Source organism: Misgurnus anguillicaudatus, chromosome 13 (genome assembly GCF_027580225.2).
Source record: "Misgurnus anguillicaudatus chromosome 13, ASM2758022v2, whole genome shotgun sequence".
In the NCBI taxonomy this organism is placed as follows: domain Eukaryota; kingdom Metazoa; phylum Chordata; class Actinopteri; order Cypriniformes; family Cobitidae; genus Misgurnus; species Misgurnus anguillicaudatus.
The window spans coordinates 23144314-23216402 of NC_073349.2; the positions used below are offsets into that span (position 1 = coordinate 23144314).

General features: G+C 37.0%; 3 protein-coding genes across 5 annotated transcripts; 1 reads left to right on the forward strand and 2 right to left on the reverse strand.

Moving 5' to 3' along the window:
- Positions 1–6879: 6879 nt before the first annotated feature.
- Positions 6880–12193, reverse strand: aldh8a1 (aldehyde dehydrogenase 8 family, member A1). The gene is made up of 7 exons (XM_055187869.2): positions 11934–12193; positions 11014–11161; positions 10327–10482; positions 10070–10219; positions 9679–9935; positions 7805–7966; positions 6880–7488 (listed from the first exon to the last, which is right to left on the reverse strand). The coding sequence occupies exons 1-7, from the start codon at positions 12078–12080 to the stop codon at positions 7036–7038; spliced, it is 1473 nt and encodes a 490-aa protein (XP_055043844.2). The 5' UTR covers positions 12081–12193; the 3' UTR covers positions 6880–7035.
- Positions 12194–22107: 9914 nt separating this feature from the next.
- hbs1l (HBS1-like translational GTPase) lies at positions 22108–48075 on the reverse strand. 2 transcript variants are annotated; one of them, XM_073875442.1, is made up of 18 exons: positions 47901–48069; positions 47295–47360; positions 46730–46867; positions 44813–45022; positions 33865–33973; positions 32635–32852; positions 30097–30262; positions 29878–29995; positions 29048–29194; positions 28859–28933; positions 27105–27222; positions 26843–26911; positions 26534–26638; positions 26132–26222; positions 25926–26034; positions 24088–24191; positions 22975–23116; positions 22108–22864 (listed from the first exon to the last, which is right to left on the reverse strand). In XM_073875442.1, the coding sequence occupies exons 1-18, from the start codon at positions 47941–47943 to the stop codon at positions 22853–22855; spliced, it is 2040 nt and encodes a 679-aa protein (XP_073731543.1). In that variant the 5' UTR covers positions 47944–48069; the 3' UTR covers positions 22108–22852. The 2 variants fall into 2 exon arrangements, with proteins under 2 accessions (XP_073731543.1, XP_055043801.2); XM_055187826.2 differs by lacking the exons at positions 22108–22864; positions 22975–23116; positions 24088–24191; ... (9 more) ...; positions 32635–32852; positions 33865–33973 and adding an exon at positions 41792–44014 and having other exon boundaries at positions 47901–48075.
- A 2784-nt stretch (positions 48076–50859) lies between these two features.
- myb (v-myb avian myeloblastosis viral oncogene homolog) lies at positions 50860–60335 on the forward strand. 2 transcript variants are annotated; one of them, XM_073875439.1, is made up of 16 exons: positions 50860–51230; positions 53087–53219; positions 53628–53684; positions 54401–54493; positions 54904–55124; positions 55199–55421; positions 55508–55576; positions 55900–56004; positions 56307–56498; positions 56615–56800; positions 57743–57867; positions 58027–58138; positions 58240–58362; positions 58661–58744; positions 58825–58929; positions 59946–60335. In XM_073875439.1, the coding sequence occupies exons 1-16, from the start codon at positions 51208–51210 to the stop codon at positions 60057–60059; spliced, it is 1965 nt and encodes a 654-aa protein (XP_073731540.1). In that variant the 5' UTR covers positions 50860–51207; the 3' UTR covers positions 60060–60335. The 2 variants fall into 2 exon arrangements, with proteins under 2 accessions (XP_073731540.1, XP_073731541.1); XM_073875440.1 differs by lacking the exon at positions 56615–56800 and having other exon boundaries at positions 50879–51230.
- Positions 60336–72089: the final 11754 nt, after the last annotated feature.

The window sequence follows — 72089 nt, forward strand, 5'->3', positions numbered from 1 at the left end:
CTTATAAGAAAAATCCAGATAATTTACTCACCACCATGTCATCCAAAATGTTGATGTCTTTCTTTGTTCAGTCGAGAAGAAATTAGGTTTTTTGAGAAAAACATTGCAGGATTTTTCTAATTTTAATGGACTTTAATAGAGCCCAACATTTAATACTTAACTCAACACTTAACAGTTTTTTTCAACGGAGTTTCAAAGGACTATAAACAATCCCAAACGAGGGATAAGGGTCTTATCTAGCAAAACGATTGTCATTTTTGACAAGAAAAATAACAAATATACACTTTTAAACCACAACGTGTCGTCATGTAGATCCGGTCGTGATGCGCCAGCTGACCCCAATACGTCATGACGTCAAGAGGTCACAGAGGACGAACGCGAAACCCCGCCCCAGTGTTTACAAGCGTCCTGAAAGAGGACCGCTCCTACATTGTTGTATGTCAACTGATACTAATTAATGTCTTTATGTCAGTTTATTGTTTAAAATGGTCCGCAAATGTGCGTTTTATATATGTAACACGTGACCTCCCCACGTCACCACGCATTTACGTTAGGTCGCGCTGGACCGGACCCAGACGAAAAGCTGTGGTGCAAAAGTACATATTTTCCACTTTTCCTGTCAAAAATGACAATCGTTTCGCCAGACAAGACCCTTATGCCTCGTTTGGGATTGTTTATAGTCCTTTGAAACTCCGTTGAAAAGAACTGTTAAGTGTTAAGTGTTGATTGTTGGTGTCTATTAAAGTCCATTAAAATGAGAAAAATCCTGCAATGTTTTCCTCAAAAAACATAATTTCTTCTGGACCGAACAAAGAAAGACATCAACATTTTGGATGACATGGTGGTGAGTAAATTATCTGGATTTTTCTTTCAAGAAAATGGAATATTCCCTTAAACTGTGCTTCGAAAATGAACGGAGGTCCTACGGGTCTGGAACGACATGAGCGTAAGTCATCAATGACATAATTTTCATTTTTGGGTGAACTATCCCTTTAAGTCTATTCTGAATTTACCTCTCTAAAATTTAGCAAGGGCTCAAGTATAATGCTGAAGAAATGTTCAAGGAAACAAATAAAATAATAAAATGGAGATCAAGCTAAGAGTTTTTGTCTCCTGAAAAGACTAAATCTATTAATCTCGCCTGTGTCTCTTCTAGAGTTTCAAATCCCAACAAATGTGCAAAACCGTGTTTGAATCTGCCAAGGCACTAAAGATTTCAAATTATTATAGAAATAACTCATCAATTAAAAATAAAACAAGGCTATGCTTTCCATTTACTAATCTATATTCTTTATGTTCTTTATGTAAGCATCTTGTTTGTTTCAGTCAATATCTTATCTGAGACATTTTAAAAGCATCAAAATAAGTTGAGAGTAAAGTAAAACATCTACAATATCCACTTGTGTGTAATACAACACACAAAAATCACTGCAAAAATACTTCTGCAATGTATAAACTACTATGTAATAAAATAAAACACCCCATAATTATTTAATTTACTTGGAAAAATGACATGCATTATGAGATTCTCTCTCTCTCTCTCTCATTTCCACACACATAGTCTGTGTCTCTCGCTCAAATACTGAGACTCGTAAAAACAGAGCACAATTTCACCATAATGTGTGTGTTGTTACCATGGAGTGAGACCATCTGGATAAGTGGTAAAACACTAGTCAGCATAAAGGGCGCCGGCAAAAATTAACACCTTAGTGATGTCACAAGACCCGTGGTGATGTTGAGGAAAACTGGGGAAGGTAGCTTATAACAGACTGTGTGTGTCAGTGCATGGAAATTATACTGACAACTCAAGTGTTTCAAATCAGAAAGATCATATTAGAGTTGTGGGCTTGGTGTGAACACTAACAGATGCTCTCACTCCTTTAAAGGGGTCAATGCGTCCTGACATTGCTTTAATACTTCAATAAACCTCAACAGCATGTTTGCCAAGGTGAAATCTGAAACACAACTAAAATAAACAAAATGTTAATATTTGACTTGCTTGACCCTTTGGGCATTTTAGTTGTGTCATTGCCTGTTCAGTTCATTGAAACATGTTACAGATTTATGCAGTAAATTATTGCTTTAAAAAGATTGCTGAAGTGTGATCACAAATAAAGGTATAAAAGTTAATGGGTTAAGGCTGTACCATTCACAAAGTATCCCTTTGTACCTAAAATTAGTATATCAAAGATACATATTGGTACCTCAATGGTACGTACTGTAAATGTGCCCAGTGTTACATTATAGGGACATACTGTCTTAGTAAAAGCTATGAACGTTTATTTCTATTTCAATTTCAATGTTTGGCAATCCTAAAAGGTGCATACATACTACACTGTCAGAATTTTTTTTTTGGCAAGAAATGTCCCCTTTAGCTGTCACTGGGGTGCCCCCCTTTTAAAAAGCACACCTTTGCACATAAGGAGTTGGCAGATTGGTACCAAATACATATTTGTACCCAAATGGTACTAGGATGTTTTAAAAGGGTTCCCTAGTGATGGTTTGGTATCATTTTTTAGGCAAGTCTATGTCTTCTGCTGTTTGCCTAATTCTCTCCTCCACCCCTCTCTACTTGTCTGTTGGCAAGTAGGGTGGAACGGTTGGGTGGTACATGCACGTATACCATAGGAAGTTTTATCTTCCAGCATTTTTCCTCCTGGGTCACGCACACATAAGACAAACTAATGAATGGAGACAGAAAAAGAGAGAGGCCTTTTAAAATTTCTCCCTCTGTTTATTTAACCTGATTAAGCTTAAGATATTTCTCATAACTCATGAGCAATATTCATCTGAGCACTGGATCTCCTCCACCCAGCACAGGCCACAGGAAATTTCCCTGACATGACCCGCTGTTCTTTTCGCACAGCAGTTTGACATGGACACGTTTTACACGGGATGCTGAATATGTTTGTTGTTTAAAAATCTGTCTAAAAATGCAAAAATAATGAATATATATTATGTTTGCACTACAACTATTAAAGGAGAAATAGCATCATGCTAATTTTGACTATTATAGTCACTTTTAAGTTACCTTAAAATATGCATAAAATATACAAATATATAAAATATATTTGCCGCTCCTACAATATAAATAATGCAAAAATAACCAATATATATTATGTTTGCACTACAATTATTAAAGGAGAAAGAGCATCATAATTTTGACTTTTATAGTCACTTTTAAGTTAACTTAAAATATGCATCAAATATTTAAATATACAAATATATACAATATATTTGCAGCCCCTACAACATAAATAATGCAAAAAATAATAATTATATATTTTGTTGCACTAGAATTATTAAAGGAGAAAGAGCATCATGCTAATTTTGACTATTATAATCACTTTTAAGTTAACTTAAAATATGCATAAAATATTTAAATATACAAATATATACAATATATTTGCAGCTCCTACAATATAAATAATGCAAAAATAATGAATATATATTATGTTTGCACTTCAATTATTAAAGGAGAAAGAGCCTCTTTTAACTAAGCTCAGGGTTATTATGGGTAACATCCTCAGGACTGTGTATTTAAACTTGTGCACACAAGATTACAAGGGCATCGCCTTTGGTCAAAGCAAAATAAAAGCTGCCAATGAGGACTCGGCCCTTCGATCACGAGCTCACAGAGACGTGACAGACCACATTCGCAAGTTTCCTTAGTTTTCTCACACAAATGACCACACACCCCTCATTAACCGAAAAGCTTTCAATACAGATCCAAGATATCACAGTTAGTTTTTGTGTTTTCTGGACCACAGCATGGCACACACTGACACGTACACTTGCCTGTGTGTGTGTGTGTGTGTGTGTGTGTGTGTGTGTGTTATGTCTGTGTCTTTTTTAACACAGACAGTCCAGTTTTTTTGCCATAGAGACTCGTGTCTTTACAAAAAAGCACTGTGGCGGCAGAATGATGACATCGAATTGCAAGATACTTTAGCAATACTGAATGACAACCCTATTTGTGACCCTGTAAGTGAAATCCAGGCTAAAGTCTAATGATCTCATGATGAGATTAGGAGCATCAAAGTTTGATTTCAGTCATTGATTTAATTTTTGACATGGCCTTACTCATTCAATATTAAAGACATCAAGGTTATATTTTCACAGAATGTACTTTACATCAGATCACTGCAATGATTGCATATCCCTTTAAAAAACACAAGGGGGAGCTGCAGCGCATAATCGTCAAAGTCCTAAACCAGTCAATTAATCGTCACAATTTATTAAACAATTAACTGTCAGCCAAATTTCATAATTAAAATGTACTTTTTTGTATTTATATATATATATATATATATATATATATATATATATATATATAGCACAATGCTATTTTATTCCTTTATGACTACAAAGGATTTAGACTACAAAGTGTACATACTACAAAGTGTACTTCAAAGGACGCATACTTCAAAGGATTCAGACTACAAAGTGTACATACTACAAAGTGTACTTCAAAGAATGCATACTTCAAAGGATTCATACGACAAAGTGTACATATGAAAACTTATAGACTACATCTGACAAAGTGTCCATAATACAAAGTGTACTTTAAAGTATGCATACTTCAAAGGATTCATACGATAAAGTGTGCATACAACTTATAGGCTATATCCGACAAAGTGTGCTACAAAGTGTGCATACTACAAAGTGTGCATACTACAAAGTGTACATACTACAAAGTGCACTACAAAGGATGCATCTTTTAAAGAGTGCATACTACAAAGTGTGCATATTACACAGTGTGCATACTACAAAGTGTACTAAAAAGGATGCGTCCTTTAAATAATGCATATTACAAAGTGTGCATATTACAAAATGTGCATATTACAAAGTGTACTACAAAGTGTGCATACTACAAAAGTGTGCATACTACAATGTGTGCATACTACAAAGTGTGCATACTACAAAGTGTAATACAAAGGATGCATCCTTTAAATGATTAATACGACAAAGTGTGCATACGACAACTTATATGCTACATCCGACAAAGTGTATTACAAAGTGTGCATATTGCAAAGTGTATTACAAAGTGTGCATATTACAAAGTGTGCATATTACAAAGTGTGCATATTACAAAGTGTGCATATTACAAAGTGTGCATATTACAAAGTGTATTACAAAGTGTGCATATTACAAAGTATGCATATTATAAAGTGTATTACAAAGTGTGCATATTACAAAGTGTACTGCAAAGTGTGCATACTACAAAGGTGTGCATACTACAATGTGTGCATACTACAAAAGTGTGCATACTACAAAGTGTACTACAAAGGATGCATCCTTTAAAGAATGCATACTACAAAGTGTACATACTACAAAATTGTGCATAATTACCAAGTGTACTACAAAGGATGCATACTACAAAGTGTACATACGACAAAGTTTACATAAAACAAAGTGTAAATACTACAATGTGTACTACAAAGGATGCATCCATTAAAGTATGCATACTACAAAGTGTACATACTGCAAAATTGTGCATATTACAAAGTGTACTACAAAGGATGCATACGACAAGGTTTAAATACGACAAAGTGTACATATTACAAAATGTACTTTAGAGAATGCATACTACAAAGTGTACTCATGACAAAGTGTACATACAACAAAGTGTACATACTACAAAGTGTGCATACAACAAAGTGTGCATACTACAAACTGTACTACAAAGGATGCATACCTCAAAGTTTACTACAAAGAATATATTCTACATAGTGCACACACCACAAGGGATGCATACTACAAAGTGTACTACAAAGTGCATTTTTTATTATTTCAGATTATTTCAGATATGCTACAAAAAATATCAGAATTATAATTATTCTAACTGAACACACAATATCACCACCAAAGTTTTTAATATTGTTTTGCTTTCTTAAGGGAAAACTGTTCGTAGCCTTTTGTGAGGTTGTGCATAATTAAGTTTTGTCCTGTGGAATATATGTTAATATCTGTTATGCAACTTCCCTAGGGCTGTACTAAATACAAACATAACACAGTTTTACTAATCGCATTGTGAAGATTGTATCTTTCATAACAAAAAGGATTGCAGAAACTATGCAAAGTGTATTTAACTATATAACCACAACTGTTTTACCATAACATGTTTTGTTGTTGTTGTCTATTTTCTAAAGTTTAAGAGCTGAGAACATTTAACTTGCTAGAGACATTTGACATGAATCTCAAAGGTCGGTTTTATCCTAATGGTGTCTAACAAGTTGGTTGTGATTCATTTGTAACCTTCTAAAGCACAGTGTTTGTGAAGCACAGTCATGGCTAAGAAGTACACATGTATGTGTGTGTTATGATGTGTCAGATACCTTCCCACATCAACTAACACTCGGCTAATTCTTGGTAACGCCAAATTAATATGCACCCATCTGTAGGAGGGAAGCATGCAAGAGTCTGGAGCCCCAATCTCATTGTACCCATATGGTGTCCCAGAGAAAAAAAATAACAACAAGATCTCCTAAATAATCAAGCAGGAAGCAGAAGCACCATTGACTTTCACAGTAGAAAAAATACTATGGAAGTCAATGGGGCCCAAAAACTGTTTGGCTACAAACATTGCTTAAATTATTCTCCTTTGGTTCAGCACAACAACAAAAAATGATACAGGTTTGTAACAACTAGAGGGTAAATGATGACAGAAATTTCCTTTTTGAAGCTGAACTATACCTTTAATGTATGTCATAATTGGATATGAATATAATGTATAGATCTATATTCATTTTTATTTCTTTTAAAGAATGTAATAATAATACAAAGGCATGTAGAGGCCACCTATTTTACTACAGTGTCTTTCAATGACATATGCTAGAGATATGACAATCTAGGACAAAGTGACCCAGATGAAGGTGCAAGTCACTTAAATTTTGTGATTTTGAACTTTATTTACCACCATACAAGACAAAGGTTAATCTGATTGCCTCCTCTATATAATTTCTAAACAGGTTTGCAACAACAAATGATTCACTTAGTGACTCACTCTCCCCAACACAGCATCTAAAGGCCATCTTAGTGTTTGATAGCGATCGTTTTAACTTCTGTAAAGAAGTGGTATGAATCTTTGCCCCCTTCTCTACCAATCCCAGAGCTTTTCATACCCCCAAACGGAAGATTTAAATCTCTGATCAGCCAGCAGTTGGTCCACACTAAGCCAGCCTGCAGTTTCCTAGCAACCCTGTGCACGCGCCCCACATCTCGGGACCAAACTGCGGCGGATAAGCCGTAGCGTACAGCGTTGGCTCGTGATATCACTTCCTCTTCTTTATCGAAGGGTGTCACACAGGTAACGGGTCCGAATATCTCTTCCTGCATCAAGGCGGACGTATCTGCCACCCCAGAGATGACGGTGGGCAGCATAAAATAGCCACCCGCATTTCGCTGAGGAAGGTTAAGTTTGTCCACACCCTCCCCACAATGTACCTGAGCACCCTCAGCCAGCGCTAAAGCAACATAACGTCTGACCTGTAGAAGGAGTTAGGTGTCAGTAAAAGAGATGATTGAGATGTTTAAAGACCTTTTAATATTTTAAATGAAATTTAAGCAGGATGTATTTTTGCTAGTTGTGCAGGTGCTGAGTAGTGCATTGTAAGATATCAGTATGTTTATGAATGTATATATTGTGCATAAGAGAATTTTGTTTACACTATGATTTTAATTTCTAAATCTTCATTTTAAACCATAAAAACTGAATTCTTTATATCCGTCTGATAACACCTGATACTGATATCAAAATGCAGAAAGTTGACAATGGTAATGATATGCATGACTATTGTCTGACCTTTTCCAAGTGCTCTTTGCTGATGAGGGCACCATTGTTGTTGGAGGGATCAGTGGGCACTCCAGTTTTCCACTGCTGAGCTGCCTCCACAAAGCGAGCAAGAAATTCTGGATATATACTCCGTTCAACAAAGATTCTGCTGGTACAGAGACAGATCTCTCCCTGGGAAAGAGAGAAAATGAGCAAATAAGTTCAAACCACATCAAATTATTTTGTGTTTCTGTAACTCATCTGGTAAAGCATTGCGTTAGCAGTGCTAATGACTGTGGGTTCGATTTTCAATGTAAACTTGTGTGGTTTGAGCACCACCGTGTGGTAGAAAACAGAACTGCATGGCAGTTAGAGACCGTGGTTATTATAGTTTTTAATATCAAAGCTGTTTTGCAGATATGTATTGTATGCTCTCCCCCATTATATGTGTGACAATAATTTTAATAATAATAGTTTTTAAGTATATTTTTTACAATATTGCCATTGCCTATCTGCTCAGTCTACTCACCTAGTTGAGGTTAATCATATCCAGCTTATATATAAAGCCGCCGCCTCGTTCCATTGACGTGAAACTGTTACTTTAAAACTTTAACATTTTGATTTTTTTTGTCATTTTTAAAAGCCTCTTTTCACATGTTTCAGTCTTAGTACAACGGCCGTTTCTCAATCCGAAAGCTGCAGCCTCCGGATGTCGCATTTCTAGTCTGCATACGTCATCAAGACTGTCTTATTTCAGAATATTAACAATTATAAAGTTGACTATTAATCTTAGTTAATCGTAAATTGTTGTAATATCCGTATGACTTGCGATTGTATGCTCAGGTAACTTTAACAAACCAGGCTTGAAACGTCTGCAATCTGCACATGCGACCTCCGGAGGCTGCAGCCTTCGGATTGAGAACAGCTCACAGGCTTGACGTTGGAACCTGATTGGCTTAAGCGATACCACCTGACAATATAGTTGATAATGATTGGCAATTTATGTAGAAGGCGGCAAATTTAACAGGTCTGTTCGACTTCATGGCGCTGCAAGAACCGACAGACAGATGACATCACAGTACCGCGAGAAGGATTCTTGAAGTCACAAGGAGGAGCATACTGTTGAATCGCTCTCGCGGTACTGTGATGTCACCGGCCTGTTGGTTGTTGTGGCTCTGCATGAAGTCGAACACACCTTACAACTTGCAAATGATAAAGGGAAAATGCTAAACTATGATTTTTCTTTATAATTCCATTGGTCGTGAATTGCACGAATTACATAAATTCGTGTGATTTTTTTGTGGGTTTTTTTTAGGGAGCAAGCGGATTTTGCGATTAAGATGTGCATTTGGTAACCCTGCTGAAAAAAACAATAAAACCATTACAGAAAATTCTAATGGTTTCCATTAAAATACCAATAGGAAACATTCGTTTTTACCATTAAAACCACTAGACTGTAGTGAGTTTTGGGGCATATTCCATTAGAACCAATACATAGAACCAATATATACCATTAGAGACCAACAAAGACTACTGTAGTCTGTTTTGGACCATATTCCATTAGAACCAATAAAATTCCCATTAAAACCAATAGAATTTCTGTGATGGTGTCTATTGTTTTTTTAGCAGGGAAATAAACATGAATAAAATAAATGAAACTAAGGTTATTTTTGTTTAGTAAACTGTGAAAAGGCAGTAAACACTGAATATCTCCAACCGTTTTGTTAATACAAAAAAGAGAATAATTAACATAGTAGCCTATGTATGCTGTTCTGGACATAGCAAATGGCTTTCTAATTCAAAAGCAATGAAGTATAAATGGCTACCTCCATCTCCTCCAAACAGATTTGCATACTGGAATTAACTGTTTTAATACAACCTGATTGGCTAGTGCATGCACTCACCTGATTGGAGAAGCTTGATCGTACAGTAGTGCTGATGCATTGCTCCATGTCAGCATCGGCAAATATAATTGCAGGATTTTTTCCACCAAGCTCCAAAGAAAGTTTCTTACAATATGGTGCACCACGCTCGGTTATCAGTCTTGCTGTAGCCGTGCTCCCCGTGAACGAAATAAGTGGAACATCAGGGTGGGACACCAAAGCATCCCCTGCACGTGGACCGGTGCCAAACACAATGTTAACCACTCCGGGTGGAAAGCCTGAGTTTAGAGAAATATGCACCTAATTGGGATATGTCATGTATAATGCATGCATGTAATTAAAGTAAAACACAATGTACCCTAAGATGTGCAAATTCACTCAGAATACACACACACACATACAAAGGCCTCACCAGCTTCCTCCAACAGCTGACACATCATCCAAGCAGTGACTGAGGTCATTTCACTGGGTTTCGCCACCACTGTGTTGCCTGTAGCAACAGCCGGGGCAATTTTCCAGGTCAGGAGATACAATGGCAGATTCCATGGACTTATAAGACCAGCTAGGGATAAAGTCGAACATGGGAGATGTTACATTAGGAACACTGTAACAAGTTTCATGATTATTAAGCACATTTTGAACTTTTGCAGTTGGCATAAGCTCACATACCCACTCCTACAGGACAGCGTATTGTGTAAAGGACACAACCCATGTGATCCATCTGACTGCAGTCAGTAAGGTGATGCAAAACAGACGATGCGAAGAAACGGAAGTTGTACGCTGATCGTGGAATGTCCACATTTCGAGCAAAAGTTACAGTCTTTCCTGAAACAGGAAATAAGATGGGAACATCATCTTGGATATGAACTAAATAGTACTTACTAACAAAAACTGAGTGTAAAACTAAAGTAAAGTTTGACATTTGACCTGTTCTTGTTGAGATCATTGCTGTGTCACATTAATTCAGGGCTAACATGCAGTACTAAAATGCGGTACATCCCTTTGTACCTCTATTGTACAATAGATTTCAGTATTTAAAGGGATAGTTCACCCAAAAATGAAAATTCTGTCATCATTTACTCACTCTCATTTTGTTACAAACATGTATAAATTTCTTTGTTTTGATGAACACAAAGGAAGATATTTTAAGAAATGTTTGTAACCAAACCGTTCATGGACCCCATTTACTTCCATAGTTTTGTTTTTTCATACTATGGAAGTAAATGGGGTCCGCAAACGGTTTGGTTACAAACATTTCATCCTCCGAGTGAGTAAATGATGACAGAATTTTCATTTTTGGGTGAACTATCCCTTTAATGGTGCTGTATTACAATGCAGTATGTACTGTAGTATTACCCTGGTCTTTAGACTCAGCCTGCACAAACTCCTCTTGCCGAGCCTCTATCAGGTCTGCCAGTTTATTCAACACTTTAGATCTCTCCTCTGGACTCTTTGCTGACCATTCAGGAAAGGCTTCTTTGGCTGCTTTCACCGCGGCATCCACCTATACAGTATAAACAGTCAGGAAAGGGTTAACTGGGGGTTAAATTCATTGCACAACTGTGTTGGGTTGCATTTAACAGATGGTGGTTCAATGTTCTTTGTGATGTGAGGTCAAGAACTTTCTTTTGGGGAAGTAATGATGGCTTTTATTGCGTAATGCATAAAAATAACATGTATTACGGTATTGCACAGCAGACATATCCCTGTATGAGCTAAATTATTTTTTTGTGATTCACTGTGTTGTACATAAAACCGTAATATAAAGAACATTATGTAAAATTTAAAATTTACACAAAAGCAATGAATAAAATCAAACTTTGATGATCCAAATATCATTACATTAAAACTCATTCACAGCCAGAGTCACATATCCTGACGCTTTATTGTTGCCTGTGTTTACTTGGTTTAATAATTTATCAAATGGACCTTGAGCACCAGCCCTCTATATTTTTTTTAAACTTGTTTACAGTGAGAATTATATAGGACCAAAGGTGCATTACATGACTCAGCATGTCACATAGCATATTATTAAAACCACAAACTTACTTGGTTGGCATTGAAGTTTTCAGGAAATTAACAATGTAACTGATTATATGGGCTATTTATACAGAGGAGACTGCAGCAAAACAAGATTACGCCTGAAACCACTGAAATGCTCTATTATATGTATGATGTTAAAGATAATTATTCACATAGTGTATACTTGAAAATGATATTTTTATTTTCTAACAAAATGGAAAACAAATAAATACATTTTAAGAGATATATCTCACCTCTTGTGGTCCACTGTCTGGTACTTTGCAATAAACCTCTCCGGTTGATGGGTCGAATGAGTCTATATGCTTGGTGCATGGTACAAATTTCCCTCCGATGTAGTTTTCCAGCACTTGGTAATTCGTTTGTCTCTCTCCTTTAGACATTGCAGAAAAATCAGAATAAAATCAGTTTTGCAAGCAAAAAGAAAGTCTGCGATGTGTGCGTAACGGTCAGGAGCAGTTGAGCTTTAACTGAACTCTTTGGCAATGTTGACTCTTGCAAGCTGTATAAACTAAATAGCTCCTTCAGCGGATACAAAGCTCACATGAATTTCTGCAAAGTATGGTTGCTTATTGTCCAAACTGTAAAATTGGTACATTTAATAATGTACATTTAAATTAATAAATTATTGATGACAAAATAGTTTATATGCAGGCTAAGTGATTAAAAGATTTATAATAATTTATAGTCTTACAATGGCAAAACTAAACTTGCTTATCAACTTTTTCTTCTACTGTAGCTTGTTCTTAATCCTCTGCTATATTCAGAACTGGACCAAATCTGGACCATCTTCCTTAACTTTGACTGCTTGCACTTTATTAAGGAGGATACGGTCTGGAAAACATGGTCAGAAATCCTAATATGTATCATGTACAGAGGTGTAATGCCCATTCAAACTGCTTTTTTTAAAGGGGACATATCATGAAAACCTGACAGTGCTTCTACCAACCTAGAAAATGTGAAAAAGATCAATCCAATTAATTAGTTTTGGTAAACCATTCTCTGCAAGCATGTGAAAAAAATAGGTTATTAAAATCCGGCTGCCCTTGTGATGTCAGAAGGGGATAATACCGCCCCTTAATCTGCACTATCCAACCACGCCACTGCTATTTAGTGCAGAGATCAGCTCATTTGCATTTAAAATGACACACCCAAAAATGGCATATTTTTTGGTACACCTACAAAGTGGCAATTTTAACATGCTATAATAAATTATCTATATGGTATTTTGAACTAGAACTTCACATACGTACTCTGGGGACACCAAAGATTTATTTTACATCTTTCAAAAGTCTTGTGAAATGTCCTCTTTAAGCAAAAAGAAAGACTGAAGGCTCTATAATATTTATTCAAATTTTTGTTTATGCACCAATTTCTGTGAGCTGTGCCCACTGTGCCCCTTTAAAAAAATGCATGACACCCCTGATCATGTGGGTATATATATATATATATATATATATATATATATATATATATATATATATATATATATATATATATATATATATATATACAACAGTTCTTTCTGGTTCTCGAATCTGATTGGCTAAGAGGCGTGCAATATTATACTGATAACACAGTAACCGCTTCACCTTTCATATCATTCCGCCACCTAGTGAATGGAGGTCTTCTAAACAGGCTCATCTCTGAATAGAAAAACTGCACACACACACACACACACACGGACAGCGGACACACACAACCGCCCTGTTTTGAATCACTCTCCGTGTGTCTCATTAGTTCACTAGCTCATAAATCAGTATGTGAATCCCCAATCGGAAGTTATTATTCCGTCAAAGATCAGCGCTCTTGGATGTTACGTTAAAGTTAACGGGAGTAATGTCTTGTCATATTGTGTGGACACTTGGAAAGAGAAATGTAAACACTCATTTTTTTCTGGAGCTATCTCTTATCAGACGCGAAAACACCATGGAACTGCAGGTAAGCACTGCAGCTTTTAAATGTGGACATTGATCATTTATTTAATCGCGACGTGACTATTAAAACATGTTATGAGATATCGCCACTGGTATATTTATAAGCAGCATGCAAAAACATCTCCCTGACACTTATAAAAAACAGTTTTATATAGTACTGACAAGAACGAAGTCTAATAATAACCGAGTGCTCGTGAAATGGTAAACCAAAAGTAACATTATATAAGTATAGTTTTATTAACTTTTACCTCGCGCCAAAACAATAACAACACAAAAGACACTAAATATGAATAAGAAAACAAGTAATAGTTTTATCATGACACCAAATACTGCTGTACTGATCTCATTTTGACCATCAAAAACAAACAAGGCCAGCATGAGAGCCAGGGAATCCCTGTCAGAGATGTAGCCCAGAGAGGGCGGTGGTCAGCGGGGCGAGTGAACACTGACGTCCGCTCATGCTTTGGTTCTCATACGTACCGAATCTCACTAAGCAAACGTTCAAACAGGCGCTATCTTTACTAATCGACTGTAGATTTAAATATAATACATATATTCTCGACTGAACTAATCTTAAAACTACACTTTGTGACCAAGAAACGGTAATATAAAGAAACTGCTTTTCCGTCCATTGAGTTGTTATGAGATTCAAAGCAGCCGAAAGTGTTTCCTGTCATTCTGGCTGCCCTCAAATCCGTGGCGGAAGAAGTAGTTCTCAAACAAAGAGGCTTTTAAAATAACTCCGTTGTTGTTTTCTAGTTTTCGTTTTTTCAAACGTGTGCCGTCGAACTGTTGTATTAAAGCAATATCGCTCTCGGAGCCGTGTGATATAGCTCTATATCATCACGGCTGTGATTGCCTCCGGCACTCGTGCCTCTGGCCTAATCACAGCCGTGATGATATAAAGCTATATCACACTCCTACTCGAGCGATATTGCTTAAATATATTTATACAACAGTTCTTTCTGGTTCTCGAATCTGATTGGCTAAGAGCTATACGATATTGTGCTGATAACGGCACTGTAACCGCTTCACCTTTCGTATTATTCCGCCACCTAGTGAATGGAGGTCCTAAGCAGGCTCATCTCTAAATGGAAAAACACAGACGCGCCGTTTGAATCACTCTCCGTGTGTCTTATTAGTTTACTAGCTCATAAATCAGTCTGATCAGTCAAAGATCAGCGCTCTTTTATGTTACGTTAAAGTTAACCCTTAAGAGTTCCTAGGGACATTTTGTGCCATTTTGATTTTGATTTTTAAACCATCTTGACTGTGATGATTGAATATTGCCTAAATTTGCCAAAGTTTAGTCATTTTTTATACATTTTAGAATTTTGGTTTCAGTTTTTTAAATTAGCTTAAAATGGCTAAGCTACGCAAAAACTGACTAATGTATTCCTAAGGACAAAAAATGCCCCATTGAAAACCATTATAACCTCCATTTTTGACCCCCCATTCATCTTAACATAAACTAATACATACCTTTATATCAATATATCATTTTGAACTACTGGCCTTGAAGTTTTAATTTTTATACTTGTCCACCAGGTGGCGCTACTTTTTACCATTTTATGCATTCATCAAAATGTCAAAATTTTTGCTGTTTTCTGCAGACCGCATAGCTGCTGAAAAGATAAACCTTTAATGGTGAAAATTGGTGTGTGTGTAAAAAAAGTGTGTCTGAGTGGTAAGGGGGTGGTGGTGATGTCGGGGTGGAGTCGGTGTTGAGTGGGGCAGGGGGCCATATTCAACATATCCAAATTCTTCTCTCTTTGAAGGGCACATTCTGCATTATAAACTAATTCAGTAATAAAACGATGAGCGGCCAGAACCGAAACAAAATCAATGTTCATTTTGGTTCTCGCTCATGTTGTTTATGCAAGTACACTGCTATAAGTATGAACAGTATAGCAGAAGTAGTAAAAATGGCAAGGCATTACAGCACACATAAGGCTCCTGAAATAATCATGCACTTCAAGAGTGAGGATGGCTCCTCATCTTCCTCCGAGGATTCTGAGGTCGACACGGTGGCCTCAGAGGTAGAAGTAGACCAGCTGGAGTCTAATTCATTTGAAGGATCTTCAGAAGACTTGTCAGAAGGTGAGAGAGGAGATTGATGAAGTGGCGGCAGGATGGACGTCAAAAATTTAAAAATCTTCTGGTCTCCCACAAACATGGAGACGCTCCGCTACTTCCCAGCAGCCAGAGATTTGATCCCAGGGCTCACACACTATGCCACTGCCCAAATCAGTGCCCTGACTTCAAGCTTTTCATTGATGCTGATGCATGAAATCCTGCAGCATATTGGGGCCAAGACAAACCTACATGGGAGACAGTCACAGACTGGAGAGATCTTGAGACAGAGAAACTGCAGGTTTATGTGGGGCTGCTCATTCTGACCGGTGTTTACAGATAAAAAATGAATCAGCCCTCAGTCTCTGGAGTGAGAAATTAGGACAGGTCACTATCTGGGCTACGATGTCCCACAAAAGTTTTCACGACATCAGCCGAACACTGGGGTTCGATTAATGTTAACATATTGGCATTTAAAGGGTTAAAATTTCCAAAAATTGTATTAATTTTTTACATGTATGTTTCAGGAAGAAGTAGTGTTAAAAGATTTAATAGTTTAAAGTGGAAAGTTATTGATGTGTGATATTTTTAGAGCAGTTTTTGGGAAGGTGTCATTTTGCCCTTAGGATCATTTTGGCCTTAGGAAGTGTGAGTTTTGTATAAAATCTGACCCTGTTCAAAAAATAGCAATGCATCAAAATCAATGCTGCTACCAATCTTTTACCCATCCTAGGGTCTAATAATAATTATAATCAAATGGTAGTTCAAATGTTTTTTTGGGGGAAAATATTTAGATTTTTGTTTTTTTCTGTTAAAAAAACATGGGTTAATGTAAACAAACTGGCATGTAAAGGGTTAAAATTTCCACAAATTTAATTAATATTTCATATGTATGTTTCAGGCAGAAGTAGTTCTAAAAGACTGAATCGTTTAAAGTGGAAAAAAATATTGACATATGATATTTTTAGAGCAATTTTTAGGAAGGTGTCATTTTGTGGCCTTAGGAACACTTAAGGAAGTTTTTTATAAAATCTGACCTTGTTCAAAAAATAACAATGCCTGAAAATCAATGTTGCTACCAATCTTTGACCCATCTCAGGATATAATAATAATAATAATCACATGGTGGTTCAAATGTGTTTTTTGGAAAATATTTATTTTTTTGTTTTTTCTGTTAAAAAAAACGTGGGCTAATGTAAACAAACAGGCATATAAAGGGTTAAAATTTTCACATATTATATTAATATTTGATATGTATGTTTCAGGCAGAAGTAGATCTAAAAGACTGCATCGTTTAAAGTGAAAAAAAATATTGACATATGATATTTTTAGAGCAGTTTTTGGGAAGGTGTCATTTTGTGGCCTTAGGAACACTTAAGGAAGTTTTTTATAAAATCTGACCTTGTTCAAAAAATAACAATGCATGAAAAACAATGTTGCTACCAATCTTTGACCAATCACAGGATATAATAATAATAATAATCACATGGTGGTTCAAATGTGTTTTTTGGAAAATATTTAGTTTTTTTTGTTTTTTCTGTTAAAAAAACATGGGCTAATGTAAACAAACAGGCATATAAAGGGTTAAAATTTTCACAAATTATATTAATATTTGATATGTATGTTTCAGGCAGAAGTAGTTCCAAAAGACTGCATCGTTTAAAATGAAAAAAAAATATTGACATATGATATTTTTAGAGCAGTTTTTGGGAAGGTGTCATTTTGTGGCCTTAGGAACACTTAAGGAAGTTTTTTAAAGGAACTCTTGAGGGTTAATGGGAGAAATGTCTTGTCACATCGTGTGGACGATTAACACTTGGAAAGAGGAATATAAACATTCGTTTTTTTCTGGAGCTACATCTTTTATCAGAACGCGAAAACACCGTGGAACTGCAGGTAAGCACCGCAGCTTTTAAATGTGGAAATTGATCATTTACTTTATCGTGACGTGACTATTAAAACATGTTATGAGATCAGTGCTGCGTCCGAAAACTCAAGGCAGTGACTCGTTGCCTCGCTGCCTCATGAGGAAATGACTTCGGAGGCATGAAGGTAGCTCAGAGAAAGACTTTCGGACACACTTCTAAGGCAGCGTGTTTGAAATTTAAACAGAGGGCGCCTTTGTGATAACTAATCACATATTTGAAAACTACAATACTAATTTCTCGCTAGAAATGCAATTAAAAGGTGTAAAAAGTAAAAAATATACCTTTATTTACACTAAATTGGTGGTCCAGTTGCGTCCATGGCCGCCATTTTATTTTTTCGAACTCGACCGGACTCGACCAATCACATTCTTAATGTACGTCCACGCATAGGTATCTCAGGAGACAGGAAGTAAACCAAACATTGAATTCGGACATGCCTTGATGCCTTGCTGCCTTGGAAAGCTGGCTCAGAAGGCAGCAATTTAGAGTTTTCGGACGCAGCCACCGCCACTGGTATATTTATAAGCAGCATGCAAAAACATCTCTCTGACACTTATAAAAAAACGTTTTGTATAGTACTGACAAGAACAAAGTTTAATAATAATAATCGAGTGCTCGTATCGCGTTAAGAATAAATGAGAAAGCAATAGTAACGTTACACAAGTATAGTTTTATTAACTTTTACCTCGCGCCAAAACAATAACAACACAAAAGACACTAAATATGAATAAAAAAACAAGTACAAGTTTGATCATGACACCAAATACTGCTGATTTGATCTCATTTTGACGATCATAAACAAACAAGGCCAACATGAGAGCCAGGGTATCTCTTTCAGAGATGTAGCCCAGAGAGGGCGGTGGTCAGCGGGGCGAGTGAACACTGACGTCCGCTCATGCTTTGGTTCTCATTCGTACCGAATCTCACTAAGCAAACGGTCAAACAGGCGCTATCTTTACTAATCGACTGCAGATTTAAATATAATTCAGATACATTCTCGACTGAACTAATCTTAAAACTACACTTTGTGACCAAGAAACGGTAATATAAGAAACGGCTTTTCCGTCCATTGAGTTGTTATGAGATTCAAAGCAGCCAAAAGTTTTACCTGTCATTCTGACCGCCCTCAAATCCGTGGCGGAAGAAGTAGTTCTCAAACAAAGAGGCTTTTAAAATAACTCCGTTGTTGTTTTCTAGTTTTCGTTTTTCAAACGTGTGCCGTCGAACTGTTGTATAAAAGCAATATCGCTCTCGGAGTAGTGTGATATAGCTCTATATCATCACGGCTGTGATTGCCTCCGGCACTCGTGCCTCTGGCCTAATCACAGCCGTGATGATATAAAGCTATATCACACTCCTACTCGAGCGATATTGCTTAAATATATATATGGCTACTTATAAAATTATTTAGGTACAAAATACTACAAATGGGTCCTTTTGAAAGGTTACCACCCCAGTGACAGCTATAGAAACCATTCTCTGACTGTGTAGCATTCTGTCTTTTTCTTTATGTTTTTAGCTTATTTTGTATTCTTACAGACATAACGTTTCTTACGTTTCTAATACATTATGAGTAGGTGAGAAATCCACAAAGATTTACACAAAAGGAGTCTTCAGAGAAGCACAATTTTAAAGCATGATGATGTAATGTACACTCTCAGAATAAAAGGAACAGGAAGGTCCAAAAGTTACCTTTTCTAAAAGTACACTTTTGTACTTAAAATGTGCATATTGGTCCCTTAAAAGTACAAACTGTTAGCCTTTTTTAAAAGGTACCGTCCCAGTGACAACTTTTGTACCTTCTCTTTTGAAAGTGTATGATAAAAAATGCTAATTTTGGGAAGCAGGAGCGTTGCTTTTATTAATGTAAGCAGTGTTTGTTAGTGTTGCTCTATGCACAAAAAACTCAGTATGTGGAGGATGAGAAACACAGGAAAACCGAAAAAGGGTTTTTTTATGATTCTTTTAATATTTTATGGCTTATTAATAAAAATGTAATTTATTTTGACTTTTACCATTAATACAATTAACACAAGAACCGATTTTGATGTCCAGCGCCATTTAATTTTCTGTCACTGTGCTGTCATACAAAAAGCAGAAAGAGTGAGAGAGGTTCAAAAAACCTGCACATCTATAAGGATATTTAGCAAGATGAAAAAGGCAATGATGTAAGAAATTAAAGGAAGGAAGACAATTATTTACCAATTCCTCTCCCAGGGTAAGTTTCCCAGACAGGGTTTGAGGAACAGAGGATCACAAAGCATAATGTTTAAGGAAATTACAATGAAACTAGAAAACATTAGAAGAACAAAGTTTAAAAATGTAAGGGTCATTCAGTCACTTTGATGTGCTAAAGTAGCACTAATAACCAAATTCCATTTTTTTAACCATGATTAAACCAACTTGGTCAATCCCATGCAGTGTCAAACCATAACACATACACTGTAAAAGTTGGATCTACTTAAAAAATGACTTAAATTGGTAACACCTAAAATTTTTCACACATTTTTATAGGTGTTAATCAAACTTTCACTTTATTTTCAGTGTAGGTCGTATGAAGAATCCCGTCATTTTTAGTTTTGCTAATGAAAAAGTAATACAGTTGCACACACGTGTGAGTATGTAGGTTTATTTTAACATCGAATCACATAAATGTATTTTTGCCTTGTGGTAAAGTAATTTTTTGGCTTCTTTGAAATGTTTGTTGACCGAGCATGAACTTTCATTTTATGTGTGACTAGGACTTGAATGAAAGGACACAAAGGTCTTATTGAATCAGCGCTTCTTTGAGTCACATCTAAATAAGTTAAATTCACCAAGACAGTGGAGTGGAAAATTACAGATCCACACTTGGTACCCTTGTAAAAAAACATTTCATGCAGCTAACCACTGAACAGTTTTTCTGAGGACTTCTAGAACAAAAATTACTTTTTAAAAAAAAATAAAATAATTTTTTTTTTGCATGTGTATACATTTGGGTAATGCAGTATTGAAAAACAATTCTGATAAATCTCTAAAGTTTAAATAGTGCTACAGTATCTATAAGTACTTACAGTACACCATTGACGTCTTACATATGTGAACACACAAAATTTATATCATGCACCTTTTTGGTATTTAGCCTACATTAAAGGAGACCTATTATGGTCTTTTTACAAGATGTAATAAAAGTCTCAGATGTGCCCAGAAAGTGTTTTTATCGGTATTTGTGTTTATTTATTATAGCATGTCCAAAATGCCCCTATTTGAGTGGAAGCAAAAATGCACTGTTTTAATGTCTGTACCTTTAAATGCAAATGAGCTACAGCTCCTTACTTCCTTACAAACAGACAGTGAGCGCTTTCAGTTAAAATAGATTTGATTAATACAGTCTGAGACAATATTATCTAGTGCACAGAGTACAACTCGCTGAGGGTGGAAACTATGGGAATGCAGGACTGAAGGTGGGCGGGGCTTTATCAATGTGACCTCACAGTAGCCTCTTATGGAAAAGCTGAAATTCCAAAAGGGGGCATATTTGTTCCTCAGACGTTACACAATAAACGACATCCGAATATATTCATTATAAATCGTGAATGAAAAGTGAGATTCGAACGAATGTCCGTTAGTGAACTAATTGTATACACTATTTATATCGTAATTCGGTCAGAAACGTCAAGATTGTGAGATGAACAAATCGTTTTGGATTAAAAGGCTTGGATATTCCATTTCCTTGGACTTTTGGGGATTTATGAACAATTTGTTTTAGCCAATTTCACCGAAGCGGATAAAAGGAAGATTTTGAAGGCAAGTACCTGTAAATATCCTAAATCGGCGCCGCCTGGTTCAGGTAACTAACAACTAGAATACAGTTTTATGACTGCTAAAAATAATATTATGCTTTGTGTGTGCGCTTAATGGAAACCCGAAAGTCTAAGCTTTCCAACGATGTGCCGCATGACCGTATATTTTGAAGATTTAATGCTTCAAAGTTACAATGACGTAATGCAGCCTCACATGCCAGAGAGGGGGTGTACCGTGTACGGCACAATGTTCCTTATCAGGTTAACAAGAGAATCAAAACAGCATGTCTAATGAGACAGCTTTGGTTCAATGGGGATTAAAAAACAAGAAACAGAAGGATTTTTTCAGCGTAGTGTTCACACACTGCCAACACACGTTATGTCCAAATGTCGATTTTGCATAATAAATTACCATTAAGCTTTATTTGTGCATTTGGCAGATGCTTTTATCCAAAGTGATTTACAGTGCATTCAATTATGTTGTATTACATGCATTTACTTGGTTTTGAACCTATGACTTAATGCAATGCTAAACCAAGTGACTTATGAAATATTTGGCACAGCAGCCATTTTTAATGTTTTTATTTCTAATAAAAATCACTGGCTGTGTACACTTTTCATTTTAACAACCAAATAAAACTTACACTTAAACACAGACACTTGAGTTTTCCACAGTGATGAAAATATTTATTTTTGAAGTCGTCTTCCCCAGACCTTCATCTTTGATACACCCAAACAAAAAGTTCCTTAAATTAAAATCTCTTAATATTCATGTCTGATGAACCGAAGGTCCTTAGTTATTACTGTATGATAACCGACACCTGTTTTTGATCCAAAAACCGACTGGTTGCAAAATGGATCAGTAGGCATTCACATTGTTTATCCGTCATGAGAAACAGATGGAGGTGATATGAACAGCCAGCTGTGTTTAGTTTATTATCTTGGTTCCCTTTACTAACGTACACACAATTAATTCATATTAAAAACCTTTGCAATGATCTAAGGTCAAATGTCTGTCCGCTCCCATATTTTAGTGAACAATGTTGAAATTTACAATAAATTTAAATAAAATATCACATAATAAAATTAAATTACTTCAGTTTGTTGATGTGAATGGAAGGAAAACATTAAGTACATTAGAGTACAAGTAAACACTTTGTGTGTATGTGCGTGCTTGTTATTAGGATGGGTCAAGATGAAACGTTGGTAAGATTATTACACGGTACATTTATATATTGAAACCCGAGTAGCAACACTAACAAAATACACTTACACACAACATTAAACCTTTGGAAAGGCTTTTGTTGTCTTTAAAATGATTTGCAGTATTACACTCTCTGGTGACTATGTGATGGTGTGTGAATGGTCAGATGGGGAATTGGACTTCTGTTCATTTCGTCCAGTATGTTCTGAAGGATGCGGTTTCAGCCGGGTCTTACTCTTTGATCTAGAAAATAAGCATCAGTAGTATTAACAAAACAATGATTAAAATGCCAATGAGTGCAAGATATTGTACAGTATTTCAGATACAGTATGAAAGGCTGTATGTTATATTACCTCTGTGACAACTCCAGCAGCAATAGTTGAACCCACATATCTGAGCATGAATCTACCCAGTTCTTTAAAGTCCTTATAAAGTTCCAGAGCCACAGGTCTTTGTGTTTGAATCTCTACCACTGCATTTTGTCCTTTGCTTAGACATCTGCACAACATTGGCACCACATTAATTCAACAGTAAAAAAATAAAACTCACCCTCACATCTCTCAAACCCATATATTTTCTGTTCTGTACAACTAAAATGTATTATGGTCATTTATAATGTATCAATGAGGTCCAACTTTGCTGAAAGTTTTAAACAATGCACATTTACAAGTGAGCTATACTGCCCCCGAAGGCAAAGCGCAGTTACTACACAATTGGTCAAATTTGAATAGTTCACCCAAAAATGAAAATTCTGTTATCATTTACTCACTCTCATGTTGTTTTAAACCCATCTAAGTTTTTTATTTTGATGAACACAAAAGAAGATATTTTGATAAATGATGGTAAGCAGACAGCTGATTGTAACCATTGACTTCCATAGTAGGAAAACAAATATTATGGAAGTATTGTCATAATAATGAACAAGATATATTTTGATAAATGATGGCAAGCACACAGTTGACAGTACCCATTGAATTTCATCATATTTGTTTTTCCTACTATGGGAGTCAATGGTTACAATCAGCTGTGTGCTTACCATCATCAGAAAAAAGAAATTCAAACAGGTTTAGAACAACATGATGATGAGAAAAAGATGACAGAATTTTCATTTGGGGGTGAACTATCCCTTTAAGGCTTGAAATACATACTTTGTGACATCTGTTCTGTCTTGTGAAAGTCTTCTGGTTCAATTTCTCCCATTTTAGAGAAATGAGTGTGTCAAAATTGCAGTAACATATTTGACTGGCTGGTTTAAGTGCATTTTCTCAGTTTCAGTGTTTGCGTAGTTACTGTACTTATACAAAAGACATGACGTGCTATTTTGCCTATTTAAAAACCCTAAGGGCCCCTGGTGTTTCTTCTCTGTCTGGAAAACAGCATTATAGTTTTCTAACAAGGCCAGAAAATCACACAGGTTTGGAAAAACTCAAGGATGAGTAAATAAAAACTTACTACAGTACAACACTCATTTTGGTTTCTTCTTGAGAACTTCGCCACTGCTCTTGTGTAATACACTGACTAATTTTCTTATAGTCGCTGGTTCACTGATTGTCTGATAATGCAGAAGCACCTGTCAACCAGATATATAACACACACACAAATATAAACATCCAGCACACTAACAACGAAAAATAAAATGACAAAAAAACAGTACTGTGCAAAAGTCTTAAGCCATCATTAGATTTTTTTATCTTTGCAATGGTATAATTAATATTTATATAAAATATATAGCAAATGATTTCTCAGTCTATGCATTAGAACACAACAATAAAATACAGAATATTTGTATGCAGTATTAAAAAAAATAAAAAATAAAAATAAAATTGTATTTAGTGTGAGCAATAACGTGAACCTGCAGGCTTGTCTTAAACTTAAATAAAATACTAAATACTAAATTAATGACTCAAATGAGTTTAAGAGTTTTTTCGTAATTGTTGCGTGCAAAAAACCTTGATCTTGCGGCACTTTTCTTAAAAATGTGATGAAATATGCGGTATATTTATGCAATGAAATTGCGGGAACTTGGAAAATTTGCGAGAACTTGCTAAAACTCATGAACTTGAAAAAACGGTTTGCAGGTTTTCGTTGATGTTCACATCGCGTATTTACGTCACTTCATAACGTTCTCATGGCAACAGGGGACGCTGCGCTTGTGTGAAGTAAATGCAAAAATTTTCAGCTTTCTGCAAAGATATATGTGACTTTTTGCTACAAAAATGCGGGGATTATGAAATCATGCAAGCCCCATATATTTTGCGTGCAAAAAATCTGCAATTTATGCGCGAAAATGCAGCGTATTTTTACAAATGCGGATGCCGCATAAATATGCTGACTTTGGCTGATTATGCATCGAATCATGCGATCGGATAATCGCGTTTTTCTGGAGGGACTGAGATGTGCTTAATGCCAAGACAATGACAATTTGCCTGATGCAGGTGAAAAAAGTGCACTAAATACCCTTTAAGTACACTTTTCACATTCTTTTTTACACACTAATTTTCTTTAGTCTTTAGTACTTCTTAAGGTAGACCTATACACCTAATTTTACTAAACTGTGCTATTTTAAGAAAAATAAATTGAAGCATCACTTTACACTTCATCATTAGGTATACTTTTGTTTAACTTTACTTTTAATTAGTATATTTTTAGTATATAACTTTTAGACATGCAAATAAATAAATAAATAAATAAATAAATAAATATTTTTGTTAATCAGAATAACTTTATTTTTACCTGAGAAAGCTCATTTTGTCTCTGAAAATTGTGTTTTTTTAATTCTTTGATCATATTTCCTATATTTTAAAATCTTTGTATCAGTTTTATTTCTGTTTGAATCTTAAAGATAACAGTATGTTTTTACTAGCATCTAGTGGTAAGATTGCAAATTGCAACTTCAATTTCAAAACGCAATGAGAAGCTACGGTAGCCGCCACAGGACAAATGTGTGGTTGTCTGAGACAAACGCGCACTATAGAGCAGTTTGTCTGTTTAGGTCTACTGCCGAAACATGACAGTGACTTCCATGTAAGGAGACCCGCATGTATGTAGATAAAAACGGTTCATTCTATGGTAATAAAAACAATAGAGTTCAACTGATAATATAGTTTTGTATAGTATATTATTATATTGCATTTCTGTCAAAAATCCTCCTAAAAGTCACACATTCCACCTTTAATAAAGAGACCTGAAAAATATATATGGATGTTACTAAAACTCTTTTTAAAACAACAAAGCTGGTGGTGGCCCAAGATGTTTGCACAGTACTTAAACACGTAAGTAAAAGTAAGTGGGATTGTTTTCTCACAGGAAAGCCTTGCGTGATGGGAAGTTCAATATTAAAGAGGAGAATTCTGGCTCGAAATCTTGTACACGCTTTGATTGGCACTTTGGGATCACAGAATATGCATCCAATACTATAAAGAGGAAAGAGTTGATCTTACAATTATAAAATCAAACATTACATAAAATATTTTACACTCATGATATTACAGTACAATATTGCATGCTCACTTTATTTTGATAATATCCATCCCGGTTACAGTCAGACTGACATGATCTCCGGCAGCTGCCCAGTCTAATGCTTCATCATGAAGAGTTATACCTACAGATAAATACATCAGCATTCAGAATTAATCTTAAAACTTACACAACACAAACATCAGGGGTTTCATGTATAACATGTATAGATTTCATCCTTAAAAAAAGAATGCATACAAAAATTGCATACACTCATTTCAATGCCTATTTTGCTCATAACAACGTTTATACATTAGGGCCTAAAAGTTCAGAAGAGAAAAAAAACACCTCTTCACAAAAACCACCAGCAGAGGGAGCCCTCACAATTCTTGTTAACACCATACATACAGCAATGGATCGTTCTGGAAGGTGATGTTAGGACAAATGTGTGTTTACCTTTAACAGTGCAGGTCTCATTAGGAGGCATGGCCAACATTTTATCTCCTGTCTGGATATATCCAGCCTCGATTTTCCCCGTCACACAGAACCCAGAGCCCTGATCTGAAAATAGTTCGATTATAATTAAAATAATCTCTCTCGCTCTCAATGACAAGGTGAGTGTTATGAATGAGTCAGTAAAGGGCAGAAATAAATCATTTTAAAAAGAGGGAATACAAGCAATCCATGCATCACATACAGATATATATATATATATATATATAGTGTGTGTTTAGGTTGGCAGTAAATACTGGTGATTGTGCCGACCTTTGAAGACGTCTGATACACAGAGTCTGAATGGCTTCTCCACTGACCTCTGAGGCGGCTTAAATGCATCTGCAGTGAGACAGAAAAGGACGAGAGATGAGAAAAGATGCATCAGGTTTTCTGTTTGCATCATCAAGTTTAAGTGAGTCAGAGTAAAACTGCTGATGATTCTCACAGCTCAGCCGCCAATCACATCGCAGCATCACAACACAAATGCTTCTGTAGAAATTATCAATGTAGAGGCTTACACACATACACACACCTATCTGTTCCAGTAAGCACGGTCCAGTGTACCAGGCTGTAAGTTCTGGTACTTTACTTTTGGTAGTGAGATTCTCCCCCGAAAGGCCACTTGTAGGGATGTAAAACACGTCAGTATCCTGCAGAGACAATAAAAAAAGTTCAACATCTTTAACAACTTCAGCATTTACATAGTGGTCATCTACTTGTCAATTGCACATATGCAATAAACATTAAGACTTGCAAAAAAATCTACTGTAAATGTAATGTACAGCAACTTTGGCCTTGTATGACTTTCCTGGCACATGGTTTATTCAAAACGACTTACAGTCCATTTAGATCTTATTTTGTCATGTTTGAATTTTAAACATTTACAATCATTAAAGGATTAGTTCATTTTCTTAAAAAAAATCCAGATAATTTACTCACCACCATGCCATCCAATATGCCGATGTCCTTCTTTGTTCAATCGAGAAGAAACTGTTTCTTGAGGAAAAAATTCCAGGGATTTTCCCATTTTAATGGACTTTAATGGACCCCAACATTCAACAGCTTCAATGCAGTTCAAAACTGCAGTTTCAAAGGAATCTAAACGATCTCAAACGAGGCACAAGGGTCCCATCCAGCGAAACGACCGTCATTTTTGGCAAGAAAAATATGCACTTTCAAACCACAACCCATCGTCTTCCTCCGGTCCTGTGACGCGCCAGCGCGACCTCACATAACCCGTCATCACGTCCAGAGGTCACGGTTGACGTATCGTTGTTGTATGTCACATGATACTAATTAATGTCTTTGTGTCAGTTTATTATTTAAAATGGTCCACAAATGTGCGTTTCATATATGTAACACGTGACCTTTCCACGTCATCACGCAATAACGTGAGGCCGCGCTGGCTCGTCACACGAATAGACAAAGAGGAGAAGTTGTGTTTAAAAGTGCATATTTTTTATTTTCGTGCCAACAAATGGCAATCGTTTCGCTAGATAAGACCCTTATGCCTCGTTTGGGATCGTTTAGGGTATTTTGAAACTGCAATTTTAAACTGCATTAAAACTGTTAAGTGTTGGGGTCCATTAAAGTCCATTAAAATGAAAAAAATCCTAGAATGTTTTCCTCACAAAACATCATTTCTTCTCGACTGAACAAAGAAAGACATCAACAGTTTGGATGACATGGTGGCGAGTAAATTATCTGGATTTTTTTTAAGAAAATTGACTAATCCTTTAAAGACGTTTAGTGAGATCACTTGTGTCTGCACCTTACACAAATCTAGCGGTATTTACTTTCCAAACCTGTTTTTAATAAAGTAAATGATGGCAAATTTTCCTTTTTGGGTGAACTATTGCAACAATGTACAAATTCAGTACACATACAGTATATAACCACATATACACATATGAAACCGGCGGGGCAAAGATTAATTGTTCTCAAAATGTCAGCTGTGGCTTGTTTCGTTTGTCATCTGTAATATTTCTGATATGGTGCCAGCTGAAGTCAACCATAATGAGAAGATTAATTTATAAATGTACAAATACATGTACATAATTTTAGTACATCTGAATCGGGTTGGTAGGTCAGAGATCAGATTAAAATCTCAGTCTATCATTACGCACATATACACGCACGTCGTCTGTGCATGCACACAAAATATCTTAAATGAAAGTAACACCTACCATTCACGAAACGAGGTTTGTTACATTTCTGGGTAAAATAAACAAAGATATAAATAACGACTGGAAAACGTATGAAGCACTTTGCACGCATGCACTTTACCTTGAAACCAGCTTGCTTCAAAAAGTGACCAAGCTTAGAGATGATTTCCTGGAACCTCTCCTGCTGCCAATTCACCTGCATAACACATAATACTGTATGACATGAAATGGTGGGAGAGAAGCGATAGCAGAGTTCTCAGACATAAATAAATACATGATTGACATGAACGTGGTCACCATGGTTACCCACCTGGTCCATCTTGTTGACAGCGACGGCAAGCTGCGTGACTCCGAGGGATCGAACCAGCAGGCCGTGCTCGCGGGTCTGCCCGCCTGCCTCGAACCCGGCCTCAAACTCCCCACGGCTGGCATCTACTACCAACACGGCAACATCTGCCTGCCATTCACACAGACACATACACAAGAATGACAACATCAACCATTAAGACAACTTTAAACTCATGTGACATTTCTGCATGACGAGTCAACATGAAATGGCACTACTTATGATAATTTGATAAATGATGGAAAATACAGTTGACATCCCTCATTGACTTCCATAGTAGGAAGTTCACAAGAGACTCTATCCCTTTAACGTACATATAATGTAAAAAATTTAGGATCTGAAATCTGAAACACATGATCGATTTAATGTGGCCTTTAAAAGCGAAGTGTGTCAACTCTGTGGCATTAGTGCCAAAATATGGAGAAATGTTCAAAATCTTACATTCTTCCTAATCAATATTGCTTTGTCATGTTACATTCAACATTCAGCAGACAACCAAGACACGCCCATCTAACACATGCTTGCCCCCAGAAACCCTTTCTCAGCAGACCGTCAGCAGGAAGTGAGTAAATCCGGCCTGCACAATGTGACTAATTTCATTCACTTGATTTTTTAACTATCAGCCAAATCCAAACACACACACTCATATTTGGAGTACTAGTGGTGAAAGCACCCAAATTCGCTAAGTGCAGGTTTCATTGACACTTTCACAAGAGACATAGTTTGCCTGCTCGTAAACGAACTGATGAATGAAGGGCCTCGTGACTTGACTGTATTAAGCCCCTTTAAAGTACCTGCGCAGCACCTGTGATCATGTTTGGAATGAAGTCCTTGTGTCCTGGTGCGTCCATCAGTGTGACAACCTTAGAGTTCGTTTCAAACTTTGTCATGCCTACATCCATGGTCACTCCCCTGGGAAAAAAAGATGATGAGATGAACAAATAAAATGTGGTTTGAGTCATTTTATTAAATAACAGGAATGCTTAGGTTGTGTGTTTGTGTGTTAAAGAGACCTGTCTCTCTCCTCTCCGGTCTCATCCAGAACCCATGCATAAGCAAAAGATGCCTTGCCAGCCTTCTTGGCCTCCTGCTCGTATTTATGCATGGTTCTCTTGTTAACATTCCCCAGCAGATACAACACATGACCCATGAGAGTACTCTTACCAGCATCTACGTGACCTATGCAAACAAATATACATAGAAATGTCATCAAGGGCTGTTTTACTGTATATGAACAGTGCAATCCAGGCTGAAGTTTGGGTGTTCATGAGCAGACTACCCCGTGTCTCAATTCGTTCCCTAGCTCAGTGTTTCCCAACCACTGTGCCGTGGCACACTAGTGTGCCGTGACAGCTTGTTTGGTGTGCCGTGGAAAAATTAAAAATCACAACTGCGTATGTCAATGTCATCAATTCCAGCCAGGATATAATCTTTGTGTTCATCAAAACAAGTGTACTTGCATTGAATGTGAGTTCTACATTTAATATAGTAAAATATTCCAGTTAAACAAGTCATTTAAGCATTGCAATAGAGTTTTTTGCATTTCTTTTAATGCTTTTTGGTATAGTGGTGTGCCGTATGATTTTTTTACTTATTAAAACTGTGCCATGGCAGAAAAAAGGTTGGGGAACACTGCCCTAGCTCCCAATCAGTATATCGTGCACGCAGGTTCAGGCACTGGTAAGGACTCTAGCTCGCTTGACATTGGGACACTGTTCACTTATTCTTCTGTCACGTGGCTGCTTAAGCACATTGAACTCATTAACAATCTGCAAAACCAACATCTCTCTGACTGAATTTTTAAAAAAAATCAGTGTTGGGGGTAACACATTACAAATAACGTGGACTATGTAATAATATTACTTTTCTGAAGTAACGAGTAAAGTAACGCATTACTTTTTAAATGTACACATTAATATTTGAGTTACTTTGTCAAAAAAATAATGCAAGTTACTTTTTTAGTTTATTAAATTTGATTAAAAATCAAATGTACTAATTTAAACTGAACGTAGTCACATTATACTCTATGTGTACACGTCTGTGTGGGAACAGTTTGAATCAGAAACTGAGATGGCGGGCCAGAGCTCGACATTGTTGTGATGAAATATGCAATTTCTGAACACAGAACTTTTCAGTCATAAAAAAACACCTGCGATGCCTGAAAGAGATCAAGCCTCAGCCAAGAAAAAGTAACCCAAAAGTAACTAAAAGTAACGTAAGCATTACTTTTCATGAAAAGTAACTAAGTAACACAATTAGTTACTTTTTTTGGGAGTAACTTAATATTGTAATGCATTGTTTTAAAAAGTAACTTTCCCCAACACTGGTCATTATACTTACATATCCATGTATAAAATTGGAAGAATATAATACAATTTTAAATATAAAAAATATTTTTCACATTTTAAATAAATATTATTTTAAATATTGAGTAGATGTGATCCCTTACTGTCTAGCAAATTGTGTTTAAAATTAAAACTAAAACAAACATTGGTCTTTATAAAATTTCTGTCGCATTTCATGAAGTTTATTGAGCTGGCTCACGCGATTTCCGATTGGAGAGCTTCAGAAAAGGTTACGTTATTTCCGGTAAGGGAGCATCGATGCTCACTGGGTTTTGCGCTGCATTGTGGGAATTTTTAGGGAACAAATGTTCCAGTGCACTGGAAGGATTTTACGATTGAGACAGCCCTTAAAATGGTCGACTCACTGAACTACTGAACAAGCGAGTTGATTGAGACACAACCTAAGGCGTAACCTCCTGACATAGTTGCCAAGCAACAAGAGGTCACTGCCTGCTTGTAAATGCACGACGAGGAAAACAAATTGTTGAATAAAGTTATTCGTTTTTTTTTTTGCACATAAAAGTGTTATCGTCGCTAGGCATAAGCTGGTATATGATTCTGGCGGTATGATTACCTTTAGAAAAAATACCATGGTTTCATGGTGTTGCAGTATTGCCATTGCAAGACTAAAATGTGTTATTTTCAAATGCCAGGTAAAATAAAGCCTTTGATATTATAAAGCCTTTTATAATATGCTTTCAAAAAATATATTTTTCGTAATGTATATTAAATGTAAACATCAATTCAATCACATAATCGGAATGATTTAATAAATTTTGTATAAACAAAGCTCATACCTTGGAGACGGTATCGCAGAACATTTTAGTGGTTTTGAAACCTTGACTGTTTAAAACCTTGGTATACCTTGAAACTGGTATCCGGCCCATGCCTAATCGTCGCTTCATAATATACTTATTGAAACACTGATGACACATGGACTTTTTAGGTTGCGTCTTTTATTCTTTTCTGGGCTTGAATAGTGTTCGTTGAATAGCAGTCTACGGGACAGTCATGAGCCTCCCGATTTTCATCAAAAATATCTAAAACGTTATTCTAAAGACAATCAAAAGAGTTCAGGTTTTGGAACGACATGGGGGAAAGTGATTTATGATCAAATTTTCATTCTGGGTTGGACTATAGTGTATAAATGTCTTTGCATAACATTAGATTGCAAAACATCAAGTTGAAAGAGAGAGGATGCAGTACCTATGACGACCAGGTTAAGTAACGGCTTTCCTCCTTGTCTCTTCTCCAGTTCAGCACGGATGTTGAGTTGCTGTTTGCTCTTTCCAGCGGGGCGAGGTTGAGTTTGGGCGGATGGGTCCTCGGTCACACACATCGGTTTGGATGGGGTCTCAGGGGCAATGACATCTGGGCTCGGCCCCCTACGAACTGCAGAGGCAATGACGCCATTTTCTTCCGCACTATGCAGACAGACAATAGCAAATTTTACCACAAATTTCTAAACACTATGTGTAAGATTATGTTTCTTCTTTTTTTTTTAAAACTCAGTTAGGACAGACAGCGTGTTTAATCTGATGGAAACTACAATGGCGAGGAAGAAAAGTACAATCTCCATTGTATGCTAAATATCATTTACACTTGAAACTGGTTATTTTATTAAAAAGAGTGAGTGAAAACATTTTTAACAACCATTTAATGCATCAAATATTGAACTGATTTTCAGCCAAATGGAGCAGATTAAAGAAAACTTGGGCAAATGGGTTATTAAAAAACTAGTTTAAACTAACTTTAAATGTAAAGTTAACTATTAAACAAAAACATGATGGCTGCCCCACCTGCAAAAACCCCAAAACTCTACTTATTAAGCTCAACGGGTGTGGTCTGTGGCTTAAGGAAAGGGAGTGATAGGCTGTGGGTTAGTGTTTGTGAGTGTGAGATTAATCTACAGGCACCAGCCAGCTCTGTGGTTTTTTGCTTTCCCAGAATACAATGCAAACATAACTCAGGGCCGGTATGAAGAAAGAAAAGGTGAGGACTGTAATCGCAAGATACAGAGTGAGGCAAACAATACAGGACAATAACAGTTCAATATTGAATGTGGTTGCCTTGTGTGTGCACACTTTGTAAGCGGATCGCAATTCATACTGAATAAAAAGAAGATGGTGATTTAGGCAAAAAGCATAAAAAAACCTTTTCATAAGAAAATGCAAACTATATTAAGCCATAAGCACAGGTTTACTGCTTTACTAGGCTAGTCATTTCACTGATAATAATTTCATGCAAATGCAGCGTACAGTACATTTTTGGCAGGGAAAGTCCCCTTGAAAAAACATGGGGTTAAATGTTTTGTTCATGGGTGCAATAGATTATCTATTTCATGAATCGCACTTCATTGGGGTTAAACCTTTCGGTTATGAAGCCAGATCTTTATCCACCCAACTAAAGCACTCCATGTTATCTCAATTTGCTTACCTTGGTACATCAAAGCCCATGGTCTGCTTCTTGCCCGATACGGTCATACGTGCAACTTTTGGTACAACCTCCGTTTCGACTCGACTTTCTGGTGCATCCCGTGCTTTGGCTAGAATGTAAAAACAGCATGCATAGACTAAATATGTGCACATCCAATACCCAAAACATGCTTTTGGATATTTCATTTATACTTCACAATCAAAGGTTTAACAACAATTTGACACACGATCTTAACACATAATGCATAATTTTGTGATATGCTTAAATGTATAGATTGAAGTGGCTTAAGCATCTGCCTAATACGTAAATGTAAGTAACTGTACATGCTATTTTGACGATGCTTCAAAATGAATGACAGTGTTTATTTTATGAAAGCAGGTTTCCTGTTCGGTACAGTGTAAAGTGTTACTCATTTCGAACGAGCAGATATGCGTGTCATTGCGCATTACATGTGCTGAGCCTCGTTTTTTCGCTATCTGCCTGAAATTCATGAGTCAACTCCTCCACGCTTCACCAAAACAGGCAGAAAGGGGGATGGGATGAGCAACAAAAGAAGGATGAGAGACGGTGCTTTCTGTCCCTGTAAGGTAAATGGCTTTAACGTGCACAAGGTGTCTCGTCATAGCAGAAGAGCTGTTTCGGTGGCGACAGCCACAGCCAGTCATCTCGCTCTGAGCGCTGAACGCTATAGCCAGGAAAGGGTTAACTCCTGCACGTCAGTCGCACTCCCACACTGACTGTGCACTTCCAGCACACAGAGGGTTAATGCATTAAACTAATGCAACCTGAATGAGAGGAGATAACGCGAAAAAACAACTAAACATCATGCGTTAGAGAACGTTTTTTTTTCTAGGGAAAAATACCACGGGAAAACACTTCAAACTCTGAGTCACCTGGGAAACATTTTTTTTTGATCGTAATCATTTTTAGGTACAGCAACATGTGACTATCAGTTGTGAGAGTGTGATGGTGTTTAATTACAAAAGTAAATACATGGTGGACCCCGCACTTACATGCACAAAGATACACATGCAGCCACGCACAACCACACACACCTGTTACAGGGACAGGAAGTACTGGGAAACATAGATACCAGTTCACCTGCCCGCACACACACACACACAGACAATCAGCCACACCCACAGAATATCTACCATCTATACACACTCAGCAACACTTAACACACAAACCACACCCACGCAACCTATCTGAAGGCGCAGGCACCAGAATGTTATGTGTTGCCAAATTCAAAAACTCAAAAACAAAAAATTGTGTATTTAAAAAACAGAGATGTGTATATGTCAATGAGCAAAAATGATGTTCACTGAAACATCACACAGTACATGTCAGAAAAGTGCAAGGTTTTTATTAAATGCATTAAAACTCAAAAAGGAGTTGACAGATTCCTAATAAATAATAAAAAACAATATTTTGAATTAAAAAAACTTTTACACGGACGACAGATGATAACATCTGCAAAAATCCAGCTAAAGTCATTTTTGTAATTTACGGTTTTCTACATAAAATCATCCTACATCACGTAAAGCTCATTCTATAAAAATATAACCTTGATATTTTTAATATTCATCCAAAAGATGAAATTAATGTGAAATCAATGACTGAAATTCACCTTATTTGATAAGTCTTAATAGATGATGAGACTTAGAGACACTCCACTTTTTTTGAAAATATGCTCATTTTCCAGCTCCCCTAGAGTTAAACATTTGATTTTACCGTTCCGGAACCCACCCAGCCGATCTCCGGCTCCGGCGGCACCACCCCCAGCACAGCCCAGCACAATCCACTGAATCTGACTAGACCACCAGCATCTCGCTCAAAAATAACCAGAGTTTTGATATTTTCAACTGCAGCAGGCGCAGCGACACCACGCACCGCCCGAAAATAGTCCCCTTGGTTCCTTTCAATAGCACAGGACTATTTTTGGGCACTGCGTAATATCACTGTGCCCGCTGCAGCCATGTTACGGCAGCAAAGTCCTTGATTATTATGCCAGAATGAGAGTATAGCCATATCTGCCTAGAAAATCACAACTTTTAATTGTCCGTCTGTCTTGGTACATGATGTAACTACAGAAGAGTCAAGTTTTAAATAGGAAAAATATTGAAACTCTTTTTTAGCGCGATGCCAATGGTCCAATCAGATCCAACTAACCACGCCAAGCTGCACCAAAAATGGCACCGCCAGACCCGGAGATCAGCCGAACGGACCCCAAAAAGGAAAAAATCAAATGTTTAACTCTCGGGTATATTTTCAAAAAATTAGAGCGTCCCTTTCAAACTGGATTTTGTAGACAGGGTCACAAATAATAATTCTGGAAGAGGGGGGGTGGCTACCGCTTGCAGCTAGTTGCATATCTGTCATCATAACCTGAGGGTCAACAGTAGTCAACAAGCCCCAACCAGACAACTAAACCTTTATTACTTCAGAAGAATTTACATTTAGAGATTTAGCAGATGATTTTATCCAAAGCGACTTACAAGTGAGGAAAAACAAGTGTGCGATTAGTCTTAGATTTATATCTATTACGATTTGCATAAAAAATTTTTTTAAATACATTCCTGTGGTGTACTATTTTACATTCTTACCTTATCTCCTTAATACCCCCATCTCCTTAATCTTTTTTTACACCTTACCTCATTTATTCCAAACGGTTATTTTAGCACCGTAAGTGCCGTAGGGTTTGGCAATATTACAAATGTAAACAATAGTGCCAAGAAAACATTGTTGACTCAATGTCCAATAAAGTTCAATAGAGCATCCTTGTGTGACAACAACAAAAAACAGGTACAAAAATACTCGTAAAAACACTGCAACACACCCTTCAGGATATGTAAATGTGTTCTTCCTAGAAAAACGGATCCAGGCCTAATCAAACACAGTGAGACGTGATCCTACATGACAATGTCTTTACCTCACAGTTAAATCCCCCAAGCACATCTTTTCATCTTTCAATACCTCATACCCTCATGGACTCTCTGTTTGCTAAACATTGTAAATACAAGTCCATGATGCAACAGTGACACATTAGTGGACAAAGAGCCTGAGTGTTTTCTAATATGTTTACGTAGATGTAACTGGTAGCACATGCATTAGCAGTGCCAAGGTCATAGGTTTGAATCCCAGGGAACACATACCTTAAATTCATTTAATTCACTAAATTCAGTTAGTCACTTAAAGGGACACTCCAGTTGTAACGTTTTGGAATCCATTTGGCGGATCTCTGGGTCTGGCGCTAGCACTTTTAGCATAGCTTAGCACAATCCATAGAATCTGATTAGAGCATTAGCATCGCACCTAAAAAATAACCAAAGTTTTTCAATATTTTTCCTATTTAAAACTTGACTCTTCTGTAGTTACATCGTGTACTAAAACCGACGGAAAAATAAGAGTTACGATTTTCTAAGCCGATATTGCTATGAACTATACTCTCATTCTGTATATGCTCATTTTCCAGCTCTTCTAGAGTTAAACATTTGATTTTTATCGCTCTGGAACCCACACAGCCGATCTCCGGGTCCGGCGGCAACACCCCCAGCACAGCCCAGCACAATCCACTGAATCCGACCAGACCACCAGCATCCGCCAAAAAACAACCAAAGAGTTACGATATTTTTCCTATTTAAAACTTGACTCTTTTGTAATTACATCGTGTACTAAGAACAACAAAAAATCAAGAGTTACGATCTTCTACGCCGATATGGCTAGGAACTACACTCTCATTCTGGCGTAATAATCAAGGACTTTACTGCTGTAACATGGCTGCAGCAGGCGCAATGATATTACGCAGCGCCTGAAAATTGTACTCATTGCGCCTCCTGCAGCAATCCGGCGTATAAAATCGCAACTTTTAATTTTCCGTTGGTCTTAGTACACGATGTAATTACAGAAGAGTCAAGTTTTAAATAGGAAAAATATCGAAACTCTTTGGTTATTTTTAGCGCAATGCCAATGGTCCAATCAGAGTCAACGGACCGTGCCAAGCCATGCCAAAAATGCCACCACCAGACCCAGAGATCAGCTGAATGGATTCCAAAACGGTAAAAAATTAAATATGTTTAACTCTTGGGTAGCCGGAAAATGAGCATATTTTCAAAAAAAAGTGGAGTGTCCCTTTAAAAGCATGCCTCAAAATAAAATAAAAAGAAGGAGAAAGCATTAGATCTTTAAAGCTCACAGGTCGCATACAGACTATTCGCATTGAATCATTCTTTGTAAAACTGTACCATGCATAAGTAAACACACACACAAACTTAACAGGTCTGTGTTGCACAGGAGTCCAGCAGGAGGCGCTAGCGCAACAGGTCCTGCTAAAACAGGACTCATAAAAACAAATCTTCTTTCCAAAACACAAACAACCCACACTAGTCATTTCCCTTCTCTTCTTTAGATAAAAATCCGTTCATCCCCTGCTTTTCCATAATCAGTTATTTTTTAAAAGCTGACTGTGGCCAGGTTGTCCCATAACTAAGGGGAATCCCCGTACACTCACTTCTCTACCACCATTCAGATATCCTCGGTTCACAATGACACCTCACACACCATTACAGATTTTCTCACATACGGCCGTGCCCATACACACCTATTAAAAACAATGTGCACTTTTGAAAAGCTCACACTCGTGGACCAAAGCAACAGGTCATCACACGAACTGACTGATACGTACACATATCACACTCTGATCTGATCTGTCTTACTAAATCTTCCACAAACAAAGAAAGACAAAGGTTGACAAAGGCTTTATCCCTCACTGTTTGTGTTTCTGAAATGAATGATACCTTGAATCATACGACTTGTTGAGAAGAGGTGTGCTATTATTTCTGTAATCCGACTAAGATTGTTTTATGCAAGGACCAGAATATCAAGAGACTACAGAGAGGGATTGGCTACATAAAAATGCTTAAAATAAAATATTCAACCACGCTAGCATTTTCCTGGCGAGTTTTGCATGGGTAATTTCTTTGGAAAATGTAAAACTCTAGTTAATAATATTCTAATTCTCACTTTTATTTAAATCAGCCATGGTAGTTAGACTTAATGAAGCTTGTGAAATTCAAATCAATCCAAATGATCCAGGTCGAAAGTTTTATGGTGACATAAAAACTTGCAAACTTTATCGATGATGTGGTAATGTTAACCTTCAATAGGATCAATAAACTCGCTCTTTCTCGCTCTCTGACCAATCTATGTAGTGCTGCGTGTCTCGCAGCACAGGCACAATGACATATCACCATTTCTGCAAAAGCCACAAAGTGCAAAAAAGGGAGAAAACGTCAAAGAGCAGTAACAGGGCCAGCTGTGAACCAGTCACTGTTTCCTGTGTGGGCGATGAAAAAAGGCAGAAAAAGAGATGAGGGGAAAAAAGGGATGGATGACTTGAGGTGGTCAGATGGCAGAGATAGAATTAAAAAAGGAGGGAGTGAAAGACAGCGAGTGTGAAAGGTAAAGATACAAGCATGCTTTTCAACAGCAGCTCTTCATGTTTTTCCACCCACACTTAGCTCGGCAAACAGATAGTTAACAAGTGCATATGAGCGAGAAAGAAATAAGTCTATAGAGTTAAAGCATCCTAACAGAAAAGTAATCGGCATGCAACAAAATTTTGAAAAATAATGTGCATGCATGGTCCTTGCCAGGCCTTCGCTGTGCAGTTACTTATCACTTTTTAGTATCTATAATGTTATAACTTGGGCCATTCTTCTGTGCAAGTCTATGGTATTTCTTTACCCATTGCTTAGCCAAAGGAAAATCTTTGCTTAGAGAAAAATAGCACACTTCGCCTCAATAAGTTGACACCAAATACGCAGGAAGGTTTTTGAAAAACCCCTAACCCAAAATATGAGCAATAGTAATAGTAATGCCTGCCATAGCAACCACCATTACTTATGAGTGCTACAAGGTCTAGAAAAGCTTTAACATCCTAAGACCCGAGCTTTGGTTTGTCTTTTTCAGCTATTTTGGGGTTAGGAAGAACCAATAAATAGTATAACCAAATATTTTCTTTAAACATGAAGCAGAAACATTTGTGTGCAACAGGTTCCAGTTACACAGAATTGAGCATTATGGTGCAAACATCAACAAATGTGATGTCCACGTATGTGGACACACCAGGTCTTAGGAGGATAAATATTTGAATGTTACCTTACACAAACTTTCAGTGTTTAAGGGGCGGTTTTACCGGACAGAGTTTAGGTTAAGCCAGGAATAGGCCTTAGGACATTTAAATAGCCTTTACAAACAAACAATACTGGTGTGTATCTTCAGACAAAACAATGGCACTGATATATGTTAAGGTAAATAAGGGCAAGATGTTTTATATTAAGGCAGCTCAAACATGCATTTTAGTCTGAGACTAGAGTCCAGCTAGGGTGGTCCTTATTTTTCAACTTTTAAAATTTAATGTCTCACCCCACCAATATGTTTGAATAAATAAAAAAAATGGGCAAAATTTTTTCAATATTAATCAGGGTTCCCACACCTTAGTTAACTTCAAATAATTCAAGGACCTTTCAATGACTTTCCAGGCCAAATACCCTCAAATTCAAGGACTAAATGTGGGGACACATTTCAAGGGAGAGCAAGGTTACATCGTGTTACCTTTTAAGACACATTGTTACAGTTCGCTTTCGAGGGAACTCATGCTGCGTCACTGCAGTGACACTTTGGGGACGCACTCCAAGGGTGAGTCTGAATGTGTATATTAAATTCAACCAATGGTGAGGCTTAACGACAAAGACGGGGTGACGCGGGAGCTAGGAAGTATATCGCTATCTGAAATATTTTGCCAAAGATGGCATTACAGGGACACAGAAGGTATGGCAAGGGAGACGCAGGAACAACAGTTACATACGTAATCCAAAACGTTTTCATGTATCAAACACAACTGTGCAAAAAAGCATTTTGGTATGAATCTACATTCGCATACAGAAGATATAAGCATTTAAAGCGAACAGTTTAGCACGTGTGCTTAAAAAGTCTAGAATTTTTATGATATTATCCTACACTACACAGGGAATAATATGGATTTTTTTCAGAAAACGTCTTGCATAAAATAAATTCAAGCACTTTCAATGACCTGCATTTATGTATTTATATTTTCAAAAACTTCCCACGGCCTTGACATTTTTCCACCAGATTCACAAACTTTTCAGGATTTCAAGGACCCGTGGGAACCCTGATTAATTCATATTTAAAGGTTGCTCAAGACCTTTAAAGTTTAACACAGTCGCGTATTACGTAATACTTGTGTATAATTGTTTAATAATATATACTTATGGCAGCAATAAACGTATTTGACCATGCTCCATGCAATTAAAACTTGTGTTTTAGTTGTGATAAGTCTTTCAAAGCAAGAAAGCTTCAATGTGAATGAAGCACAATAGACAATATACACCGAGACAACGGCTGAACCAACACAAAGCAGGTTCGTGAGAGTTAAAAAAAATTGACCCATTATAAGGACCACGCTAGAAACTACCCATTTATGTTTATTTCTTTTAGCCTTAAAACTAAGCAATGAACATTTATTTATTATTAAAAACAAAATCTTTTTTAGTTAAGAGCTTAACTATTCAACTAGTACTATTATGTGGATTTTTTTATTACGAGACCAGGTCAGAATTCAATGAGAAGACTGAACTAATCTTTCCAGACCATCTTTGGACTTACAGTATGCATGCGTGTGTTTGCCCCCGTAAGAGATGGTATGGCATAATGAAAGCAATGCCTTTGTAAATCTCAACCAATAAGCACTGGGTGTGTTTAACACCTTCATGCAGCCACAAAGACTCTCAGTTTTATATCTACATAACATACGGAGACGTAAGTGATAGAGACCACAACCTAACACACCCATGAACACAAATACCCTCACAGTTCCACACAGTCACACCATCATGAATCTCAGAAATGAAATGAGAAAATCTTTATTTCAGAATCTATACAAATTTTACAAACAAAATGTACATCAGTGCTTAAAAACAACTTAAAAAGGCAGCGAATATGTAAAAAAAGTAGAAAAATATTTACTAAACATCAGTTATAATAACTAAAATGCACCTTTACAGTGCCGAGTTTGAGCTTAGGTGTGGCAAAAGATGCAATTGGAAAAACTCCAGGTGTCCCCCGAACCCAAAAGTCTCCCAATTCTGTGTTTGTGGTAAACCAGAGCTGCTCCTCATTTCAAAATACAACAGAACAGCTGTACAGAGAGGTTTCTGTTGTTTTCCTTTACATCATTTCTTTTTGCTATACTTCACATTCAGTCTAGCATTTCATCGGCAAGATATCAAAATGAATTATGTATAAATAAAAAAGAGCTCCTGTGAATATGTAAACTAAACAGGAAATAAAAATTCGTAAGATAAATCTTTAATATAATACTAGTCATAAAGGACTATTAGATGTCTTGTGATATCTTAATATCAAAAATTGTCCTTTATTACAATTCAGTGCCATGTTTCTTCGTCATTCATTAGATTTAAAAATTGAGATCAATTCGATTTTTAAAAAAATGTAAATGCATTTTAAATAATTTCAGAGCTCTAAATGAAGGTCTACAATCAACGTGTGCATGTTATGAAGGAAATGTAACCACTGCTGTGTTGTGAAATATTAAGTGTTATAATACAGGGACATATAAAATAAACCTAAGCCTAAACTACCCACTTAAACTTGAGAAACTTCAGACTTAAGATGTTTTAAAGAGTTTTTACCTTTAAAACGTAGAGTACTATCAACAGTGATAGTGGGATCGACTATTTTTGTCATTCCCGGGTAAAAGCTTTTCTTTGATTCGCCTTAACAATGTCATCCGGAGAGGGCGTGTCGAAGTTAAAAGGAGTGATGTGATGGAGAGGTGCACACTGCACTCGTTCTTTAACGGTTTCCATCTGCTTGCTATATAGGAAAGCGTTATGTCTTGCTGCTTTACTTCGCAAGCTCTTCCGTCTTCTTCCACGCACGCACATTGCCAACGCAAAAACGGACGGTTCTGCAAATACACCTTTTTTCTGACTAGCGGAGATGTGTAAACTTAAAAAGACTGGCAAGCGCTTTTCTTGGCAACCTGGAGAAACGTCGGGAGATGTTTGGGACATGAGCGTGCTAAGATCAACATTCGGATTTAAACTTAGTGGGCGGGGCTTAGGCACAGTCATCGTAGATTTGTCGTATAGCCTCCCTTTGTCATTTCCAATTTCGCGAGACGCCGAGGATGCTGGAAGCTGGAGTCCTTGGCTTTGGGATATGAGGTCAAATAGGGATGGTGCCCCTAAAAAGCCAGGAGGAGCTTTTGTAGGGTGTGAAATGTTTGTACGCGAATCAAATGCATTTTGGGGTCCTGGCATGCAGTCATAGAGTTCAGGACTACTGCCCTGATGCTCTTGAATAAGATCAGCTAATGACGGACTTCCCTGACCTCCAACCCCACGGTTTTTATCAGGCCCAGGTATTCCCAATGGCCCACTGTTTTGCAGGACAGAGCTCAAACTTCCTAAAGAGACAGAAAGAGGAGTGGACCCCCGAGGGTCCTGCAGCGTCAGACTATTTAGTGAGCAAGTGAGTAGAGATGGGGTGGATGTTATACTGAGACTAGACGGTATAGAAGTTAAGGTTTCCAAAGACGGACCAGTAGAAAAAGTTGCACCAGAACCAAGAGAGATCATGGAGTTTAGTGGGGCACTAGGACCATGAGACAGAGCAGCAGATAGTGGGACGGTTGGATTTGGACATAAACCAAAAGGAACTTTAGGGCCTTGGGTAAGACTGGAAGTGAGAGGAAAAGTGTAGTCCAACGTGAGACCATTGGAGGGGACAAGCGGGGGCACATTAGCACTTTTCTGTCCATGCTCAGCTATTAGCTGGGCCAGTGAACTTTGTCCTAAAGCACTAGATTGTCCCTCATTTGACTTTCCCAAATTTTGACTTGAAACTGCTTTTAAACCACCGTTTAGCAAGCTCCCCAGACTAGGGGGAAATGTTTGAGCAGCGGTTATGGTTTTGTTTGTCTCAGACTGGGCTAACAAATCTTTAAGGCTATAGGACTGCGCACGGTCCGGTATCAGTGGTTTGCATGTTGTTTGTGTATTTTTTACAGTATTTGTCCTATTGTGTAAAGAAGGTAATAAGGCTCCTTACCTTGCAATGGCCAATTGTAGTCAAAAGTCAAGTTTTTGAGAGGGTGAGATTGGTGAACAATGTTCATTGGTTGGCCAAGACCACAGAGAGAGAGAGATAAAAAGGCAATACGTTAGTTCAAATATTCCCAGTTTAAAAAGGACATTTCACAAGACTTTAAGATCTTTGGTGTCCCCAGAGTACATATGTGAAGTTCTAGCTCAAAATATCATATAGATGATTTATTATAGCAAGTTAAATTGCCACTTTGTAGGTGTGAGCCGTGGTCGGATAGTGTAGAATAAGGGGTGGTATTATCCCCTTCTGACATCACAAGGGGAGCCATATTTCAATAACCTATTTTTTCACATGCTTGCTGAGGATGGTTTACCAAAATTAAGTAACTGGGTTGATCTTTTTCACATTGTCTAGGTTGACAGAAGCACTCGGGACCCAATTATACCACTTTAAACAGATTTTCTTTTTAGGTGTAAAGACATTTTTAAATCTTTAAATGGTCAACTTTATGAACAAAAACTATTTTAGCTTTTGAAACTGAAACACATTTAAAGCTTTAGGTTCTACCCAGTTTTGGAAAAACCCTGGAGTTTAGCATTTCCCTTGAGACCTCATGCCAACTTGTGTGTCTCTTTTAAATTCAATAGTCTTTTTTGTGGTTTTACTGAAAGGATTTTAATTTCAGATTCATAAGAGGGCATATTTTTAAGTGGAAGTAGAACAGGTGCATTTTGGGTGGTTGATTTTTTTACAATAATAATGATGGTTGCAAAAGTAAGGGTTTTCTTGTGTGTACCTTTTTGCGGTGCAGGAATCGTAACAGGCTCTGGCTGTTGGTTGGTTCTGGTTGGAAGGGTGTTTGTATTGGTTTTCTCTTCAGTCAGAATAAAGTCAAGGGCTCTTTGAGGATCATAATCGTACTTCAGAGCTGCTTGGGTCAGCGTGGCATCTGGAAACGAGTCTCCCAGCACTGCTCTCATTTGATCCAAACAGGAATACAACCGACCTGTCCCAACACAAATAAAAAAAAACATGGACACATGATATAACACATCTTCCAGGTGGAATTTTTATGTTTTTTCAAAAACAGACAAAGGACTTAACATGAAAGTTTAAATACATATATTAGGGTTGCACAGTATACTTAATCAGGGCTCCAGACTAACTTTTTTCACTAGGAGCACAGTGGCCCCCAACTGAAAATTTTAGGGGCGCAACCAGAAAATTTAGGGGCACACACCGTAAATCAACATTCTATCCAAATTATCACATTTCTACTAATTTCCACTGTATTACTAATACATACTTTGATAATAGATGCAGAAAGTACAATGTGCTGTTTCAAATTCAGTGTCACATCACAAAAAAAGGTCAAATTTACTGGTTGCACATGTGCGACTGGATGTAAAATTCAGTGGCACACTCTCAAATTTTGGTGGCAGTCTGGAGCCCTGCTTAATTATCAAAATATTGCAGATACGCATTTCTCAAAAAGCATACAGCAATAGCTTGCAATAAACAGTGATTTTAATACTTTAAATTTATGTTTTTGTATAATTTTTTTAGTTTATGTATAATAAAAGTTTTAGCAAAGAGACAAAATTTATCTACGATCAGAAAAACTGTCAAAAATGAATGTTTGTTTTCAGTTTTTAAATACATTTTAATAAAGTTCAAATCGATTTTAATAAGCTAAAGCATTATTGTGTCGCATACCATATAATTTAGCTAGTTGCCGAGCATCACATTTTTCTTCAATGATTTGTAGCCCTTATAAATATTCACAAAATAAAGAAACAATGTCTATCAACGGTTTCAGCAGATGCGGTTTCAGATGCGCGTTGCCACAGTTATGTGCCTGGTTTAATGTTAACTTCCATGTCCGGTTGCAAAAACATAGGCATGAGGTTAATACTGCGTCTGACTATCTAGAAATTGGTTAGGGCTAATCAAGTCTTACTATTTGGATCTAAATTAGACAAATCTACCTTTTTATGTAACATACTAAAAAAAGTTACGATCAGTCTTGAAAAAAATACATGGTTAACTTTTAAGACTAGTATCAGAAGTTTACGCAATCGACCACAGATCTGTGCTAGCTGACTAAACTGACCTCTAAATTAAAAAAAATGTGATTTCCAAAAGATGAGGGAAGACAGTGAGCATGGATCCCCACTGAGCGAATTTGGCAGCAAGACAAGAATTTAAGGATCTGTAGCATAGTATACATTAATTTTATATCGTAACGGTAGGTCAGTGTAATGGTTAATACGCTTTACCTATAATTTGAATTTAAGTAATTTAATGGTCATTTATTTTGCTTGTTATTAAAAATAATCTACTGTAAAAGCATTCTCTTTTTATTGATTCTATGCCGAATTTTGGGTCACAAAAGCCTTTTGTTTATGTTGTTGTCACTATGTATGGCCATTGACAAATGCAAATTTTAAGAAAACCCTTTATAACTAGGCTGGTTTAGCCTCATGTCAACAAGTCACTAACAAATGCACTGTCCAACCTCGACCAAATCACCTGCAAAATATATAATATTAATTTTTAATTAAGAATGCCAATTTTGCTGTTGGCATAAAATCAGTGCTTAAGATGGAATAATAATAAATGCATTTTAGCATCTTCAAAACTATTCAAAGTAATCCTTATTAATTGTAATACCTGTATATACAATTTCTTCGTAATATATGTAAAGTTGTACCTTGCTCGAGAGGGTCAAGTGTGTGTGTGATTGTGGGTGAGGTTGGCATCTCCTCCTCTTCCTCATCTTCTGCCTCCTCTAGTGGTTCCACTTGTCGTGCATGCCTTGAGTCTTGCCGCGAATAGATAAACTGAGCAGCTACAAGCCACAAATATGAATAAACATCTCAAACAACTTATGATTTCATGTTTAATATAGAAACGTTTAGTACATTCAAACATATAATGGCACTGCTCATGATGATATCAAACAGAAGAGCAGTTTACATAAAGATAGTGTACCGTTGATAACAAAATCACATCAATTGCCCTCAAAAGGCCTTTATTAAACCCCTGGAGTCATGTATAACTTCTGTGAGGAATGGATGCACTTCTCTGGCCTTCAAAATCAGTAGCACCATTTACTTGCATTATAAAGTTTGGGAGAACCAGGACATTTTATAACATAACTCTTATTGCGTTTAGTCTCAAAAATGAGTCATTTCAGACGGCTTGTGGGTGAATAAATCATGGTGTAATTTAGATTTTTGGGTGAACTATCCCTTTAAGTCACATAAATAACACACCAGTGGCAGGTGAAATGCAGTAGTCATCTTCCAAGGACTGTCCGTACACGTCATCGTCATCAAAATCTGTGTAAAGAAAGAAATGGAGAATATTCTGTTATCGTCCAAACCATATAAACTACTTAAAAGTAGTTCACAAACAGAAATGCTTTGAAAGGGACAAAAGCAAATTTGCCTAGTCAAGCACCTGAAACACACAGCTGCTACAAACAATAGGCCTAGTACAAGAACAACAATAACAGCAGCCAGAAACAGTGAATTTATTAAACCTTACAGGGAAAACAAGCTACATTTATACTATTTAAGAGTTAAGTGAGGTTTTTGACTTTAAACACCAAAATGTTTACACACGCTAAATGTCACTAAAGGTAACTTGCTAATACATTAAGAAGTAAATCTGACGACGCTCGTGTTAATGGAGATTATGTTATACGTTAGTTTAACACATGACAGGTGCATGTCCAGCTGTTTCTGTGTGAAAGTGACACGACAACAGTCTGATACGCTGAAGTAAGTTACGTATGCTACTAAATAAACCAGCTAGGTAAGAAGCATTTAGGCCTTAGCATATAAAAGCGATAAAAACATACTATTCCGCGTATCTACCTTCGTCGTAGTTATACCCTCGTACATTCCTGTGGCGGGACATGTTTTGTTCGATGGCTTTCTTTCACGTAAAGAGAATAAATAGAGTAAGAAATCAATTATCAATGTAAAGTTTATACATGCGCCTCACTCTACACCCGCCATGTTGACAGTGAGGGAACAGATGCGGGAGGGGTGCGCATGCGCAGTAAATAAAACAGAGCACTAGGACGTCCAGCGCATGTGGATGTCTAATAAAAATGTTAAAATAATTATATTGTTATTAATATTTAATTAGTGAGATGAATAGACTTGCATATCTAGTGAGTGCTATGTTTATCTGTGATATTTAAAAAAAACTACGTTTACTCCTGGAACAACATTATTATCGTTGTTAATATGCAATGGATTTCTTACATATAATTGATTAGACTAATAAAGTGTAAATGGTTTACTTGTTCCCATATTACCTGTTTAATTTATATTTTGACTGTCAGATGCAGGTGCACAGATGCACGGAGAAGAAATCCCCTGTGAGGGTTATCTTTCCTTGGAGTACAAGACTCTACAGCTGCACAATCAACTCCTGGAAATTACCTTCAGTCACTTTCTCCTCTCAGTTGTATCAGATTTTTAGGAACTTAATCTTTTCTGTACCTAGTTGGATATGTTGGGTATGTTTACAGCGGTGCTAAATGATTTCCAGGCCAACTTGAAATCTGTAGGCAGAGAACCTGAAAGCTCGGCAAATTTTCGAACATTTGAGCCACCACTTTTTAGAAAGTTGAAATGAAATCTTAAATATTTTATTTGATAATGCTGTCAATTACCAAGAAGATGCATGGCGATTTAACATATTTGACAATGTTTACTTTTTTAAAACAGAATTCCAATGATTTTAAGATCAAGTCTTGCAATGGCCCTACACCAATAAAGGAGAAAAGCCTAGTACCCTGCTCGTACCTCCTTTTAGTTTAGGCTGTATGAAACGTGCAGAGAACAACGTGTTTAGTATGAATGAGACAAAAGAAAGAAAGCTTTAACCACAGTCACTGATAATGTTGTTTGTTCTAAACAAAGTTCATTCACATCTGCATGACATTTGGAACTTTGTTAAGTGCATGTCTAAATTTAACTTAAAAACACACGCAAGACACACAGATGCTTTATTGCTTCACACTTTCTTAAAGTGACCCAGATAAATATACCTGTAACCCATACAGAGAGTGGGTTGTGAAGGCTTTTAGTGGAAGGGGTTTTTTATGTGCAGAAAAAAGTTTCAGTGCATGACACATGCATGCACAATTATTTTTGTTTTCTTGTTATTATTAAAACATTCCGAAGAACTTCATTGTTTAAACTTTGTTCTTGGTCAGACAACAAGCAGTAGACAAGACAGGAGATAAACATTTGATTGCCCCTCAATTCACCTTCTGTGCGGTAGGTGTGTGGTGAGGGATTTTTGATTCACTGCATCTTTCAAAAATGTGTTAGCCACAAGACGTGTGTATGAGGAGGTATCATGGGAAGAACAGACATGTCATGCACAATCACAAACACAAACAAAGAGAGAAAGTATACTGAGTAAAGAAAGTGTTTAGAGTTTTAAATAGGCCATAGCAGTGCTTTAATGCTACAGCCTCGCACATCACTGTGTAGATCACTGTGTGTGTGTGTGTGTGTGTGTGTGTGTGTGTGTGTGTGTGTGTGTGTGTGTGTGTGTGTGTGTGTGTGTGTGTGTGTGTGTGTGTGTGTTTCCAAGACTGACTCACAAATATTTTGAGGTCATAAGTGAAAAACATGATGCAATGGAAAACTGAGCTCTATAAAATAACCAAATGAATATTAGGTGATGCTCCTTGTGTGTTCACACTTTCTAGAAGCTTCAGTTTGAAGCACTAAGTGGTAGTGGAGTGGTAGAGTCATTCACTCCTGGGCACTTCCCAATCATAGTGCAAACATTTGTCAGTTTACTCAGAAACAGTGATGATGTCATCTTGCTGGACAATGTTCTTAAAAATATACTTAATTCTTATTTCTCATTCAGAATATCACAAATAGATTCAAGTCTGTTATTTAAGGCCACATTGACAGGCCAAATCTACAACAATGTGTACATTAAATGTTTAATCTTTAATCTATTTATTTTCTCTTCTTTTGAATTTTTTTATTTTAATTAACCTTTTTTATTTTTAATTAAGCACCCTCATAATAACCCCTCCATGCTCGCCTCGGCAATGCATGGATGAGCGCGCTCTCAGCCAGCGCACAGACACAACAGAGGCGCGATCACGAACTGCTGGGCTCCGCTGAGCACGTGAGCGTCAGTGGTCAAAAACAATGGCTCGCGCTGACCGATATGATAAGTGACTGCCACAATACGCCAACCAGTGAGAGCAATGGGCAAACAAAAACAAAACCTATAGACCACAACCTTCAAGGATTCAGTGATCAGATGTGGGTGTGCGGCAGAGAGAGAGAGTTTGCTGGTTAACCTACAAGATTATGCAATTACAGAGACTATCACATGGCAACAGGTAAAACATGTAGGAGAACTTAAACGGGCTACACTACTTTTCAATCCAGACAAATAACCTAACCGTGACTTTCAACCACTGAAATACAGCGCTGTATGTATGTATTGCGAAATTGTAAGCAACCCAGAGGTGGTACATTTCTGGAAAAGGAAAAGCGAAAGTAACTAACCCTATGAAAGTGAGAGACTGAATATATGTGGTTTAAATCAGTCAGGGAAAAATAATTAAAATTAAATAAATAAATAACATACTAATTTTCTTATAACTAATAAAAATGAACTAACTGTTTTAGAGTTATTTGTAATCTACATAAGTGCACCTGCATTTACAGTATGGCTGAGACTGCATGAGGATGCCCGGACCACTCACGCTCTGTTTCTTTCCTCTGTTTGCCAAATTTTTACTCCCATTCAGTGCACATTGTCATCCAACAACACGCTGCCTCCCCTCCCTGCCTTTTAACACCGAAAAACACAATATAATTGTTCCAGAGGAAAAAAACAGGGGAAGATTAGCGCGGACCTCTCGCCCAAAGGCGCACTGACGAGCGATTAGCCACGCAGTTCTGCGCATGCGCACGACCTGAGGCGCCAAATTTAGCGGGAGGGAGAGGCAGTCCCAAGCTTTGTCTGATGGATCTGTTTACACTATCGCACACTCCGCAAGAGAGTTTATATCGGCACTTCCTCCTCGAAGTGGAGCCTACCGTAGTAACTGACAGCACTCCACTTCAGCAACCTTGAGCCGAGCGCGTTCACCATCACCTCTCTACCCTCGTCTTGAGAAGCGGGATGGCGAGGCGGCCTAGACACAGGTGAGATAAAGTTAATACATTTTTAGGGGAACTTGTGCGCATGCTGTTTCCACCATTTACATTAATAGCTTCCATATGGAGGTATTCATATATGCAGTTTGACAGTTCTTGCTGGTAGCCTTAGCGTCACAAAACGCAACCTAAATACATGCATGAACATTTATTTATTCGCGTTTTTGAAAGCACATGCATATGTCAGCGAAATAGTTATTTCCTCGGGCGGAGGCGCGCAGTGCGCAGCGGCGCGCCGAACAGGTGGACATCTGGCATGTGCGCTCCTCTGCTCGCGCCCGCTCGGTGGTCTCGCGCTCGTGTTCATTTAAATGTTCATTCACAGATAGCGCTTTGCTGGTTCGCTGGACAGGTTACGGTGGGGTCCGGTACTTCCCCCGCTTAAAATTAAAAACATGATTCGGAAACAATGGGTGAGAGGCACAATGACAGCGGCGATGCTGCCACAGTAGTGTTCTTGAAAAATAGCGGGCGATCGCAGACACATCTCCATAATGTGTTTACGCATGTTCTTTTTATAAATGGTTAGCGCGTTTTACACCTATTTCGGGGGTAACTTAATAGTGCACTATTACTGTGATTGGATTAATTTTGAAATTATATGAGTGGGATGTATTAACACCTTGATGTTGTATAAATTAATTAAAAATATGAAAATAACTGAAATGTGAGAACACTAGTATTATAGAGTGTTAGATTTATATTTCAAGTTACAAAAGCGTTATAAGAAAGTATCAGGTTTTTAAGATTAGTTTGCGGGGTTATCCCGTGCCGAAGTCACGCAACGCGTCTGTCACTCGTGCACTTGTTACCCCTGTCGCTATATTTACCCCGCAAATGACTAAACGCGCATGCAGGCAGAAAACTTATTGCGGTGGAGAAATACAGTCATGTAGCCCGCTACCATTTGCATAATGTCAGAAACCCCAAACTCAAAGCATTAATTTATATATATTTGTATATTTAGAAGCAATTTGGGGAGACTATAAAGTCAAAACGGGAATGCATCGTTTTCATAACGATCAACTACAGACTTTGTGATTTTTAAAGCGAAAATTAAAAAGAAAAAATTCTTTAAATAAAGCTTCATCCACAATTTTGACCAATTTTTCAAGTGCAGGTAGTTAAAGAAGAGAAAGCCTGAAACCTTGTAACTATTTGACTGCATTTTATTTTAGCCAGCTAGGTGCGTTTTGAGTTTTACATTTCTCACCAAGTGCTTTGTCAAAGCGAAGGAAGTGAGTAATCTCTCTTTTGTTTTAAGCATCAGTAGTAAGCATAAACATGGTGTTTTAAAGTACACACATGTATACACATTCACACACAGTCACACACATGCACGGATACACCTGTAGCACAAAGGCCAGAAGAACATTGTTCTCCTCGTCAGCCCATGCTTGATCCTGATTGGCTAAGAGCCGGCCAGGTGAGATGGTTTGACAGTACTTGAGCAGGTCTGAACACGCATCCATCACGAAACAGTGCCAGTCCACGCACACGCTTGCTGTTTCTGTGGAAACCAAAAACATGAGAACAGGTTTCACTGAGCGAGTCCCCCCTGCACCCTAACCTTCTGGCTGTACTGGTTCATCCACTCTGGTTTTGTGTTGACTGTGTTATCGCTTAATTCGTCTAGAATGCGTGATAGAAGTATGGGGGTTAAAGTGTTTTTTTTTTCGTATGTCAACATGCATCTAATGCTTCCATGTTAATGATGATCTTCTCCGTCTTTCTTTTACAATCCACACTCCTTTATTTCTGTTTTTTTATTTCTACTCTCCATCTCTCTCTCTCACATTATTTACATGTTTATCATTTTGTCTCCAATCTCTTTTTTCCTCCAGTGTTTACAGTAGTGATGAAGATGATGATGATGTGGAGATTTACGATCATGATTATGATGGTCCTCATGCCAAGACAGGAAAACGTCATCTTGGCAAGACGCGCTGGACCCGTGAGGAGGATGAAAAACTTTTAGTTTTTTACCTATTAGTTATAATTTATTTATAACAAACACAAAATAATATTTCATTTTTACTTCACAAATGTAATTTAACAATGCATATTTTTGTGATTTTTTTTTTTTTGGTCTTGCACCTAATATTTTTATTTTTTTATTTTAAATTTTTGCCCCATTTTACCTATTAATAGATAATAAATAATAGATCAGTAATATATATATATATATGGAATAGTGTGTTACTAGATTACTTCATACTGTAAATGTTTTTTATTTCCATAATATATTTACATTCATTTATCTGATACCTCTTCGGCCTTTGTGAGTTTTGTATTTAATAAAGCATGCATTATTTATTCAATCATATATTTATGTATTCACTGCTAAAATGTTTTGATTACTCTTCACAGGATGAAAAATTGAAGAGGCTGGTGGAGCATCATGGTTCGGAAGATTGGAAAGTCATTGCCAGCTTTCTGCCCGTGAGTGTGTGTTTGTGAATGATTGTATCTATGATTGTTTTAATTTGTGTGCGTCTGTGTATGCGGCTTGTGTATTTAAGCTTTAGGGGGTTAGGTTAGGTTATGTTAGGTGTGGTGGTTTAGATACGACCATTTGCATGTGAATAGCCAAAGGATCAGGTAGTGTAGAAGTGGGTGCACGTTTTGGCGAATTTAGCATAATTGGGTATTCCTCATTGGCTGGCCTAGTTTGTAACAGAGTCAAGGTTGGGGATATGGCAAGGTTTCAGAATCCACTGTGCACCTGCATTCACACACGGATGTACAACACACACAGACACACACACACACATACACAAATGCACACTCAGGTAGAAGCATATGCCAACACACACACATTTTCTGGTGTAAACACCCGATGCATGCACCCACGGACACCTAAAGATCCTGTAAGTTCATTACTGTCAGCAAAAATCCTTTATCTAGATGTAGATCAGCATGCATAAATAAATCTCGGCACGCGAACAAGAATCAGAAACTAAAGTTGTTTCATTTCTGAATCACTCTGTGGGGTTTCCAAAACACCTGTTCATCTCATGTAGAGAACATCTAAGTCAAATTTAACAACAGAATGATTTACTGCAATTCAATTTAGGTTACACACCACATAGAAAACCTAAAAATATTACTACAGTAACTGTATCTATCATATGTTTGTGTGTGTGTGTGTGTTACAGAGTCGCACAGATGTTCAGTGTCAGCATCGCTGGCAAAAGGTTCTGAACCCTGAACTCATCAAAGGACCGTGGACCAAAGAAGAAGACCAACGGGTAAGAAAATTGATGGGAATAAATTAAAAAGCGATATGTACAACCCCAAGTTTAATGTTACCCAAGTAATCTTGCAAACAAGAGTTAAGGGGTAAAATTAACATCCACTGAGTGGATGTTGCGTTGTAATGATTAACCCTTAGGTCCAGGTGTTTCTCCATTTCTGCTCATTTTTATGACCCAGCAGTCATTAGCAAGTTTACTGTGCAGATATTCAGTGTAAATGCCACTATCTGTCTCTGTGTGCAATCCTAAAACTCTTATGCAATGCGAGTTCCCCTTCTCACTGGGTTTGCTCAGGCTTTTCCTATTACACCCCCTCTTTCAATCGTGTCTATGTTGCCCTCATTTTCCTTCCTCCCTGCTTTCGTTTACTCATATTCACTTTGCGCTCTCTCTTTCGGTCTCAGGTGATCGAGTTGGTTCAAAAGTACGGCCCGAAACGTTGGTCTGTGATCGCGAAGCACTTAAAAGGTCGGATCGGCAAGCAGTGTAGAGAGCGTTGGCACAACCACCTGAACCCCGAGGTGAAGAAGACCTCGTGGACCGAAGAAGAAGATCAGATCATCTACCAGGCTCATGAGAAACTTGGAAACCGTTGGGCTGAGATAGCCAAGCTACTTCCTGGCAGGTATGAAAACTTACGGTAGCTTTATATTCTTCACATATGCTTGCGATCACGCTCTAACATCCGTTTGTTGCCAGGACCGATAATGCCATCAAGAACCACTGGAACTCCACTATGCGGCGAAAGGTCGAACAGGAGGGCTACCTGCAGCACGCCGCCAAAGTTAGCCCAACTCCACTAAACAGCGGCTTTCCCAAACCTCCTCACCTCCTAAATTACAATCACACACCAAGCAGCCCATCCATGCCCGCCTCTTCCATGAGCAGCCAGTACCCATACTACATGTCCGACTCGCAGCGGGTAAAAGTGACAAACGTATTAAATCTTAAACCGTGATTGTTAGACATACTAAGTTATTGAGTTTAAAATCAATGTTTATTGTCCAGGTCCCATTTCCACTTGCTCTTCAGCTGAACATCTTAAACATTCCTCAACATGGGACTGCTGTTATCCAGGTAACCCACTTTTTGATCACGTATATAGTCAGTAAAAAAGCAACTACTTAGACTCATTTACATACTTGTACTGTTACTGATACAAAGCTATTCTGTTTTTGACGAGGTCAGCCCAAAAATTCAAATGAGTATCTTTAGCAGCATGTTGTCATAAAACATCCAGTGAGTAAGCGAGGGAGATGCTGATTCAAAAAACGATCTGATTCATGTGATTGATTTAAACCAATATCTCCAAAAGAGTCACATCTGTGAATCAGACTACACATCTTTGATATGCACGCAGTGCATTGTATTCATGCGATTTATCTTGTTTCCTGATACAGAGACACTACAATGAAGAAGATCCAGAGAAAGAGAAGCGAGTGAAGGAGATTGAGATGCTGTTGATGTCAACAGAAAACGAGTTGAAGGGACAACAAGCACTACCAGTGAGTGTGTGCGTGTTTGTGAGTGCATGTGTGTGTAAGGAAGCATCTGGGGGTCTATTTCACATTCTAACTGCTTTGCTGAATGATGCAATTGCCCCTTATCACACCACAAGCTCTGTTTAACTCCTTATGCAACACAGACCCCCTCCCAAACACATCACATCATTCAACTCGACAAGTTCCTTTTCTCTCGGACCGTTCTTCCTCCATGCATCCCTCTCTTTATTTCACCCCACTTCTGCCCTACACACACACACATGCACAGTTCGTCTCTCTAAAACTTTCCCGCCCTCTTTTTTTAGATCTCCATGGCTGGCTATGGTGGGTGGAACCGAGGCTCTTTGACGGACAGCTCCGTGGGTGTGGCCGTTTCCGTCCCCGCCCCATCCCTAGAGCAGGGCTGCCTTCCAGAAGAGAGCGCCCATTGCAACACAAACAGCACAAACAATGACAGCACCTCCACCTTGCCAGAGTTTATTGACGCCATCGATTCGGTAAGAGACCAGAAAGTACACAATACTAAAGGGTTGGAGGTTTCGGGTCATCTAGAGCGGCTAGTATTTAGCATCTTGTCACCCCCCGGTGTCCTCATATAATCTCGTCTTCTCAGGCCCCACCTATCTGGGCCAACATACACTCCGATAGGAGGTTGCTTAAAACGAAGAAGGCTCAGTCCAATCAGCGCTCAGAGGGCCGCATCTCGCCCGCCCACAGCGCTGACAGCAGTGTCCACACATTTCTTTGCTCTACGCCCAAACATTCAGCCATCAGACAGCTGGCTTTTTCTCCTGCTCAGGTACAAAGCGATGCCTGAAAACGTCAAACACCAATCACGAGTAATATTGATTATGTAAACAATGACAGCACGCCAATACAAATCAGTGTGTATTAGTAAACACGTGCACGCGCTTCATATGTTATTTAAAACCATATTTATAGCACTCAGAAATATGTTACAATGTATGATCGTATTTATCTCATGCCCCGTTATGTCTTTAAACAGTTTATCACTATAGAATCAGTAACACTGTTGATTTTGCATGTCTAATGTTTGGTTGATTTTTGTAAATTATATTCCTGGTTATGTTAAACATCACATACAGCATCAACGACAACAATCACATTAATATCATAAATTATTGGGTTTCTGTGATTGTTGCTTATATGCTGGGAAGTGTAGTGGTGCCCTGAGAAATTGGTATACTTTTAATTTATGTGTGGCATGGCATGCCATGCCATGCCATCAAATAAAGAAGTGGGTATATGTACCATATACCTGCGTATACCTTGCACTACTTCACTACCGGGGAAGCGTAAAACAACCCATCAACATCCTGTTATTGACAGACACGCCCTGTTATAAATGCATGCATTGGCATTTTAATGCAGTACCTCTGACTGCTATCTATGTTGGTACTTGTATATTGTATTGTATGTTTAGCAAATTATTTCTCCTCCAAGGCATGAGCTCATAATGCTTTAAGATTACCAAAAGAGGATTACCATTGCCAACCTAATAGGGTAAGAACCTCATAGGAATTCGTATGTATTTTACAAGCATACGTTTATTAAAAATAATAATACCCCTAAACCCAGCGTCACTGGTTGAAAGCCAATCGTACAAATTTGGTCGTACAATTTGCAATGAGATTGTGTTGGCCAACCATGTGTCTTCCTGAAGCGAATGTTTGTGTGTTTGTTTAGCATCTAACCGAGCTGTTGTTTTTCTCCATTGTAGTTCTTCAATGCATCAGTGAGCCCAGATGCAGACAGTCGAAATTTACCTGTCACGTCTTCACCTGCCTGTTCCCAGAAAGCACTGCAGCATGACCTTGCCCTCCGACCTCAGAAGGAAAATGAGCTGTAAGAGGCCATATAGTTTTCTTGCATTTGTAATCATGCAAATCCATCATAACTTGTGATAAAAATAACATATACATGTCCCTTTAACATAAAGTAAAAGACAGACTTTATTTATAGACATAATTCATAAGTGCCTGTATATGTGCATGTACATTTCAGGTTCAGGACCCCAAATTTACGGCGCTCTATTATGGAATGTTCCCCTCGCACACCTACCCCGTTCAAGTCCGCACTGACAATGCAAGACACCAAATACGGACCACTGAAAAGGGTAAGACTCTCGAGGCCACATTTGAAAAATAAATATATATGTTTATGTGCGTGCATTTGTACTTCTGAATATTTTGTGAAAGATTCCTGTTTTGGTTCTAGGCTCACAGTCCTTCTCTGGACTCTGGTGTTGTCGGTACTATAAAGCAAGAACCTCAGGAGTGTGAGATCGGTGTCGGAGGGGTGCACCTGGACCAGCCCCCCCTAAAAAAGATTAAACAGGAGGTGAGTTCGCTCGTATAGGCCAATGTGGGCTCTTTGTGCTTCGTCATTTGAATACAGCTCCCTGTGATATTCAAATGACAGAAATGTAAAAACATCTTGACTGTACGTTGCTATTTGAATTTGTTAGTAATATCAGTACGCAGTCAAACTTGCTTTATTCAGACGCTCGAGGGTAATGAAGGTAAACAAATTAGACATTAGGCTTTAAATACGCAAGATTGTGTAATTTACCGCAATTTGCGCATGGTATATTTGTATATAGTAGTTAATGTGTCCGGATGCTATTTTGTGTTGGTAGGTGGAGTCAGCTTGTCTACAGTGGGAGGGACAGGATCTCAACACCCAGCTCTTTCCTTCCAGTGGCTCCGCCCATGACATGCCTGTGAGTACCCCCTTATTTTATATAGACTTTGTAAAATTGTTTCGTAAAATTTTTGACACCTCTGTTCTCTGTTGCTGTAGGATTTGTTGACTAGCTCTGTACTGATGCTTTCCACTGAGGGGAAAACTGAGGATGGACACAAAACTGCCCATTTGCCCCGTAGGCCCGTGGGAAGCCCTCTGCAGGTACACTTATACCATCCAACTTGCGTGACCCCAAAAAGTATTAAGTCACACTGCATAAATAAAAAAAAAAATCAAACTAAGTGGCATCTGCAAACAAATCATACTAGGTCTTTTCTCAGAAGTAACCTAGTATTACTTCAGTCAGTTCCGCTTAAATTCTCACAGGTGCTTTGGCAAAGTAACCACAGGTGCACTTAAATGGCGCCAAAGTACTCAAGTACTGTATCAGTACAAAAAAAACTATTTAGTTCAAAACTCTGAAAGCTAAGAAAATGTGATTTTTTTTTATATATACAATATGTATTTAGTTTTAAATAATTTAAAATGTGTTATTGTCTTGTGTTAAATAATTGCCACTTGGATTGATATATTTTTTTTTAAAGTTGCAAAGATATTTATACATTTTTAAATTAAGTTTATTTAATTATTAGTTTATTTTTAGGCTAAAATTCCTAAATATCCCCCCAGACAGCACACCAAATATGCTTTATCTCATTCCCTATTGATTACATATTAATGCAAACTCATAAAGTTTAAATACCCCAAACAAGCTCCTATAGACGGTTTCAGGAGTAACAACATAAACAAGCGGCTGTCGTGGTCCGCACGTAACTTCCGGTAAACTCCGCTAAGAATAAATAATTATAACAACAAAGTTCTTTAAACGTAGTTTATTTATATAACAAGCAAAAAAAACAAAACATTACCTACGAAACCAAAACATGTGCTATTTTCGACGAGGCATTTGTTGAAGAGATCAGTTTAGCAACTAGTCAGACCATTTTAAAAAAACGAAACCGGAAGTAAAGTTCGGATCCAGACGTGTATCGCTATAGTATGTCTATAGTACATGTTTTTAAAAGACTGCTTTCTATAGATCATTCTGTAGTAGTAAGCAGGCACTCAATGGACACATGAATAAAATAAAATAAAATAAAGTTATAATATTATTAGGCACTGACTAACTGTCGTCTTCTTTGTCTCTATGTTTCCCTCTCCTATTTTCTTTCCAGCAGCAGTTGAACACATGGGAACAGGTGCTTTGTGGGAAGGTGGAGGACCAGGCGATGCCCTCTGAACCCACGCACAAATACCTCAGCAATTACTCTTCACGAGCACTGGTCATGTAAAGAGATGGAATGAGACAGATGAATACACAAACGACAAGAAAGAGGGAGATTTAATGACAAGACAATCATTCTGAGAAGACATTAAAAAGAAACACTCCAACATTTATGGTACATAATTTGGGAGAGGCTAAAAGCCATTTTTTAGACTGCACTGTCAATGTGTAAGCTGTGCCATCATTCGTTTAACCAACCAAAGACATTATTCATGTTGACATGTTGTGTTTTTTCTACTTTTGATTTCATTTTTAATAATATTGTATTTTGTATGATAATATTTTGTATTATATTTGGGAAAAGAATTCTCTATGCGGGTCTAATTTTATGGATTTTAATATAAGGAACAATTTGCAGTAATTTATTATTTTGTATTAAGCATAATAATTAACTACGGTGGGCATCTCTGTCAGTGTTTGACCCCAGTATTTGGGCTTCCTGCTCGTCTCTTATTTGTTAAATGTGTGTGTTAATTGTATGGAGTGTGTATACTCCTAGCATTATCTGAATCATACACCCAAAAAAAAAAAGATCAGATCAGTACCATGTATCTGTGGGTGTCAAACAGAACTGCCCTTATAAAAAGCATATGTATTTCAAATGCCAACAACACTGCTGACAACATGTAGGCTATTCCTGGCCAAAACATGGATTAACTGTTTATTCGTGCCCAATGCCTGAAAAAATATCTGTTTGCCAAGTTTAACAAATTCTTATTGAATTTTGACGTTAGGTGATATATGTGTACAAAGGAATTTTTCCAAGTTTAGTAGTGTTGCCATTTCAAAAGAGTCCAAGATCGAAACCATGTTGAGCTTTCGTTGTATTAGCACTATTTCAAATTTTTGATCAACTATGCAGAAAGATTTCAACAGAACAAAAAGTGTTGTTTTTTAACAATTGTGCTGAATAGAAAAAAAAGGTTTACCAAGCATTTTCAAATCAAGGGTTTATATGACAAAAAATGCCTTTGAGACGCGAAACATTTCTTTATCATTTTTTCATAAACACTTTTTTATGTCATTTTTAATCAGATTTACATTGGTATTTCTAGTTTTTAAAACACTGATTGTTGCTTTTATACCTAGCTTGTTTTTGATATTACAATAAGCCTTTGATACTAAGATTGCAGTGTCCAATCAAAAGCATTTAGCAATAACGTTTTTGTTATTCGCTGCCTTTTTGTATTAGCTTCAAGTACAAACACTTTTTTACATTGATTATGAACTTTCGTACGTTTTTATACAGACTTTTATAACTGCCTTGTAAATAAAGTGTGTTTTTGAAAAAAGTAATTGCTTTGATTGTTTTCTTTTCGATGTTAAAAACGTCTACATAACGTTTAAAAGCATATCACCTTTTTTAACTTTACGTGTTTATTTGCACATATTAAATGCATGTGCTCAAAATGAAAACAACGTTCATATAAAACTACAACTGTGATTTTAATATTTAATTAAAATGTATTGTAATGGCCTTTTCCAATAGGCTATGTGGTCAGTAAGTGTAGTGAACAGTATTTACTTATACATTGTAGTTTTCAAAATACAGGAGAGCTTGTAAGATGAGAAATGAAAGAAAACAACCTGGAATGACCCGTTAGCACTTTATCAAAGAGAATAGTGTGGGACATGCAAATATTGCAAACTGTATTCCTCCAGGCTATCTATGCTTTCCCTTAATGTCGACATAGGAAAAATAATACTATGGAAGTCAATAGTGCCCCAGATCTGTTTGGTGCAACTTTTTTGGGGGATGAACTATCCATTTAAGGTTTTAATTATGGCTGATAGAACATTAAATTGTTCATATAAGTGTGTTTTATGCACTGTAAAAAATTCTCTGCTGCGTTAAATGTTGTGTTTAATCAACTCAGATTTACAAGTCATTTCAACTTACTATTATTTATCTTGACACAATCTTGATGCAATTTTAAATGAAGTTGACTTATTTCAACTATTTTTTATAAATTATAACCACTCATCTCTAGTCAAGATAATAAAAGTAAGTTAAAATGACTTGTAAATCCTACCTAGTCTCATGTAGATGCGCATAAATAGCACGAAGTGTGAAAATCGTGCAACACATACGCCAAATTCCACTTTGGTGTGAAATGCCGGTCCTTCCCATTCACTTAAACGGCGCATCTTTTATTGTGTCATTTTATTTATTGATTTCTCATTTTTTCTGTTTTTAAACTATTTTCGCTTGGGTTTAGGGTTAGATTTGAGATTTGCTTAGGGAGGTTATTTAATATACAGGTTTCTCCATTTTTTTCTCTATTTTTAAGCCATGGTCGCTTGGAGTTGGGGTTAGACTTGGAATTTGGGTTAGGATGTCATTTTCTATATAACAAAAAGTTGTTCTAACCCTAAACCCAAGCGACAATGGTAAAAAAAAGCAAAAAAACATTCAAATTCCACTTTGATGTGCATATGATACGCCGTTCCTTCCCATTCACTTAAATGGTGCATCTTTTTTTGTCGTTTTATTTATTGATTTCTCAAATAAATAGCAAAAAAAACCATACATACATAACACACAAACACACAAAACATACATACGCCAAATTCCACGTGCATATGATACGGCAGTCCTTCCCATTAACTTAAACAGCACATCTTTTTTGTCGTTTTATTGATTTCTCAATTTTTTTTTGTTTTTTAAACCATTTTTGCTTGGGTTTAGGGTTAGATTTGAGATTTGCTTAAGGGGGTTATTTAATACACAGGTTTCTCCATGTTTTTGTTTATATTTAAGCCATGGAGTTGGGGATAGAATTGGGGTTTGGGTTAGGATGTCATTTTTATATAACAAAAAGTTTTTCTAACCCTAAACCCAAGAGTCAATGGTAAAAAAAGCAAAAAAACATACATAACACACAAACACACAAAACATACATACGCCAATTTCCACGTGCATATGATACGCCTCAATTTTTTTTTGTTTTTTTCACCATTTTTGCTTGGGTTTAGGGTTAGATTTGAGATTTGCTTAAGGGGGTTATTTAATATACAGGTTTCTCCATGTTTTTGTCTATATTTAAGCCATGGTCGCTTGGGGTTAGAATTGGGTTAGGATGTCATTTTTATATAACAAAAAGTTGTTCTAACCCTAAACCCAAGCGTCAATGGTAAAAAAAGCAAAAAAACATTCAATGGTAAAAAAAAGCAAAAAAACATACATACGCCAAATTCAACTTTGTCGTGCATATGATACGCCAGTCCTTCTTATTCACTTAAACGGCACATCTTTTTGTCGTTTATTGATTTTATCAATTTTTTCAGTTTTTTTAAACCATTTTCGCTTAGGTTTAGGTTTAGATTTGAGATTTGCTTAAGGAGGTTATTTAATATACAGGTTTCTCCATGTTTTTTGTCTATATTTAAGCCATGGTCGCTTGGAGTTGGGGTTAGAATTTAGGTTTGGGTTATGATGTCATTTTTATATAACAAAAAGCTGTTCTAACCCTAAACCCAAGAGTCAATGGTAAAAAAAGCAAAAAAAACATACATACGCCAAATTCAACTTTGTCGTGCATATGATACGCCAGTCCTTCTTATTCACTTAAACGGCACATCTTTTTGTCGTTTATTGATTTTATCAATTTTTTTCAGTTTCTTTAAACTATTTTCGCTTGGGTTTAGGTTTAGATTTGAGATTTGCTTAAGGAGGTTATTTAATATACAGGTTTCTCCATGTTTTTTGTCTATATTTAAGCCATGGTCGCTTGGAGTTGGGGTTAGAATTGGGGTTTGGGTTAGGATGTCATTTTTATATAACAAAAAGTTGTTCTAACCCGAAACCCAAGCGTCAATGGTAAAAAAAAGCAACAAAAAAAAAACATACATACGCCAAATTCCACTTTGATGTGCCGTTCCTTCCCATTCACTTAAACGGTGCATCTTTTTTTGTCGTTTTATTTATTGATTTCTCAATTTTTCCCCATTTTTTAAAACCATTTTCGCTTGGGTTTAGGGTTAGATTTGAGATTTGCTTAAAAAGGTCATTTAATATACAGGTTTCTCCATGTTTTTGTCTATATTTAAGCCATGGTCGCTTGGAGCTGGGGTTAGAATTTAGGTTTGGGTTATGATGTCATTTTTATATAACAAAAAGTTGTTCTAACCCTAAACCCAAGTGAAAATAGCAAAAAAATTGTGAAACCGATAAATAAAACGACAAAAAAAGATGCGCGTTTAAGTGAATGGGAAGGACTGGCGTATTACATGCACACCAAAGTGGAATTTGGCGTATGTATTGCACGATTTTCACACTTCATGCAATTTATACGCAAATCCGAAAATTTTACTTAATGTTTTTGTGTGTGTGCATATTTATATGAGCACACGTTTGGCTACTAGTGAGTGCCAGATCTTTTGAAAATGTCAAATATAGTCAAACATGAATAAAATTACTATGGCAGACACTGAAGACTTACAGCACATTAAATCTAAACATTTCATTTGTATGTGTGTTGTCTGGTACCAACCTATGACTTTTGCATTGCTAACACAATGCTTTCCCAAATAAGAACAGTTGAATTGGTTCGCACTATTTGCAAGGTCAGTATTCACATTTTGCTCTACATCAAGTGACGCTTACATAAATACAGTAAATATAATGACTTTTGTATAAAACTATTGCAATTACCAGAAGTCCACACTATTATAACTTCTTGTGTGTATGTGTGTTGTTGCCTGTTTTTGAGGGATATTTGAGGTTACATCTTCAAGAGAAGTGTTTTGCAGAGAAATGTCCCCAAGGGCTCGACACCGATGGAAACACTTTCCAAACTCGACCCCTAACAGATGCTTCTCCTGTATGCGGGTGAGAAAGTGAATATGAGAAAATGTGCCTAGTTTGGGTTGCATTTAGGCGTTTGAGCACATTTTAGTGTATGCGTATGTGTGTTTGCGGTGCAGAAACTCTGCTTGAGTCTCTTGAGGATATCGTTTTTCCTGTGTGGCTGTTGAAGGCGGAGGCCCAGCTCAGACCAGGGCCTAAATTTACAGATGCCCAGGTCTCACATCCCCCCTCCTGACCACCTGCTTGCTGGGTTCCCCACATACAGTCCCACACTAGATGCCAAATATACATTCATGGAGCCCTAGTGACAAGCCTGTTGGGTCTCTTCGCTGCTTAGTGCTATTCATGGTTCAGCACACTAAAAGTAACCATCAACCACACATAAGGTTGATTAGGAAAGACAAACAGTAGATACAGTATACAGATACGGTGCTTTTCTGATAAAGAGAGGTTGTGTAAAGACAAAACTGAGAGCGATCGATTCTTAATTGTTTATTATTAATATTTTTCTATGTCATATAATTCCCATTCTCCAAAAACGTAGCAATGAGTGGAAAGTTACACGGTTGAAGCAGATGAATTGGGAGAGATAGAAAGAGGTTAAACTGGAAAGATGCGAGAATTATTGTGACTCTGTCAGCTGATGTTCTTTGTGTAAGCATCTGTTCACTAAACAAGTGTGTGTGTCTGTGTGTGTGTGTGAACGCTGTGGGTTACAGGAACGGAAAGGCCTGTCATTGTAGAGACATAAGCAGACTTTCAGAACAGGAGCACAACCCCCCAAAACCCCACACACCTGCTCTCTGTCTGAGAGAGAAAGAACGAGAGAGAGAACTAGAGAGAGTGAGAGAGGAAAGAAAGAAAGAAAATAAGAAAGAGAATATGATGAGAGGAGATGTGGTGTTTAGGGGTGTGTGTGTGTGGGGGGGGGGGTCACCAGCCCAAAGTGACACCAAAAAATACAAAAACACAGGTGCAAAGAGTTCATCTAAACACCCAGACGTATACACACACTCTTATCATGACCTTTATGTTGGAAACACGGTGTGTGGAAGTTTTCCGAGTTCAATTATGACATCACGCGGCTTTTTAGTTATCCTCTAATCGGAACGCAGGGTACTCTTGTGGGGTGGGGGGGTGACACGGTGCAAATGCTACATATATTACAAAAAAAACATACAATGTTTAAGCAATCGTGAGGAGGTTACCATAGCAACGCTTAAATGTTTAAGTGTATAGGAATCATTATTGCATGGTGCATTTTACCCAAATATGAAAATTCTTTCATAATTTATTCTCATTTCAGATACTAAAGTTTTTCAGAGGAACACAAACAAATAATTTTATATTAAAACGCAATCATGTTATCCAAAAATTACATGGATCCATCATAAAAGTAATCCAAATGATAAATGTATTTTGAAATAAAATTATATTTTTTAGAGATCGCTAGGGCTGGGAAAAGATCGCGATTAATTTGATTTTTTGGCATAATATATGAGTGTGTGCAATTATTATGTACATATAAATACACACACATTCATGTATGTATTTAAGAAACATTTACATGTGTATATATTTATTTATATTTTTATATATTCTTTATTATATATAAATAAAAAAATAGATATATAAATAAAAAAAATCTGACATGAATATATGTATGTGTGTGTGGTTAAATATTCACAATAATTACACACAGTACACACATATATATTATGCAAAAAATAACTTTTATTTTGTATGCGATTAATCTTTTCCCGGCCCTAATATATACATAACATATTTTAAGGGCAACATACAGATCAGCATGTTAAATTCAAATATGGCAGTGCGTTAATAAAATTGAATCTCATTTACAGACAGCTGCTGACTTCGCCGCAGATCCAGTGTGGATCCGGCCCAGAGTCGTCTGCTATCTTTTGTAGGATTGTTCTCACTAGTTAAATCTGGGATGGAATAGGGGTGAGGAAGGGAGAATTATGATATTTGGATAAACTATTTTCACTGAACTGTTTTTGCTAAAAAAAAATGTTATTGATAAACAGTACTGTGCAAAAGCCTTAGGCCACCATGCCAGAATTAGATTTGTTGTTTTTGCAATGTTATAGTGATCATATATAAATATTCCCAGAGCTGGGTAGTAATGAATTACACGTTATCCGGATTACGTAATCAGATTCCAAAAATCTAGTACTTGTAATTGGATTAAACTACATATTAAAATACTCGTAATCAGACTACTGTTACTTTTTTAAGGATTACATGATTACATATTATTCATACTATGGCAATATGATGTTCACAATATTTTTAAATCTCTCTCTTTTTTTCATAACAAATTTACTTTCTGCCTACGTTAGACAAGATGCAGCACGTTTGATCACTGGATGCAAAGGCCTTGATTTGGGTAGGGACACTAGGGACATGTCCCGAGCAATATTTAGGGAACACTGAATTATAATTTCGACCAAACAATGAATCTATATGTACATAACCACTGATGTCCATCTGGTTTTTTTACGTATTACTTATTTTATTTATTTATTTTAAATAAAGCAGATCTGGAGAAAATATTTTGGTTCAGTTTTTAACTTGCCATGCCAGAATTTTTACTGGCATCCAAAAATAGTTAAAATTAACCAAAAATAATAAATAAAATACAATTATTGTATATTTGTTGTTTTTGGCTTGTAACCTGTAAATAAGATTATGATAACAAAAATACTATTTTAACAATTGTTCACTTAAACAGCGATAAACCTTTGTGACAATGCAGCTCTGAAGACCAATGTCAAAATCAAACTTACTGGATGTATAGACACCATTTAATTTTTAAAGAAACTTGCGGTTTAAAGAAACACTTCAGTTTTATTTGTAAGGTGAAATTTTTTGACCTAGCAGTGTTGTTGCAGTGAATTTTGTGAAATTCAATATTGTTTTTTGCAATGTAGCTGTTTTTAAAATTAAGTAAATATGTTTTAAATTCATAAAGTAAATCAGTTTTAGTATTGTGACGTATTAAATGCACTTTAAAAATAAGTTTTTAAGGCTCTTGTTGGTGAAATAGAACTGAATATATTTTTTCCCCCTTTATATATTTGAAATCAAATAAGATGTCAAAAGTAATCTAAATGTAATCCAAAAGTAACGTTACCAACGATGTGTAATCAAAGAAATTATATTACTGACTACAAATTTTGTCATGTAATTCAGAATCAGTAACGGATTACAATTCATAAGTAATCTACCCATCTTTGATTATTTCTCAGTCTCTTTACTAGAATACATCCAGAATATATAGGAAATGTGTGTAGTATTAAAAACTGTATAAAAATGTAAACTGATGTGTCAAGTTTTTAGGGTAAACTCGAGCAATAGCAGGAAACTGCAGGATCTCTTAAAATTAAATAAAATGTAATCCTAATTTCTAATTTTAAAGAAATTTGTCTTTTTACATTCTGCTCAAAAAAGCTCAAGATGTGTTTAGTGGCAAAAAAAGGTCACACTAAACACAGATGATGCCTAAAGAACACATTTAGTCCTGAAAATTAAATTTTGTATTTTTTGTACATATTTTCTGTATTTTCATTTTGTATCTTAATAAAATAGACTGAAAAATAAATATGGATGGACATTAAAACTTCTAAAACAACGAGTCTGGTGGTGGTGGCCTAATGCTACGTACACACCAGACGCGTAGCATTGCGTTGCTCGCTCTAGATTACTCGCATGATTTAACTTTGTGTCTATGTGTCATGCGAATTTTTCGCTTGAATTGAATATTTTCAACTTGCGCTAAGGCGTGTTTGAGGCGAATATCGGCAAATGCGCCACCCATATCGCGTCATTCACATCGCTCCACGCGAGGCCGTGTCTGATCGCGTCTTTGCATGACTTTGTATGTAATCTACTCGTGCAAATCGTTGAACTCGCATCTGGTCTGAACCCACAGTAAGACTTTTGCACAGTACTGTATGTGCTAATGTTATTGTATAATTCAAGCATTTACAGAATGGAGGTTTATCATCACAAAAGGATAATGGTGTTTAAAGCTTTTGTAAAAAAAAGCTTGGAGCTCCATCCCAACTAACCTATCATCAGCAATAAACCCAGATGAAGTCGAATGTAACTGGAGTAAAGGCCTTGTTGTGAAAAGGTAGGCAGTTTGTGAGATTATATTACAGGATGGTCACTGTGGTTAAAGTCAGCTTTGGACAATTTACCTATCAATGGTTATTTGGTATGATGACACTATCAAAACAAACACAAACTCCTCCTTCAAACCCACAAACCATGGGTCAAATGTTTGCATTTGTTGCAATATAAACTGATTTGTATATGAGAAATATCTATAACATCCATATAGAGGTGCATTTGAAAGTTTGAAAGATGTACATCAGCTCAATGAGATGAGGTGGCAAGAATTACTACGGTATTCTTTCATATCTCACGGTTGAGTCACAGCTCCTTTTCCTCTCTGGGTTAAGCGAGGCATCTCTGTGTCGCAAGCAGATTGGCACATAAATTCAGTTCGACCTGTCACAATAAATTATTAGCAGGATGTTGCAGCAGTGCCATTTTTCCTTGTTTTTCACCCTCACTTGCTCTCTGCTTTACTTTATTCGGTCTTACCCACACACACATACACACATGCACATGTACACACTGGGAAGATTACAATAGGCTGATTTCCTCTGTGGTCAGGCCTTGTTGCCCCTCCCTGTACCACTGGCAGGTACAATGGCTCTGAGCTGCCATGATAAGTAAGTGTGTATATGACTGTGTGTGTTTGTGTGTAAGACCCATAAGACTGTCACAACACTTGTGAATATAAATTATTTCTATGAAATAGGAATGCATTATTATTGTGATTGTTTGATTTATGAAATTTTTCTAAAAATGCATCGGTTGCAGAACACAAATATAATTGAATATAAAACTCAAACAAGTAAACAGAAAAATTTGGGTGGCAGTAAAAAACACTTTTCAATATCAAAAAGTTCACAGCTTATTTACCTGGCATTTAACCTCCTTCTCCATGTTTGTGTACAACAGGTTCCAGTTACACAGAATTAAAGGGACATTCCAGTTTTTTTGAAAATATTCTAATTTTCCAGCTCCCCTAAAGTTAAATATTAAATTTTTACTGTTTTGGAATCGATTCAGCTGATCTCTGGGTCTGGCGGTACCACTTTTAGCATAGCTTAGCACAATCCATTGAATCTGATTAGACCATTAGCATCACACTCAAAAATAACCAAAGAGTTTTAATATTTTTCCTATTTAAAACTTGACTCTTCTGTAGTTACATTGTGTACTAAGACTGACGGAAAATTAAAAGTTGCTATTTTCTAGGCAGATATGGCTAGGAACTATTCTGCCGTAATAATCAAGGACTGTATCATGGCTTCAGTAGGCGCAATAAAATTACGCAGCAGCCGAAAATAGTCCCCTTAGCACCTTTCAATAGCAGCATACTATTTTCAGGCACTGCTTAATATCATTGCGCCCCCTACAGCCATGTTACGGCAGCAAAGTCCTTGATTATTACGCCAGAATGAGAGTATAGTTCCAAGCCATATGTGCAAAATTTATTTTCCGTCGGTCTTAGTACACAATGAAACTACAGAAGAGTCAAGTTTTAAATAGGAAAAATATTGAAACGCGTTGGTTATTTTTGAGCGCAATGCTAATGGCTAATCAGATTCGGTGGATTGTGCTGAGCTGTGCTAGAAGTGTTGGCGCCAGACCGGGGGATCGGCTGAATGGATTTCAAAGCTGTGGAGATCAGGTGTTTAACTCTAGGGGAGCTGGAAAATGAGCATATTTTCAAAAAAAAAAGTGGAGTGTCCCTTTAAGTATTAAGGTGCAAACAACAAAAAATGTGATGTCCATGTATGTGGACACACCAGGTCTTAGGAGGTTAAAGCAGACAAACAGCCGTGGGAAAATAAAGACCATGGAAAAGTTCTAATATAAAATACCTAAGGTTTTAAGTGAGATCAAAGATGTTTGCCTGAACACATGGCACACAAGTGATTATACACTATAAGTCATGCAAGTGTTTTTGATGTGCAAAACGTGTTAAACATGCAAATCGGGCTGACAGATTCAAGCCAACCAAGCCAGAAAAGTTGATCAAATTAGCATAAAGTAAAATTCAAAGGTGCACTGAGGTCGTACGCAATGAACTGTTGCATAAATCTAAACATTACTCATTTACACTTACAAACACTGAAATCCAGGCTCTAGTAAGGATATCAATAAATTAAAAATAAATTTAGACACTTTAGACTACAATGTATGATATAAATAAAGATTTTTAACATTGCTTTTAATTCAGGCACTTTAACAATAATGACAAACAACACATTCCTATGCAGTTCAAGACTAGACAGCACGCACACTGAAATGATGAGGACACAATTGCATAAAAGGCCCGTATTTTTCTGTAACTGGTGGAACACTAGCAACCTCAAAGGTCATGGGTTCAGATCTCAGGAAAAGCTCATTGAAATACAGTAATAATGTGTACACTCTTAAAAAACTCAGTTTACTAGGAACGAACTAGAAACTAAGACTACGTTTACACGGAAACGATCTGAAGAGAAAACGCAAAAGTGGCATTGCATTATCACTTTTTATTCCACGTTTATTCAAGCGTTTTGGGGGGAAAACTGCATGCATATGGTGACGCAAAAGTGTGTGATATTTGATGTAGTGTGCACTCCAGGTGGCTAGGTGGCAATGTGAAGCACTGACATCCAACAAAACACCAAGTCTATGCACCTGCATACAACCTTCTTCCTTGTTTTCCCAGGTCTCGTACAAAGCCGTCTGGTTTGCCTCAGACGAATTGGCGCATCAACAATTTGAGGTAATTGATGCACCTTCTTAGGGGCGCGTTTCCCAAAAGCATCGTTAGCCAACTACTGTCGTAAGTTTCATCGTTACTAACAAAGTTCAATGATTTGTGGTTTCCCGAAACCATAGTTCAAATGAACATTTGCAAGCTGCATCGCAAACTTGTGTGGTTTGAACGACAGCTCTTCACCTGCCGTTAGAAGCATAGTTCCTTGTTATTATAATATGTAGACTTACGTTGATCATGTTTTTGAACAAAATAAGCAAAAAACATTTAGGACATTCTATATCCATCATTCTAAATATATTTAAAAAATTATTTTACGTCTTTAAGTTTGTAAACAGAATTAAAGCGCTGCA

Bases quoted from the DNA above. Each gene is read 5' to 3' on its own strand.
- myb (XM_073875439.1), top strand. From the start codon at position 51,208: ATGGCGAGGCGGCCTAGACACAG. The intron at 55,422-55,507 runs GTAAAAGTGACA...TTTATTGTCCAG, and splicing joins ACATGTCCGACTCGCAGCGG to GTCCCATTTCCACTTGCTCT. The intron at 58,139-58,239 runs GTAAGACTCTCG...TTTTGGTTCTAG, and splicing joins AATACGGACCACTGAAAAGG to GCTCACAGTCCTTCTCTGGA.
- hbs1l (XM_073875442.1), bottom strand. From the start codon at position 47,943: ATGTCCCGCCACAGGAATGTACGAGGGTATAACTACGACGAAG. The intron at 28,934-29,047 runs GTGGGTAACCAT...TGTGTTATGCAG, and splicing joins CTGTCAACAAGATGGACCAG to GTGAATTGGCAGCAGGAGAG. The intron at 26,035-26,131 runs GTGAGCATGCAA...TCCTCTTTATAG, and splicing joins ATGGATATTATCAAAATAAA to TATTGGATGCATATTCTGTG.
- aldh8a1 (XM_055187869.2), bottom strand. From the start codon at position 12,080: ATGTCTAAAGGAGAGAGACAAACGAATTACCAAGTGCTGGAAAACTAC. The intron at 11,162-11,933 runs GTGAGATATATC...TATACTGTATAG, and splicing joins CAGACAGTGGACCACAAGAG to GTGGATGCCGCGGTGAAAGC. The intron at 10,483-11,013 runs GTAATACTACAG...TTCCTGTTTCAG, and splicing joins GGCTGAGTCTAAAGACCAGG to GAAAGACTGTAACTTTTGCT.